At 37.2% G+C, this 72,089-nt stretch overlaps 1 long non-coding RNA gene and 2 other non-coding genes across 3 annotated transcripts; 2 read left to right on the plus strand and 1 right to left on the minus strand.

The window, feature by feature from the left end:
• Nucleotides 1–23,633: 23,633 nt before the first annotated feature.
• LOC141663142 (small nucleolar RNA R71) lies at nucleotides 23,634–23,740 on the plus strand. Its single transcript, XR_012551226.1, has one exon. It is a non-coding gene; the product is annotated as a small nucleolar RNA R71 (small nucleolar RNA).
• Nucleotides 23,741–44,973: 21,233 nt separating this feature from the next.
• LOC141724538 (uncharacterized) lies at nucleotides 44,974–45,811 on the plus strand. Its single transcript, XR_012576729.1, has 3 exons — nucleotides 44,974–45,054; nucleotides 45,249–45,333; nucleotides 45,686–45,811. It is a non-coding gene; the product is annotated as an uncharacterized LOC141724538 (long non-coding RNA).
• Nucleotides 45,812–53,213: 7,402 nt separating this feature from the next.
• LOC141662242 (small nucleolar RNA R71) lies at nucleotides 53,214–53,320 on the minus strand. Its single transcript, XR_012550365.1, has one exon. It is a non-coding gene; the product is annotated as a small nucleolar RNA R71 (small nucleolar RNA).
• Nucleotides 53,321–72,089: the final 18,769 nt, after the last annotated feature.

Below are 72,089 nucleotides of genomic sequence, written 5' to 3' on the forward strand. Positions count from 1 at the left end.
AATTATTAAATATTTATTTAGTAATTTAAAATGATTTAAAAATCATAAGACCTACTTTTAAAATACTTTCTGAAGTTCAGAAAGTCATTCGAATACTTTCAAATCGTTGAAAAATATTATATCGACTTATTTTAAATATTCTGAATATAGTTTCAAAAGAAACTCCCCCTTATTTAATTATCTGTTGACAACGGTCAACTCATATCCTTAGTACTTCCTCCGAAAATTTTCGGAAGTACACATATATATATACACTGATAAGAAAAGCTATTTCTATCAACAATCAAAACGCTTGGGGAACTTTGATGTGGTTCGAGTTCTCGAGATATGATAGGATTCCTTTAAGGACTTAGAGGGGTAGACTCTAGTACTATATGTACTAGGGAGACTACCAAAGGTACAGCAGGCGAAGGTACTCTGTGTACTCAGGAACTCGTGAAGTATGTGTATACCCAAAATGGGACACGTAGTCCGAATGCGGCAAGGGTGATAACCGGGATACGAAGGTGTCATCCTTCTACTAGTAGAAAAGGTTACTATTTCCGTAGTACGACTGATCATCGTATGCGGTGGCTCCAGTGATGTCCTAAATTCTTCCAATTGCAATTGTGATGCAATTTCGTAACCCAAGCGTAGGTGCTGGGTTTACCATTAAGGTATTCGTAGGATAATAAGTCCATAAAAGAATTGTTTTCGAAAGAAGGTGTGTATCACCAAGGAAAACTATTTAAATAAACATATTTATTGTATATGGAATTATACTTGAATTTCTCATATAGTCTTTTCATACTATACATTATTATGGCTGAGCATTTTTGCTCACTCTTGCTTTCCTTTAAATGTCACAACACAATAGATAACCAGTATGCCGGTGTGGGACTTAGTCACCAGCAGTCATGGGGAGAATCCCTGTCAGCTTTGTCTTAGGTGGGCCAGAGTATCATATAGGTATAAGATATCTGTCGTAATCATTATAACTTCATGTAGAGGTTATGAATAATTGTTTGAGATCCTATAAAGTACATTTGAGTTTTAATAACAGATGATACTTGTTGTAAGTCGTTTATAAGGCTATAACTTGTGAGTGTGTGAGATTGGGGGTCTGTGATATAAAATTATTGGATTTTTGAGTTAATGCAGGTTACACATGATTGAAAGATTGCGTGACGACCAGATTCCTGACCCCGGATTTAGGGGCGTTACAGAACCCCACGATAACGATTAGTTCATAACCGAACTCATCGTCACCATGGGTTCCAATAAAAACATGATAATAAATAATATAAGCGTACTAAGGTTCAAAGACAAATAGAAAACAAGCATCCGAAGTACAACTATAATGAAGAATACAAAAGTCTTCTTCTCCATAGCCGTCTTGTGCTCTCTACGTCTTCTTTTTGCTCTCCCTGGTCTCCTTGTTGATAAAAACATCTTTTTATTGGTTTATATAAGCCCCTTTTGGACCTGGACCCTCAAAATCATCAATTTCTACTAAAATCAGGATTTTGGGGCAAAAAAGGGCGGGGCGGCCGCGCTCAAATCAGCTCGGGCGCGCTGGTTTTTGGCAGAAAGTCGGTGCAGGCGCGCTGGTAGTGGGGCGGCCGCGCAAGGTTTCTGGATTTTTTTGCTAGTTCTGCTTTTGGCCGTATCTTGAGTTCTGCTCGTCAGAATTAGGCGATTCAACTGCCCACGCGAATCTAACAAGATTATCTATAATATGAGAAGGGCTAGGTTTCCAATTCTTTTCTCTTTTCAGCATATTTCCTTGAAAAGCTCCTTTTTTCATTTAACTGATGCCTGAAATGTAATAACACAAAAATATATCAAAAATACCGATAACTTGAGTCCAAAACACCAACTTAAGCTTGTAATAAAGTGTTCCAAGTAGATATAAAATCCACTTATCACATCCCAAAACTTGAATCGATGCTTGTCCTCAAGCATAAACAAACTCAAAAACTACAAAACATCCTAATATATGAATGCAACTACGTGAATGTGACTAAATGATAATTTAATCGATCCCCTCAGAATAACCATAACCAAATGAATAAGCCAACGTGTCTAAGAATGCAATACTTAAAACAGAGTTCGAATAAATCCCATAAACCAACTCATAAACCAGAAACGTGCGTGTGTGGGATGCTTAACAGATATACTCTCGATACTAGATCAATAACCATAACTTATCTTTCATCAAAACAATCACAAGTTTATAACTAGAATAAATGTTAAACGCATAATGACTCATAACACCTCCTTTCTACTAGAGTTATACAAGGATTCATGCTATTATTGAACACATAACAAAGACAAATGCTTATTTGACCGTGCAATGAATTAGATCCCAAAAGACTTATACAATAATACCCATATAGCGAGCGTTAGGTTAGCGGATCCCAGACTATACAAGCCTTAGTGTAACACCCCCAAATCCGGGGTCGGGGATCCGGGTTGTCACGAGTTCCGTTTCCCTTAATAACACCCAATCTTAATAAATAATCAACTACTCTGTACTGTGACCCCACAATAAACACACACACCACAAGTTATAGTCTCAGAGATGAATATCCAAAAATATTCACAAGTTGTTTTATTCCACAATTATATGCCAATACACCTTAAAAGGGTTTCTGAATAAATTTACATTTCTTTGCCATTATTAAAATTCATAAATATACATAAATCTGGTATATCAAAAGTTGAAGCCTAGCCTATTGGTAGTTCCTACCTCAGCTATAGCGACATCAACGCCTATAGGAAACTGCGGAACATTTCCTATCCGCTCGCGAATTGGGAGCTTGGTCCTGTTCATCTTTTCTATCTGTTGTTGTGTGATGAAAGAAGAAAGCAAGGGTGAGCAGCAAGCCCACCAAAATAATATGTATAATGATTTACAGTATATGAGCCTTCTCATAGTACTCATGAAAGTCTTGGTCAAAAGAAATGAACCAAGTTTGATACCTTAATGCGATGAAGTCGCAAAATATTTAGTATATATACATATATACTTTTCAAAATCTTGGAAGTCCTCTTCCATGCATAATATACACAGAGTTCCAGTTTATTACTGTATAAAACTATCGTTGCAAGGTGATCTCATATATCTAACCTTGTCTCAACATTTTTCTGAAAATCTTTGACATGCATAAGATAATCATTTACTAGATATAAGTTTAAAAGATGAAGTTACAAGATACTCCAATATACTTATATCTTTTCCAAATACTACTTGAACTACCACCGTTCAAGTTATAATTAGTTCAAAAGTTCATCACATAGATGAGACTACATGATAATACTTGAATAGATTCAATCTTTAAAATATCATCAAAATAAAATGAAGTTATGAGATACTTCATTTGATGCAAACATCATTTTGAAAACTTGACCCTGCCAACACTCAACAATCGCCCAACCGTAGCCTTTCTATCGAAGTGTTCTGGGTAGTGTTGCAGAAATATCCAATTGGAAGATGAACTCATTACGGGAGTTTGCCGCGCCAGGAAGACCACTTACGATGATCAGTCGTAGTAGTACAACCCCACCATTTTCTACATGTAGAGGAGAACCTGTCGGATTTACTTGTCAACCGAACACTGGACTCCTAAGGAATTGACCATCTTAGCGGAACTTCTAGGCCATTATGGGCCAATATAATAAGGCTGGGCCGGTGCCACTCGACCACTTACGCCACTGCTAGTTCAGATGAAATCCATGACTCTGAAATGTAAAGCTCGTTCCCCCTTTTCCCAAGTAGAAACTTGTTGATACGGCTCCACCAAGAAGTCGTATCTAGTTGAAAAGGAGAACTCACCTGTAACACCCCCAAATCCGGGGTCGGGGATCCGGGTTGTCACGAGTTCCATTTCCCTTAATAACACCCAATCTTAATAAATAATCAACTACTCTGTACTGTGACCCCACAATAAATACACACACCACAAGTTATAGTCTCAGAGATGAATATCCAAAAATAATCACAAGTCGTTTTATTCCACAATTATATGCCAATACACCTTAAACAGGTTTCTGAATAAATTTACATTTCTTTGCCATTATTACAATTCATAATATACATAAGTCTGGTACATCATTAGCTGAAAACTTAGCCTATTGGTAATTTCTACCTCAGCTACAGCGGCCTCAACACTTCCAGAAAGCTGCGGAACGTTTCCTATCCGTTTGCGAATTGGGAGCTTGGTCCTGTTCATCTTATCTATCTGATGTTGTGTGATGAAAGAAGAAAGCAAGGGTGAGCAGCAAGCCCACAAAAATAATGTGTATAATGATTAACAATATATTAGCCTTCTCATAGTACTCATGAAAGTCTTGGTCAAAAGAAATGAACCAAGTTGATATCTTAATGCAATGAAGTCGCAAAATATTCAGTATATATATATATACATATATACTTTTCAAAATATTGGAAGTCCTCTTCAATGCATAATACACACAGAGTTCCAGTGTATAACTGTATAAAAAAAATATCGTTGCAAGGTGATCTCATATATCTAACCTTGTCTCAACATTTTTCTGAAAATCTTTGTCATGCATAAGATAATCATTTACTAGATATAAGTTTAAAAGATGAAGTTACAAGATACTCTAATATACTTATATCTTTTCCAAATACTACTTGAACTACCACCGTTCAAGTTATAATTAGTTTCAAAAGTTCATCACATAGATGAGACTACAAGATAATACTTGAATAGATTCAATCTTTGAAATATTATTGAATGAAATGAAGTTACGAGATACTTCATTAAGTCCCGATATATATATACACCTATATATATCTCTCATATATTTCCTGAAAACCTCTGTCATGTAAAGTATGAACAGAGTTGCAATATCCAATGAATTTTGGAAAGGAAAGAAATTTTGGCATAAACCTGATATCTTTCTGATCAGGCAAAGATACCAATAAGTAACCTTTTCTACTAGCAGATGGATGAATCCCCTACCGGTCATCACCTGGCCACATAAGGACCTTGTGCTGGACCGTCACCCGGCCTCTTACGCGTTGATGGACTGCCACCCAGCCACTTACACTTTGATAGACCGTACCCCGGCCTGTCGCTTATGCCGACTCAATTAGATGGGCTTACTTCCCGAACGTTGGGCAAGTAATCAATTCATTCATCAAAACAACAACCTTGTTGCGAATATAAAATACACCACAGAGTCGGATCCCTTAGATTTTTTTTTGAGCGAGTATTCAAGTCCCCATAAAATGGAAGATCTTGAATTAGAAAACAAGTTTTGAGATCCGCTCTACCTTTTAAATTCATTTTGAAGACTCGAAAACATTTTTAAGAATGTTTGGAGTAATACTGATTTATTAAAATAAATCAGTCCCGATATGAAAGAAATATCTGAATATTATTGTTTAAATAATATTCCCATAAGGATAATTGAGGTAGAAGTTGGAAAACTTATACTTGAATGAATAGCAAATAATCAAAGATATACTTATACGAAAGTAATATCTTATTTGAATAATCAAAAATAAGTTTGATTATCGAAATATTATTCTTTAATAAAATAAAGAATATTATTAAATAATAAACGGAGTCATAAGTCCTCGAATGAATATTATAAATAATATTTATAAAATAAAATAAAGGAGTCATACATCCTCAAATGAATATTCAAATAATATTCATTAAATAATATAACTGAGTCATAAGCCCTCGAATGAATATTCGAAATAATCTTCAATTAATAAAATAAAAGGAGTCATAAGTCCTCGGATGAATATTCAAGTAATATTCATTAAATAATATAAAGTTATCGAATAAACTTTATTCGATTAATAGTTGTGAAAACTATAACCATATATATATAAATATATAAATATATAAAATCTACTCGGGATCCTCGATTCCCGGTTTTAGAAAACGTTTTCACCTTTGGGTCCCTATACTAAGGGTATATGCAAATTACCGCTATCCTCTAGCATATGTATTATCAACTGAACCAACAGATATATATGGCAAAAATACGAAACAGGCATGCATATATATACCATATCAGCATGCTTCAATATATCGCAACATTTGCTAATTAACCAACATGCATCTATCGCAACATAATGCATATACATATATACATCACAATAACAGTATAACGGGTAGAAAACTTGCCTGAGCGACTGGGGGTTACGAATGGCTCGGGACGATTCTGGTAACCTATAAACAACAAGTAAGTTGGAATTAAACCAAAGTCACTTGTAAATCTATACTCTAATCAACTCAGACTCTAACGCCCGTTTTGCGCTTACTGATTCTCTTAAGTCACTCGAGTACCCTCGGCTCCACCATTTTTAATAATTTAACCATTACGAGTTTTAAGGCGATTCCTTCGCGAGTGTCTTACCAACTGCCTAACACTCTTACCATAATTGATTCATACATTACTTAACCCTTTTTGATCTTTAACCTATGTTTCAAAGTAAGGCGAGGGGAAAAGTTTCGTTCGCGAAACGCCGTTACTTGAAACGGTCGTTTCTCCTAAACCGTACATCGGAATCATACGAACTACATATCAAAACGAAGCTCGTAACATGAACTATCTAAACATGGCAACGGCCATAATCTAGCAGGGGGTTCTCGGGTCCAAATGTTATGAACAAAAGCAGTCTAAAGTAAATCGGACATTACGACGGCTATGTTTACGCGATTTCCCAAATTTAAACCATTCAAAACCATCACAATTCAACCTCAACCCATTCATACAACCAAAGTCCATCCTTATCACATCATAACAGCCCCAATCAATTCAATATTAACATTCATACTTATGCCTAAGCTTGAATTTAACTATACTACATTCTTTTAACCAAAACAACAAGATTCACCATTCCATTTCACTATCACTCCAACCCAAACTCTAAACCACAAGCATTAAGCTACCATATCACCATAATAATCAAAATCATCTTATTATACAAAAGGGATCTAGGGTTTGGAGATGATATACCTTCCTTGAAGTGGTGGGAGTAGCTAGGAAGCCTTAAGAAGCTTTGAGAAGTCTTAGGGATGCTTGGATCTTAAAGGAAAACAAGAAAAATTCAAGTTAAAAACTTTGAAATCACTATTCATTGTCTTCTTCTTTGATTTATTGAAGAAGATTGAGAATGAATGGGGTGCTTAAACTCATGATATAGCCATAACTATGCATAAGGATGATTAGGGAATTATCATACCAATTTAGGAGGCTTGGATCTTGGATTTTTGAAATTCTTCTCTTTGAAAACAAGAAAAGCCGAGAGCAAAGGCTTGAAGAAGATGAAATGATTTTTTTTTGTTTTGCTTTGTTTTGCTTTTGGTTGGTTGTTTTTGTTTAGATTTTGGTTAATTACTTTATTAACTTTGCAAATTGTGTGGTTAATAGCCAACCACACCTCCTTCCCTCCTATGTCATGCTTATGTCATGGTCATGATGTCATCTTCCCCTCTTTGTCCTCTTCTCATTGGTTGGGTGACATCATCCTCTCTAATCCCTTTGATTAACTTCCTAATTGTTTGCCTAATGACCGCTGATCTGTTATACGGTTCGCTTAACTTTCGTTTTCGTTTATCGTTTGAGGGATCATACCCGGGATCTTATTACTTGGGTTCCCTTAACCTTCCTCAATATATTATATTCCTTTTATGATCCTCTCTTATAATCCTTTAATTTAAATCCTTTTTATCCTGTTACCTTATACTCAATTCTTTCCGTATCTAGTGGATTTCCGGGAAATATCAAAGTGTTCGGAATTGGATTCTGACGATCTTTACATACACTTATATACCATATATAGTACTAATAAAATCTCAGAATATCCATAACAGAACCCCTACATAGTGTGGCATGAAAAGTTTTCTCATTCAGCAAAAACACTATTCATAAGGGTTTCAAAAATTTCCAAAAATTGGAGTTATTACAGTCTCCCCTCCTTAAAAGGATTCCGTCCCAGAATCAGATAGAAAATGAATAGGGATACTTTCTTACTCTCGAGTAAATTTTCCCACATTGTGGTTCTTCCATCAAACTCTGAATAGTTTGATAACCCTTCTCCTAAGCACTTGTTCCTTTTTACTCTATAACCCTTCCTGGTTGCTCCAAATAGGTTACGTCGGGTTGCTTGTCTATGTGCTCATATGCCCCTATTTATCTGGCATCCGAATTATACTTCCTTAACATTGATACGTGGAACACGTTATGACTTGCTACATGTTCGGGGCTAGGGCTAGCTCATATGCTAACTTCCCAAAACATCTTAATATATCCAAGGGTCCAACAAATTGTAGACTTAGCTTTCCTTTCTTTCCGAACCTCATCAATCCTTTCCAAGGGATACCTATAACATTACTAGGTCCCCTATTTATACTCTTTGTCCTTTTGAGTCAAATCAGCATACCTCTTATGTCCATCTTGGGTTACTACCAGCCGTCCTCTGATTAGATCTATTATATCCCTGGTCCTTTGGACTACTGCGGGTCCGAGCATCTTGCGCTCTACGACTTCATCCTAACATAAGGGAGATCGACATTGTCTTCCCTCAAGGATCTCATAAGGCGATACCTCAATACTGACATATGATCTATTGTCGTAAGAAAACTCAATCCGTGTTAAGTGATCATTCCAATTTCTTTCAAGTCTATTGCACAGACTCTCATTATAGCTTTTAGCATTAGAGCTTTTGCTTCTCAATACCCATTCTTTTCCAGTTCGTAATCTCTACTACCTTCCGTTCCTAATATTATACTGGTTATCTTTTGCTCGTTAGCGTTTTATAACCTTTTAATTACCACATCAACCTTAGTATCACTAACGCGTTAGAATCGGAATACCACCACACTTGGTACCACTTCCTTTCTAGCTGCCTCCATCTTCGAAAGCTTGATCCATCATATAGAAGTAAAAGAATTCATTGAGAGATCACTATGATCATGAACACTTGTTACATTGCATAGTTAGTACAGAAGGTGGCCAGCCTTTAGTACTTGACAAGCAATTAAACAAAAGATGGTATCCTATTAGGCTTCTATCACACAGATAGATAGTCATTCGGCAATACCTCCCCTTTCTGGAAGGGTTGTTCTTCTCAGCTTACATGAAACGAAAAGAAGAGAAAAGAACGAATTGAAGAGAATTGTATATATGAAAAAAAATATACTGCCACAAAATATCTGGCTTGGAACCTACCTCTGAACTATAGAGGTTTGTCATAGGAGAACGAAACATATGTGTATATATAACAAGCATTATCGCATCGCATTTCACATGATTAAATATTTTTGCTATTTCGTCCATCATTCTATGGACCCTTGCTCTTCCTCGAGCTTATACCCAATCACCTTTGAAACTCCCTCGATATCGAAAATCGAATCTGGGATCTCATTCTAGACATCATCGTTACTAGAATTCTATGCTTGCACCGCAACCTTCCTCGTATAATAATACAACTCTCTTTTCATAAGAGGGAATAAATATTCAATAGGTAGATACTCTACTTAGTTAGTCTATCAATGATAACTTATACACTACCACGACCCGATTAGTGGTACTCAATCTCAACATCCATTCCAATACAACTCTCACGGTTGTAATCAGCTCATTACTCGCAGAATCATTGCTGCATTACTATGGTCCACTACTGACCTACTGTCGTCATTCACGTTCCATGAAATCTTAATATCTAACCATACGGAGTCCATACATGTCGTATCAAATCCTTCTAAGGAGGTAACATAATCACCATTCACGATTCATGAAGAACACTCCTGATTCTGACATACATACATGATATGAAGCAGATAAAATTGCAGAAGAGTTTCGCTCAAAGCAACGATAGCAGGTTAATACCATTCTTAATCATATGCCTTCAATAGAAGACTTAACTCAAAGGTTTGTCTAGTCCTTTTTGAAATATGGTCCTGGCTTATCTCAAGATAGTACCTTCTGAGATAGATAGCCCGCTCATGGCGATTACATGAATTAAACCTTTACCAACTACTATTACGGTTGGGTATTGCACAGTCATCAGAAGGAATGTCAATCTTCCAAACCATAATACAACCTTCATAGCTTTAACCATCATTACTGTATTCCTCTGGCACAAGCGCCTATAATTATCCTCTTACCTTTAAAGTGTCGGCCACCTCTTTGGCCTTTCCTGATAGTAAAATTTCCTTACAGTCAATGTCATTTTAACCACATCCAAATAAATTTTCTACCTCATTTCAATCACAGCTTATGTGAAGATGTTTTCCTTAAAATCTGATGAGTAAAAAAAAAATCACCATTTTTCCATAAGTTATTGCCTCAGTCTTTAGAGGTTAATCACTATCGCGACTGACTCTCGATCGTACTTAGAACATCTTTTGTCTTAGGTCCTAATTGCCCTGAACAATTTCGACCTTTACTGGTTCGATCCATACTTTCTCGTGGTTTAACACGTGCCCCACTTGGCATCATTATAATTACGTCATATTTCCTTTTCAAAATTTCTATTCTTGAGAACTTTGAATATTACCTTTTTCCTTGTAAAACCTCTAAGGTTATCCTTCAATCGTTCCTCCTGTATTCCCTAGATACAGGGCATATCAAAATACCATTTACTATTACTAGAACCATTGTCTATATACTTCTGAAAAATTTCTCCACTGATTCTTAAAGGTTGTTGTTACCTTAACCCTTTCCAAATCATACTGTCAAAACTCATATTGTCCCTATTAATGGTGAAATGCCAACCTTTATGCATTCCCCTAGGATTCATTTTAAGTTACCGATGTTCTATCCTTAATTCCACCTTTAAAAGGTACTTGCATCCATCCATGGATAAATCAAGTCATATATCCTTGATAGATTATCTTATTCATCATTCCCACCTCGATAGTCTATACCTAATTTCATAATAGCATCCTTATTCAAATTGAGGTCAATCCATATGGCCTCCAAAAGATAACAATGGTCATCCGCTTTTCTTGCCTAATTTGGTAACGATAACAAGGATGACCTGGAAGATATTGGTCGTGTTCAACGTGAACTTCTTCTTAATAATTCCTTATTTACTTTTGTTGTTTATCTCAACAATCATCTCAATGTTGGGATATCTTTCATACCTGGCGTCTCCCTTTCTGGGTATCAAGCCACCGGTCTTACACTTCACATTCTTGAAGGTCACTTCCTTCATTCAATTTTCCTAATTTCTTACTTCCTTGTCTCCTCAGTCTATCCGTGTCTCATTATTTATCCTTCGAACTATCTCAAGGTTTTCCTCGAATCCTCCCAACTTAAAGGGGATAAAATATACATAACTCTTATGCCTTCAACCATCAATTTAACTCATGGTGAATCACCCTCATCCTGGCGATTACATACTTTTCTATTTCTATTGCTACGAGTCATTAGGGTTTCCTCATACCCAACTCCCTTATCATTCCTCAAACTCTATTGCCTTTATATTCCTTTCCACTTCAGTTTCTTTTTTATTTTCCTTTCTCTTATCATTATTTCATGAACCCACTAATCATTGACTTCAAACATCACATCGTTCTGGGATTCTTGTCATCAGAACGAATCTTGACAACTTTTACAACTTAGCTTCATATTTTATCATACTCGTCCGCCTTTGTTCTGGCTCTAAAGCTTTTACACTCTCTCCATAACCTTGGGAATTACTTTCCCGAAAACAATTGACTGAACTTTAATCTGTTTATTATAACCTTTGGCTCTGTGCCTTTCTTGGCCTTTCACCAACGGGTGGTCTCTCTCTTAGGAGGGTAAGTGACAAAACAGTCTTTTGTGATTCGTCATCATTCAGAATCTCAAATGATTCCTCTATTTCCTTTAGCCAGGCTCTTGCCTCGACTAGGTCAACCTGTTCCTTGGAACTCTGAGAGCTTAGCGACTTAAAGGTCCTGAAAGAATTTCCCACTATATTGTTTCCCTCAAGGTGGTGGTTGGGAATAAAGTATAAGTTCTGTTTAGACAGGTCCATGAATTTCCGTATAGGAGTACCGTCTCGGGTCCCCTTATCTCGCTCGACTTCTGTTTTCTTAGTCTAAATATTTCTTCCTACTCCCCATAATTGGGGTCATCTTTTAATTTAAACTCCTCATTTTCCACTTTAGTATATTCTGGGTTCCTTATATCTTAATTGCAACCTCCCTGATTATCACATTCAAGGTTTGCCCCTAATCTTATTCCTTGTGGGGGCATATTAGTTGGAAAAATGTTGAAAATCTCTGGATATTTGTCTTACTTACTTTGCTCAAGTCTTTCCCTCGTTCAGTCCTTGCACGATTACAAATTATGAATTCTCAAGTTCGATAAACTTAATGACACTCTCTTAAGTGTTAATAGAGCAATTAACAATGTGATCTTATCACAAACAAACTGATCTGAACTAAAATTAATGAATTTATACATAACCATTTGTTCGAGGGTACAACAACTGAACATATTAAAGAGAATTACATCATTTGATCTTATCGCTCCTATCCCAAAAGTACTACCATAGATAATCATCTAGTCATCAAAACTAATCATCCATAACTTAGGCTAATCCTCCAAAAGCGGTGATGCATGAAATTCTTGTCAGATTGTTCAGACTCTGCATACTATTATGGATCAAGAAATGTGGGCACGCACGACATCCCTAACCTGCTCCATTAAGGTGGTGATGAGGTCTAGGATAGTTGCAAGTAGAACTGGATCAATCTGACCCTCAAGATGGCCTCTAGCTGTAACACGGGTGGTAGCCTCAATCCTTTCCATGCTATACGCTAATCCTGCTGGAAGTACCCCACCCTCAATCCTCGGTGCAGTAAGTCGATCCAATAGATCACTCCTAACATGACGGGCCTCAGACAGGCCACCCAAAGTCATATGATAATTGGCGATAAGAGAGGCCTGAGTGGTAGCATCTAGCAGTCCATGGAGTGCAGGTGGTGCAGACCCAGGAGATCCAAATGGATAACCAAGCACGGTATCAGGTGACAATGGTGCAGGAGATAAAGGTGGCATTTCCTCAGTAGGTGTTGGGCTCTGTACCGGGGATGGAACAGGAATTGGTGGAACCTCATGGATGTCTACAGGAACCTCTGGAAGAGGGTCTGATACTGGTATAATTGGTGTCGTGGAAGGCCCCACTCCTTCTGCCCTCATTAACCTTTGTGCCCTTGGTAACTCTTCATCCTCTAGTGCCACCCTCGCGGCCATTCTTGCTCTGGTAGTCGCCCTGACTACGGTCATCAATTCATCAGCGGTCCTCTCTTCATTCTCATCAGGATCCTCCATGAGATCCTCCTCAGCCACAATCCTTTCCGAAATAACATCCTCAACCGCAACATTCTCAATATGAATCTCATCCGGTCCCTCATTAGGATACTCTATCGGATTTATAATTTGATCTCCAACTTGTAATAAAACATCCTCATGCTGATGCTCCTGAACCTCAGGGTTCGGTGCCCCGCTGCCCTATACGAGAACGAACTATGTTACTATCACGATATTTATAAGGGTTCCTGTAAGGGTTTTAACTGTCAGTACTACGTCAGGTAGCCCGACTATGAACTTGGCAAGAGTTCTTATTATCTTAGTGAACTTATTATCTTAACGTCACATCATCTCTGAGATTTATAACGCTTAGCTCTGATACCACTTATGTAACACCCCCAAATCCGGGGTCGGGGATCCGGGTTGTCACGAGTTCCATTTCCCTTAATAACACCCAATCTTAATAAATAATCAACTACTCTGTACTGTGACCCCACAATAAACACACACACCACAAGTTATAGTCTCAGAGATGAATATCCAAAAATAATCACAAGTCGTTTTATTCCACAATTATATGCCAATACACCTTAAACAGGTTTCTGAATAAATTTACATTTCTTTGCCATTATTACAATTCATAATATACATAAGTCTGGTACATCATTAGCTGAAAACTTAGCCTATTGGTAATTTCTACCTCAGCTACAGCGGCCTCAACACTTCCAGAAAGCTGCGGAACGTTTCCTATCCGTTTGCGAATTGGGAGCTTGGTCCTGTTCATCTTATCTATCTGATGTTGTGTGATGAAAGAAGAAAGCAAGGGTGAGCAGCAAGCCCACCAAAATAATATGTATAATGATTAACAATATATGAGCCTTCTCATAGTACTCATGAAAGTCTTGGTCAAAAGAAATGAACCAAGTTGATATCTTAATGCGATGAAGTCGCAAAATATTCAGTATATATATATATACATATATACTTTTCAAAATATTGGAAGTCCTCTTCCATGCATAATACACACAGAGTTCCAGTGTATAACTGTATAAAAAAAATATCGTTGCAAGGTGATCTCATATATCTAACCTTGTCTCAACATTTTTCTGAAAATCTTTATCATGCATAAGATAATCATTTACTAGATATAAGTTTAAAAGATGAAGTTACAAGATACTCCAATATACTTATATCTTTTCCAAATACTACTTGAACTACCACCGTTCAAGTTATAATTAGTTTCAAAAGTTCATCACATAGATGAGACTACAAGATAATACTTGAATAGATTCAATCTTTGAAATATTATTGAATGAAATGAAGTTACGAGATACTTCATTAAGTTCCGATATATATATACACCTATATATATCTCTCATACATTTCCTGAAAACCTCTGTCATGTAAAGTATGAACAGAGTTGCAATATCCAATGAATTTTGGAAAGGAAAGAAATTTTGGCATAAACCTGATATCTTGATGATCAGGCAAAGATACCAATAAGTAACCTTTTCTACTAGCAGATGGATGAATCCCCCACCGGTCATCACCCTGGCCACATAAGGACCTTGTGCTGGACCGCCACCCGGCCTCTTACGCGTTGATGGACTGCCACCCAGCCACTTACACTTTGATAGACCGTACCCCGGCCTGTCGCTTATGCCGACTCAATTAGATGGGCTTACTTCCCGAACGTTGGGCAAGTAATCAATTCATTCATCAAAACAGCAACCTTGTTGCGAATATAAAATACACCACAGAGCCGGATCCCTTAGATTTTTTTTTGAGCGAGTATTCAAGTCCCCTTAAAATGGAAGATCTTGAATTAGAAAACAAGTTTTGGGATCCGCTCTACCTTTTAAATTCATTTTGAAGACTCGAAAACATTTTTAAGAATGTTTGGAGTAATACTGATTTATTAAAATAAATCAGTCCCGATATGAAAGAAATATCTGAATATTATTGTTTAAATAATATTCCCATAAGAATAATTGAGGTAGAAGTTGGAAAACTTATACTTGAATGAATAGCAAATAATCAAAGATATACTTATACGAAAGTAATATCTTATTTGAATAATCAAAAATAAGTTTGATTATCGAAATATTATTCTTTAATAAAATAAAGAATATTATTAAAAAATAAACGGAGTCATAAGTCCTCGAATGAATATTATAAATAATATTCATAAAATAAAACAAAGGAGTCATACATCCTCAAATTAATATTCAAATAATATTCATTAAATAATATAACTGAGTCATAAGCCCTCGAATGAATATTCGAAATAATCTTCAATTAATAAAATAAAAGGAGTCATAAGTCCTCGGATGAATATTCAAGTAATATTCATTAAATAATATAAAGTTATCGAATAAACTTTATTCGATTAATAGTTGTGAAAACTATAACCATATATATATAAATATATAAATATATAAAATCTACTCGGGATCCTCGACTCCCGGTTTTAGAAAACGTTTTCACCTTTGGGTCCCTATACTAAGGGTATATGCAAATTACCGCTATCCTCTAGCATAGGTATTATCAACTGAACCAACAGATATATATGGCAAAAATACGAAACAGGCATGCATATATATACCATATCAGCATGCTTCAATATATCGCAACATTTGCTAATTAACCAACATGCATCTATCGCAACATAATGCATATATATATATACATCACAACAACAGTATAACGGGTAGAAAACTTGCCTGAGCGACTGGGGGTTACGAATGGCTCGGGACGATTCTGGTAACCTATAAGCAACAAGTAAGTTGGAATTAAACCAAAGTCACTTGTAAATCTATACTCTAACCAACTCAGACTCTAACGCTTGTTTTGCGCTTACTGATTCTCTTAAGTCACTCGAGTACCCTCGGCTCCACCATTTTTAATAATTTAACCATTACGAGTTTTAAGGCGATTCCTTCACGAGTGTCTTACCAACTGCCTAACACTCTTACCATAATTGATTCATACATTACTTAACCCTTTTTGATCTTTAACCTATGTTTCAAAGTAAGGCGAGGGGAAAAGTTTCGTTCGCGAAATGCCGTTACTTGAAACGGTCATTTCTCCTAAACCGTACATCGGAATCATACGAACTACATATCAAAACGAAGCTCGTAACATGAACTATCTAAACATGGCAACGGTCATAATCTAGCAGGGGGTTCTCGGGTCCAAATGTTATGAACAAAAGCAGTCTAAAGTAAATCGGACATTACGACGGCTATGTTTACGCGATTTCCCAAATTTAAACCATTCAAAACCATCACAATTCAACCTCAACCCATTCATACAACCAAAGTCCATCCTTATCACATCATAACAGCCCCAATCAATTCAATATTAACATTCATACTTATGCCTAAGCTTGAATTTAACTATACTACATTCTTTTAACCAAAACAACAAGATTCACCATTCCATTTCACTATCACTCCAACCCAAACTCTAAACCACAAGCATTAAGCTACCATATCACCATAATAATCAAAATCATCTTATTATACAAAAGGGATCTAGGGTTTGGAGATGATATACCTTCCTTGAAGTGGTGGGAGTAGCTAGGAAGCCTTAAGAAGCTTTGAGAAGTCTTAGGGATGCTTGGATCTTAAAGGAAAACAAGAAAAATTCAAGTTAAAAACTTTGAAATCACTATTCATTGTCTTCTTCTTTGATTTATTGAAGAAGATTGAGAATGAATGGGGTGCTTAAACTCATGATATAGCCATAACTATGCATAAGGATGATTAGGGAATTATCTTACCAATTTAGGAGGCTTGGATCTTGGATTTTTGAAATTCTTCTCTTTGAAAACAAGAAAAGCCGAGAGCAAAGGCTTGAAGAAGATGAAATGATTTTTTTTTTGTTTTGCTTTGTTTTGCTTTTGGTTGGTTGTTTTTGTTTAGATTTTGGTTAATTACTTTATTAACCTTGCAAATTGTGTGGTTAATAGCCAACCACACCTCCTTCCCTCCTATGTCATGCTTATGTCATGCTCATGATGTCATCCTCCCCTCTTTGTCCTCTTCTCATTGGTTGGGTGACATCATCCTCTCTAATCCCTTTGATTAACTTCCTAATTGTTTGCCTAATGACCGCTGATCTGTTATACGGTTCGCTTAACTTTCATTTTCGTTTATCGTTTGAGGGATCATACCCGGGATCTTATTACTTAGGTTCCCTTAACCTTCCTCAATATATTATATTCCTTTTATGATCCTCTCTTATAATCCTTTAATTTAAATCCTTTTTATCCTGTTACCTTATACTCAATTCTTTCCGTATCTAGTGGATTTCCGGGAAATATCAAAGTGTTCGGAATTGGATTCTGACGATCTTTACATACACTTATATACCATATAGAGTACTAATAAAATCTCAGAATATCCATAACAGAACCCCTACATAGTGTGGCATGAAAAGTTTTCTCATTCAGCAAAAACACTATTCATAAGGGTTTCAAAAATTTCCAAAAATTGGAGTTATTACATCACCGATATTTCCCAGGCGATGCCTGTTAATGGATTAACTTGTTCCAAGAATTTTACTTCACGAGTGTTGGGTAAGTAATCAAAAATTCTTTTATCAAAATAGCTACCTTGTTGCGAATATACAATACACCACAGAGCCGGATCCCTCAGGTTTTGAGCGAGTATTTAAATACCCTTCGAAAGGAGGATCTTAAATATAAAAATGAGTTTTGGGATCCGCTCTAACTTTTAAAATCATTTTGAAGACTCGCAAAACATTTTTAAGAATGTTTGGAGTGATGCTGATTTAATAAAATAAATCAGTCCCAATATATTAGAAAATATCTGAATATTATTATTTAAATAATATTCCCATAAAGAATAATCTTTATAAAAATAATTGAAGTAGAAGTTTTTAAAACTTATACTTGAAATGAATATTAAATAACCAAAGATATACCTATACGAAAGTACTATCTTTATTTGAATAATCAAAAGTGAGTTTGATTATCGACACCTTATTCTTTAATAAAATAAAGAATATATCTCAGCAAATAATCGGAGTCATAGATCCTCAAATGAATATTCAAATAATATTCAATAAATAAAATAAGCTGAGTCATAAGTCCTTGAATGAATATTCAAAATAATATTCATTAAATAAAATAAGCGGAGTCATAAGTTCTCGAATGAATATTCAAAATAATATTCATTAAGTGAAATAAAGTTATCGAATAAACCTTATTCGAATAATAGTTTTGAAAACTATTTTTATATATATAAATATATATATAATATACTCGGGAACATCGTCTCCCGGTTTATAAAATATGTTCACCTTTGGGTCCCCTATACTAAGGGTATACGCAACTACTGCTTATCTCTAGCATAGGTATTATGCAACTTATGAGCAATTGAATCAAAAATTAGATATCAAGATTACGAAATAGGCATGCATATATACCATATCAGCATGCTCCAATATATCGCAAAATTTGCTAATAACAATCATGCACTTATCACAAGATAATGCATATACATATATTTACATCACAACAACAGTATACGGGTAGAAAACTTGCCTGAGTGCTCCGGGTTAGACTTAAGCTTAGAGTGGGTCCGATAACCTATGAACAACAACATAAGTCGGAATTAAACCCCGGTCACTTAAGAAACTAGACTTTAACCATTTAGAGTCCTAACGTTCGCTTTCGCGCTTAACGATTTACTTAAGTCCCTCGAGTACCCTCGGCTCCACCATTTTTAATAAATTAACCATTAAGGGTTTTAAGGCGATTCTTTCACGAGTGCCTTACCAACTGCATAATACACTTTACATAAATTATTCGAACTCCAATTAGTCCTTTAAGGTCCTTAACCAAGGTTTCAAAGTAAGGCGAGGGGTAATGGTTTGGTTGCGAAACGTCGTTACTTAAAACGGTCGTTTCTCCTAAACCGTACATCGGAATCAAACGAACTACATATCAAAACGAAGCTCGTAACATGAACTATCTAATAATGGCAAAGTTACAGATTGGTCAGTGAGTTATCTGGTCCGAGGTTCATGTACAACAGTCTAAGGAAAATGGGCATTACGACGGCTATGTTTACGAGTTTTCCAAGTTTCTCACTACACCAAAACCTCACCAAACAACCCACAATCATTAACACATCAAAACATAAACTAAATAATACTATATCAGTCCTTATTCTTCATATTCTTCACCTCAACCAACCACAATCAAGTTCTATTAACTATAACAAGATTCATTCACCAAATCACTCCAAATTCAAATCAAACTACTAATAATCAAAGATCATATTTCTCATTTAGAAACTCAACCTTAAAACTCACTAATAATCAAAGTAAAGGCTAGGGTTTGAAGTTTATACCTTCCTTGGGAGGTGTTAAGTTGCTAGGAAATCTTAGGGAGCCTCCTACAAGCTTGATCTTTCCAAAGAAATCAAGAACACAAAGTTAGGATTTGAAGTTTCTAAAAGTCTGATTGAAAGAACTGTAACAATTAGGGTCTTACCATACTAATTTGGATGAGACTTGTGAACAAGAGTTGTAGGCCATCTCAATACCTTTCCAACAAGCTATAGAACACAACATTTGAGTGAGTATTGAAGGAGATATGGCAGTTTAAAGTTGCTGGGTTTGTTTTGGCCGAGAGCTTTTGCTCTTGGAAGCAAAAGTCAACTTCTAATTTTTGTGTTTTATGATATTGGCTTGGTTGCTTCTCCTTTTTGCCTTGAAAAATGTTTTAGCTTTTTACCATGGTAAATTTTACATGGCTCAAAATCAACCAACAAAACAAAACCCCTTGTCATGCTTATGTCATCTTGCTTATGTCATCTATTTGCCACATGTCTTTGTCTTGTGGTTTGATGATGTCATAATACCTTGGATTCTTGTACAAGCTTATCTCTTGGTTGCGTATTTGTTTTACGGTTCGCTTAACTTTCGTTCTCGATACCCGTTTGAGGGATCATATCCGGGATCTCATTATTTGAGCTTCCCTAAATCTTTCCTAATATTTTATAATCCTTTAATGATCCTCATTTATAATCCTTGAATTAAAATCCTTTCAATCATGTTACCTTATACTCAATTCTGTCGGTATCTGGTGGATTTTCGGGAAAAATCAAAGTGTTCGAATTCGAATTCTGACGACCTTTACATACATTCATTTACTTTATGGAATACTAATACGATCTTAGAATTTCCATAACAGTACTCCTATATAGCGTGGTCTGATAATTTTTCTTAATCAGCATAGTCAGCAAAAATTACTATTCATCAAGGTTTCAAAAATTCCAAAAATTGGGGTTATTACACTTAGGTTACTAGGCACAAAGTCCCCTAGAACTTAATAAATCGAGTATTAAAGAGCTCACTCTTGATCATTTATGCATAAACACATACTTTTTTTTCTTTTGCTCTTTTTTTTCAGTTTCTGAATGAGTGTGTTTCGCTCCATCTCATTCAACCCTAGACTACTCATAAAATATGAGCCGACTACTAGCCATTTGACGCCTAGCCTTATTGAAAACTGGCAATGAAATCCAAGTTTTTCTCCAGTTTAAAAATCAGTGTTTTTACGTCATTACGAGAATAGAAAAAAATTCTAAATATAACCAAGTGATTAAATCTCAATCAAATAAATAAGTATGATCATGATCTAGATCAAAAGCAACCTATAAGACTTGTAAATTTTTTATTTTCTGGGCATGCAAATCAATTCATTATGACTTAAACATCCCTATATTTGTCATCACTACACTCACATCAACATCAACCAATCAATCAGAAATAGTTCAACCTAAGGGATCATGTTATATGAATGCAAATGCAACTACATGGACTCACATAATAACACAAACAAAAATGCAAACAAATATGACCTATATGAACAATCATGCAAAAATACGAATGAAATACACTAAACACGCTACATGAATCTATATGAACTATATGGACACATACACACTAATCCTTATATTATCACCCCAAACTTACAATTTTTAATGTCCTCATTGAAGGTAATAATAAGGATTCAAGGCATACCTAATTGTTAGGAGGATCACCCTTCTCGGGTGGAAGATCAGGCGGCGGGTAAACATAATCAGCTCCAAATACAGGCCAATCGACCTCGACAACAGTGGTCCAGAAAATAGTGCCCAAAGCCTGTATCAAACTCGCAGCAAAATGACTGTGAATTTTGTGCATGGCCTCCATACTCCTATTCAATTTCTTGTACTGCGCATCACCAACACTAGTCCTATCAACTGCCTGCTGCGCATGAGAAGAACCCTCTGTAGGCACGGGGGGATCCGTCCGGCCACTCTCTACATCATCAAAAATATATCCCAACCCCTTATCATGGGGTGCATCTATGAATACATACTCAAGTGATCTAGCAGTGGGTTGAGATCAAGTGTGGGAGCTTCTTCAATAGATGGTTGAAAATGCTCCTCGGAATCTTTCAACTCTGTTAATCCAAGAGACTCGAATGGCAGATCCATCCCCCTTTTCCATGGAGAAGCTTTCAAATACTACAGTTGCTCTGCCCCTTGTTCATCTTCACTATCAGATTCCCCTGTCAAGGCTCTCTCCAAAGTATCTGACCTTAGCACTTGCTCAAGTTCCAAATTCACTATAGAATCGACCATCTCTACTTTAAAGCATTCCTCTTTAGCTATGCATAATTTTATTGCCTTTAACACATTAAAAGTGACCTTCTGATCATGAACCTTCATCGTAAGCTCTCCTTTTTACACATCGATCATAGTTCGGCCTGTAGCCAAGAATGGTCTTCCCAAGATTATGGGAATCTTCTCATCTTCCTCAAAATCCAGAATTACAAAATCAGCAGGGAAGATGAGTTTTTCCACCTTAACTAAGACATCCTCCATTATTCCTCGCGGATAAGCGATGGAACGATCAGCTAGCTGCAATGACATGTTTGTTGGTTTTGGATCAGGTAGACCAAGCTTCTTAAAGATAAACAAGGGCATCAGATTGATATTAGCTCCCAAATCACACAAGCATTTGTCGAACGACAAGTTTCCAATAGTGCACAGAATAGTTAAACTTCTAGGTTATTTTAGCTTCGGAGGCAACTTCTGTTGCAGTACAACACTGCACTCCTTCGTTAGAGTAACGGTTTCCAATTCCTCAAGCTTCACCTTCCGTGAGAGAATACCTTTCATGAACTTCGCATAGCTCGGCATTTGTTCTAGAGCTTCAGCAAACAGTATATTGATGTGCAAATTTTTGAAAACTTCCAGAAACTTGGCAAATTTTTTATTTAACTTCTGCTTCTGAAGTCTTTTAGGATATGAAGGAGGTGGATAGACTTGTTTATCCCCTGTATTACCCTCTAGAGGATTGTTTGCAACAGCTTTCTTCTTCGGTTCCACCTCGGCATCCTTCTACACAACTATTTCAGCTACAATCTCATTTTCTAGAATTGGCAAGGGTGCAGACGCACCTGTATTCTGGACAAAATTTTTAGACTCTTCGTTTTGCTAAATTTGGGGGCTTGCGACCTTTCCAGACCTCAAGGTGATGGCGTTCACCTGTTCTTTAACTTCCCCTTTCCTGGATTGGCCTCTGTATCACTAGGAAGTGTTCCTGGTAGTCGATTCAATAAGGCATTAGCAATTTGCCCTATTTGGTTCTCCAGAGTCTTGATAGAAACATCCTGGCTTTTGTATATAAGTGCCTGGTTTTTGCACATAAGCCTCAACTCCTCCAATTCAGATTTTTCATTCATAAATTGACCTGCACCACCATTAGTTTGTTGTTGAAGTTGGAGTTGTTGTCTTGGTGCAAATTGTTGCTGAAAACCAGGAGGATTGAATTGCTTGTTTCCAAACTGCTGGAACGGCTGTTGCATTGCATTCTGATTATTTCTCCAGCTAAAGTTAGGATAATTCTAGTTGTCAGGATGAGAAGTGTTTGGAACTGGTTGCTGTGATCTCTGAAAGTTGCTCACAAACTGAGCTGATTCACTAGATATAGCGTATTGCTCCATCGCATGCGAACCTGCACACAGCTCACAAACACTGGTTATCTGATTAATACCATAGTTAGCCAGAGAATCAATCTTCATGGACAACGTCTTTAGTTGAGCAGTGATAGCCGTAGCTGTATCCACTTCAAGAACTACTGTTATCTTGCCCTGTGGCAATCTCTGGGTTGGATACTGATATTCATTAGCAGCCATCAGTTCAATTAAATCATAAGCTTCCTCATAGCTCTTTTCCAATAATGCTCCACCTGATGCTGCATCGAGCATGGGTCTTGACTGTGCTCCCAAACCATTATAGAAACAATTGATGATCATCCAATCAGGCATTCCATGATGAGGACACTTCCTAAGAATCTCCTTGTAGCGCTCCCAAGCTTCACACAAAGATTCTCCCGTTTGCTGCGTAAATTGAGTAAGAATGTTTCTGATTGCAGCTGTCTTCGCCATAGGGAAGAATTTAGTAAGAAACTTCTGAGAAAGATCCTCCCAAGTATTGATAGAACCTGCTGGTAGAGAATGCAACCAGCACTTAAACTTGTCCCTAAGAGAGAATGGGAAAAGCCTCAGCTTTATAGCATCTTCAGAAACATTGTTGAACTTGAAAGTGTCGCAGATCTCGATGAAATCTCTAATGTGCATATTTGGGTCTTACTTTGGAGAACCCCCAAACTGGACTGAATTCTGTACCATTTGAATTATGCTAGGCTTGATCTCGAAGGTATTAGCTGCGATAGCTAGCCTGACTATGCTAGATTGAATATCATTGATCCTTGGTTGAGAAAAATCCATCAACGCTTTCGTTGGTGCTGCTGGTTCTCCTATTGTAATTAACTAAGAATACCTAAAACACACGACTAAAGTAACCTTGTAAGTAAAATATCCGAGTCAGTGAACTTTAATGGCCACTGATGTCAAGCACATAAACTAGAAATTAACACCGAGTCCCCGGCAGCGGCGCTAAAAACTTGTTAGCACGAAAACACGCGCTAAAATTACACGCAAGCGTACCCGATCACAAGTAGTATAAGATATAAATCAGATTCATTCCCAGAGAGACTGGTTTAGGTTAATTTTAGTTATGCACTTATGTAACAAAGTATGGTTATCGTTCAATGCTAAGACAAGTAACAAATTGTGTTGATTATACTAATTAAACTAGCAACCTTTAACTAAGAGAATAAAAGTTGAATTACTGATATGAGAATAACACGGGATTCTAACTTCATTAAATACTTCATTCAAAGTCTATGTTCTTTAACCCTAGCATGTGATGGTGATGACAATTAATCAGATAACACGAAACTAGTAAACGCCAACTTTTGTTGTACGAATACCCTACTACCAGACATCCACAAAAGAGATAGAAGCTGAATAGACACCAATTATGTTGAGACCTTATATCTCTATAAAATTTGACAACATAAATGTTTAATGAACAAGTTATCTACCATGATTACATAGGGCAAGTAAGATGGTTAAAATTACTACGAATCATGCATAATAAATACATGAACCTATGCTAGCATGGCAAGTTCTAAACCTCTATATTCACTGTCGCTTCAATAGAGATTAACAAACAATATTAGATGTTTGTTACTAATCAAAGATGAATAAGCATAACCAATACTAGGATATCATAAAGCACCACACATAAAGGATTATAAAATAATTAACTATTGAAATCCATAAGTAAATCCGTTAGAACCTGTAAGAACCCAAATTTTTTACATCTGTAAAAGACCTTTAGGAATAGTAACCTTGTGGTTTAATAAAAACTTTTATGACCATACCGTATACGAGTTTCTAATTTAAGATTTCGAGTTGATATTGAGACTATACGTACCAAATGAGTGTATGTAAAAGCCATTCATTTTAGCAGAAAATGAATTTTGTAAAATGACCTTATCTTACAGACTACCGAGGAATACGAGAATCATATTACGATTAATAATTTAGAATTCTACGAATTAAAATCCAAGTACAAGGTTTTAAAGCATAAAGGATTTATAAGAAAGGATTTACCCCGAGAATCGCTTACGAAGATTTATTACGAAATGAATAAATGACCAAGCGAATATGTAAGAGAATAAATAAATGAACCAAGGCCATGAAAATCCCATCCAAATTAATTAGCAATAAATTATGCAATCTAGCTAATTAAATTAAAAATTAGGTAAAAGATAATATTTCTTAAAATAAGAATTCATGTTTTATAATTAAAATGCCTAGTTAAGTGTGGTGTGTAAGCTAATACCTAGGCTTGAATAAGAAGCATCTTGTTGAACACACCTTATACATACACAATACTTATCACAAATATCATCCAATACTTCCAAAGGAAGCCAAACCAATCAACTTTTTCTCTCTCTCAAAGTTTATCACAAATAACACGGGATTCTAACTTCATTAAATACTTCATTCAAAGTCTATATTCTTTAACCCTAGCATGTGATGGTGATGACAATTAATCAGATAACACAAAACTGATAAACGCCAACTTTCGTTGTACGAATACCCTTCTACCAGACATCCATAAAAGAGATAGAAGCTGAATAGACACCAATTATGTTGAGACCCTATATGTCTATAGAATTTGACAACATAAAGGTTTAATGAACAAGTTATCTACCGTGATTACATAGGGCAAGTAAGATGGTTAAAATTACCTACGAATCATGCATTATGAATACATGAACCTATGCTAGTATGGCAAGTTCTAAACCTCTATATTCACTGTCACTTCAATAAAGATTAACAAATAATCTTTGATGTTAGCTACGCATCAAAGACGAATAAGCATAACTAAAACTAGGAAATCATAAATCACCACACACAAAGGATTATAAAACAATTAACTATTAAAATCCATAAGTAAATCCGTTAGAACCCCACGATAACGACTAGTTTATAACCGAACTCATCGTCACCATGGGTTCCAATAAAAACATGATAATAAATAATATAAGAGTACTAAGGTTCAACAACAAATCGAAAACAAGGATCCGGAGTACAACTATAATGAAGAATACAAAAGTCTTCTTTTCCGTAGCCGTCTTGTGCTCTCTAGGTCTTCTTTTTACTCTCCCTGGTCTCCTTGATAAAAACGTCTTTTTATTGGTTTATATAAGCCCCTAGTGGACCTGGACCCTCAAAATCATCAATTTCTACTAAAATCAGGATTCTGGGGCAAAAAAGGGTGTGGCGGCCGCGCTCAAATCAGCGCGGGAAAGCTGGTTTTTGGCAGAAAGTCGGCGCGGGCGCGCTGGTAGTGGGGCGGCCGCGCAGGGTTTCTGGATTTTTTGTTGATTCTACTTTTGGCCGTATCTTGAGTTCTGCTCATCAGAATTAGGCGATTCAACTGCCCACGCGAAGCTAACGAGATTCTCTAAAACTTGAGAAGGGACTAGGATTCCAATTCTTAGCTATTTTTAGAATATATCCTTGAAAAACTCCTTTCTTTATTTAACTGATGCCTGAAATACAATAACACAAAAACATATAAAAAATACCAACAACTTGAGTCTAAAACACTAACTTAAGCTTGTAATGAAGCGTTCCAAGTAGATATAAAATATACTTATCAATAATGTCATGTAGGCTCTCAATAAAAACTGCACTAGTATCCTTATTAGTCTTTATTGGATTCTTTCTTTTTACAACAGGTTTCTTCTGGGAGGCACCTCAGGTGGATTGTGTTTGAGGAAATGTTTGGGTTGCAGTGCTTGGGTTAGTTACAGGTGGGTTGCCAACATTAATTTCCTGTAACTTAGCACTCTAAAGATTCTGTAATCCATAAACAGGAAACCTTGCAATTAGCAAGTTCCTTGCAGAGAGTGGTAACCTTAAAGGTGCAAGAGCAACGTTTTCTTTATCCATAGAAATTAAATCAGGGAAAGCTCTTTTTGTAAGCTTAAACACTTTGGGAAATCGGGGAAATAAATATTAAAAATTAACTAACAAAATCTAGCACAGTATATTATATTTCTATAAGCTTTTAGTCTATCCCCTATAAAGCATAAAATTACTCTACCAAAGTCGTAGTGAGAACCATGGATTAGAGAGTTCCTAATTTGATGAGTCATGGTAGGAAGTGTATCAAAGTTGGTGCACTTATTGTTGAATGCCCTTGTTATGCAATCAAAGAAAAAAATTGCACTCTTTCCTTAACCCATTCCTATTCAATTGGCCGAGATTCTTCATATCTTTGTCATAGCCAATCTCAGTGAAAAACATCCTCATGTGAGCATCTCCAACAAATATTGCATAGGAATTGTGAGCAGGGAGATGAAGAGCATCGCTAACAGTTTGGGAAGTGACAACCCTCCTCTTATTGTCGAATTCAAAAATGATGCTTGGAGTGCCTGCTTCTCCTCCATCATCATGTAAGCATGTTCTCTAGAAAGTGAGAACCTGGTCACCAAAAATAGTCGTGGGTTCATTCAAAGCAAGGCCCACTTCACTGGATTTCAATAAATCTTGAAAGGGGTGAAACTCAGGATTTATCCCAGTGTTATCCAAAATAGCAGCATAGTTGTTGTAACAAAGTTGGCACCACCATAACCAAAAGTAGAAGATGTAACAGGTGAAAACCTGATCAATATGTGTAGAAAAGCTTTTTAACCGAAAAGGGTTTCAGTATTTATCTTAGAGAGAAAAAGAGAGTTAGAGAGTAAGAGAGTGAGAAGAATTTGATAATGTGATAATTGAAAATCAAATATTGATTTTTTTTAACACTGTACTCTAACTCACACAGACGGTTCAACTTAGTGGGACAAATGGCAAAATGTTATTGGTCAGGAAAACAATCATGGTATGTGTATTAATATATAATAATTACGTGCACAGTTACATAAGATATTGTTTTACAAAAGCTAAATCATATTTCATATCCTCACATCATCAACTTGACACCTATAATCAATTTCATAAAAGTACCCACTACTCTACATCATTATTTTTAATTAAAATGTTGTGTTAAGAATACTTTTAAATAAATTCAAAAAGACATCAGAGTTTAACAGTCAATCAGAGTTTGACCATTATCAGTATTTAATTAACTGCTATCAGGACATATCAGTCAACACAAGTTTGACCAATATCAGTATTTAGCTATACACTCAGAGTTTATCATGCAGCTATTATCGGAGTTTGCAAAGCATAATGTAATGTAATATGTAACCGAGGAAATATAACTCAACATGAAAGAGAAATAGATAAATAATTTTTATGGGTGAAAACCTAGGATGTATTAACTGCTATATTTATTACTAAGGAACGTGAGCTTCAAGGCTCGATTTAACTGCTCTTGTGTTTTGTGACTCGATCTGCCTTACAAGATGCCTACGTACCTTGCTGTATGCCAAGGATCAAGTCAAAAACGTAGTTCTAGGTTGTGGGGTAAGTCCCCTTATATAGATGTTGGAAGTCTTTGAATTGGACTCGGGTTTGGAGACTTGATGGGCAAGTCTCAGAATTATAATGAACTTTGGAGTCCTAAGAGGTAGGAAGCTGATTCCTTATCCCACCAGGTTCCTTGGAGACCAATCTACAAGGATTTATTTCTCCACCAGGACTCATCTTATCAGCTGACTTATCCCTTATTAATTAATTATGAATTTAATTAATATTCAGGGTTTTGGGCCTTCTCAAATGGGCCTAGCTGTTGGCCCAATTCTGATATGATTAATGCAACATTAATTATATACCCAGGCCTTATTTTCATTCCCTATCATTTGCCCCCCAACTTTTGGGAAACAGTGACTAGGTTTCGCAGAAGTTAAGTTCATTCGTTCCCTTACTGAGTATCATTTTTACGTAAAGTGTGGAGCGACCTACACATTTACAATGATTTGCTTTTATCAATATTATTTAGGAATTATCTTAATTTCCAGGAATTTTCCCTGAATTTCTGGGATTTTTCCTTTATTTCCAGGAATATTTCCCTTAATTTCTGGGATTTATCCTTAATTTTCAGGAATTTTCCCTTATTTTATGGGATTTTTCCTTTAATTTCTTGATTTATTCCTCATTTTCTGAGAATATTCATATTTTCCAGAAAATATTTAAGGAATTTCCTTTAATTTCTGGATTTATTCCTTATTTTATGAAAATATTCATATTTTTCAGAAAATATTTAAGGAATTTCCTTTAATTTATGGATTTATTCCTTATTTTCTGAAAATATTCATATTTTCCAGAAAATATTTAAGGAATTTCCTTTAATTTCTGGATTTATTCCTTATTTTCTGAAAATATTCATATTTTCCAGAAAATATTTAAGGAATTTCCTTTAATTTCTGTAATTTTTCAGGATTTTTCTTCTTTTTCTTCCCTCATTTTTTTCTCTCTTTCTTTTCTTTTTTCTCTCTTTCTTTTCCTTTTTCTCTTTTTTTATGTACCCGGTTCGACTAGGAATCCTTATTCGACCAGGATCCTGGTCGAATTAGGCTCCTACAGTGCCCAGGTCGAAGCCCATTTCGGGCTGAAGTATTGGAGTAGAATCCTGGTCGAATTTCGGCCAGGATTTTTATCCATATTTTTTTTCGATAAGGAATTCTAACCATTTCGGTCAGGATCAATGTTTTTTGACCAAATTAACTCCTACATAGTCTTGGTCGATAATATTTTCAACTAGAAGCATTCGACGAGGATTCCTGACCCTTTCGGTCAGGATTTCTTATGTTTTTCTGACCGAATTCCGCCATTTTTGATCCTGGTCGTGGTCTTTTCGACCTCAAGCAATTCAACCAGAATTTCTATGTGATTTTTGGTCGAATTGGATCCCTCCTTTTCAGCCCTGGTCGAAGTTATTTTCGACCTTATCCATTCGACCAGGAATTCTATATAAATTCTGGTCGATAATGGGATCATGATTTTCACAAATTTTTTGGCCCATTTTTTCTGGGCTTCCTTGGGCCCATTCTCTTTCAACTGGCCTTCTTCTTTTGGGCCTTGATTTTGTATGGCCTTCAGATATTTGGGCTTTGGTTTATTTCTATGCCTCTTTGTGGGCTTTTTATATTTGGGCCCTTTTGTTGATTTTCTTTAGAAAATCCTGGATTTGGGCCTTGACACCGGGCTTCTTGGGCCCCTAAACACTTGGATTTTCTAGATTTTTCTAGGTTTGGGCCTTAAACACTAGGCTGGACCTTTATTCCTAAGCCCAAATTCCATATTTTTCTAGAATTTCTAGGGTTTTTATGGATTATTCCAGAATTTTCAAAAAATATTTATTTAATTTAAGTTTTATTTCTGGATTCTTCCAGAATGTTCTTTTCTTGGGCCCAAATGGGTTTTTCCGGGCCCAACTAGCCTTCTTTGTGCCTATATAAGAGTGGGATGGGAGAGTGAAATCCCCACACCTCTCATTTCATTTCTCATTTCTCTTCTCAAATACTCTCCTCTCTTCTCAACATTCTCTACATTCCTCTTCTTAGAGTTTTCCAGCCAACTTTCTTAGCCTTTTCCGGCCTCCCTCCCTCACTTCCAAGGTTTCAAGGTTCCTTCAACCTCCATCAATGACTGATAAGAATTCCGAGAGAGTGGCCAAGATAGCTCAGCTTCGAAACGAGGTAATGACATTGAGATTCGCTCTTCTTACATGTCTTTACTTGATATGATCAACGCCAGGGGGGATGAGTATCCCTCTAATGCACATCTTGACTCTTTTGATTACTGCAACACATGGCATAACATAGATTACGATAAGTTAAACGCACGTTATAATGTTCGTCCCCCCTTAGACTAGTTCCAGTTGACAGTGGCGATCGCATTTGCCACTGGAAACCCGATACTCTTTTCGTTTACACAGAAGCCCTCAATGTTGGGCTTAGGTTTCCTTTTCATCCCTTCATTCCTCACCTCTTAGCAGATTTGGAAATTAACCCTTGTCAGCTTCCTCCAAACGCCTGGAGGAACATTTTATGTTTCATGATTTGTTGTCTTAGGGGAGGTTTTCCCTTATCAGTAGCTGTTTTTAGGAAGATTTTCCAATATTATAACAGTTCTTCAAGTATTTTTGGTTGGGTCTACATTAAATAAAGGCTCAAGTGCAAACATATTTTTAATAGTGCCTCCATTCCCGACAATAATCAACATTGGAGGAGTAGTTTTTTCGGATTAAGGTGGGAGAATGGTGACTGGGGCACCCTCTTCAGATCTTCCTTCGGGAAGGTTAGTGATGGTAGCCTCAAATCCATTCACCTAACCCCCGAGGAAACTATCATTTATAATGAGCTTATTCGGGATGATGGTGCCACCACTAGCTGGACCCTTCTAGAGGAGTTTTCACTTATACAAGTGGGGCTCTCCTCAGCTTCTCCTTAGGGTATATTTCTTCCCTTCCTATTTTTACTTTCTTTCATGCATTATTAACACTACTTATTTTGTTTTTCTCTTGTTTTTGCAGCTGCTAAGGAGATTAATGAGGATAATGTGCCTCTTGTCGAGGAGACTGCGAGGATGAAGAAGGCTCGCCTTGCGGGTCTGGATACTCGGGGAAAGGCTACAGAGCCTAGCATCTTAAGGAAGCATAAGGAGTCCATGGTGGAGGTTTCTGTTGAAGGAGCTGAAGCCCATAGTGCCCCTATTTCTGCTGCTGCTCCTGTCTCGGCTGCTACTGGAGCTTTTCAGCCTCTTTGGGGATTCCGCCGAGGGGATACCGTGGTTGGATCCACAAAGCACGCCTGAGATTGGTCTTACTACGGGGTAACCCCCAAGGACTTCACCGATGTGGTAGCTACTCCCGACCTGGAGAGGATAAAGCTCATGGGAGCTCAGTCCCTGGCCTCGGTATGACCTTTTCTTAAAATTTTACTTTCTTTTTACTTGTAGCATTCACTTTCCTTATAATGTCTTTGTTTATTGTTTTGTTTCAGTCTAATGCCTACTTCCAAGGCGCTGTGAGCCAAGATGAATCATGGAAGAGGGCTTCTGACAAAGCTGACAATGCCCTCAGGAAGCAGTAGAGGAAGTACGCTTCTTTGGAGCGAAAGCTGAAGCGTAAGGAGGAGGAGCTCGGAGAGTCCAATGCTGAGCTGGTCATCCTTAGGGCTGAAAAGGACAAGGCGATTCACAACTACTTGTACTCGGAGGAGTTTACCCAGTCCATGAGGCTGAGGGACGACTCAGTGTTCCCTGGGTTTTTTAGGACTGGCTGAGACACGGCCCTTGGGACCGTGAACGAGGCTTGCCCTGATATTAACCCAGCAGACTATATATGTCTTGATGACAAGACTTTGCTACAGAGGTTCTGCACCCGAGTGGTTGTCTCAGATCGTATCCCTCAAGACCCGCTTCTTCCTCCCCCGAGTCCTCTTCTAGGCCTGCCACAGATGATAGCTCTTCCTCTTCCGGGACTACTGAGACTTCCAGCAAGAGTGGCGGAGACGATGATATGGATGTTGAGGGCACCTCTGCTCCTTAGAGCTTTTCTAGCCCTGCGTGGCTTATTTATTTTATCTTGTTTTTGAGACTTTGCTTATCAGACTTTGTATTATTTATTTGAACCCGTTTTATTTATCAAACTTTATGCTTTGATCTCATGCACTTAGTTTACTTGTCTTGCCACTGGAATTCAAACATATTTCAAAAACTTTTTAAATTTCACAAATTTTGGGGATTTATCCCTTACACAAGTCTTAATAAACCTCAAAATAAAACCAAAACACGTAAATCCTAAGCAAGGAAAGCTTCAAGGTGCTTTTCAACCTACTTGTCATCTTGACAAGTGAGAATCGTGCTTAACCACTTCACATAGTAAATCTTCAGGTTTTGTGCATGCCAAGTTCTCGGGACTTCAAAACCATCCATAGTCTCAAGCTTGTAGGTCCCTCTACCATGAACACTTTTGACCTTGTATGGCCCTTCCCAATTTGGGGCAAGTTTGCCTTTCTGTCCTACACCAGAAGCTTCCACCTTCCTCAAGACTAAGTCACCCTGCTTGAAGAACCTTTCCTTAACCCTTACGTTGTAGTAGAACGAAGCCTTTTTCTGATATTCCACTATCTTCGCATGTGCCTCATCTCGTACTTCATCAATTAGATCCAGGGCTAACCTTTGCCCTTCCTCATTTTCCTCAGCATTGAAAGCTTAAATCCTGGGAGAGGAATGTTATATCTCTACAGGAACAACCGCTTCTGCCCCATATGCTAACATGAAAGGAGTTTCTCCAGTCGTGACTCTACAGGTAGTCCTATAGGCCCATAGTATTGGGAGTATTTCATCCACCCAGTTACCTCGACTTCTCGATCCTCTTCTTTAGTCCAGCCAGGATTATTCGATTCGCCACTTCTGCTTGCCCATTGGCTTGCGGGTGAGCCACAGAGGTGAATCGTAATTCAATTTCATTCTCCTCACAATACTTCTTGAATTCCTCATTGTTGAACTGTGTTCCATTGTCAGTGACTAGGATGCGGGGAATTCCATACCGGCACATGATATTTTCCCACAGGAATTGTGCAACCTGCTTAGTTGTGATTTTGGCCAAAGGCTTGGCTTCAATCCACTTAGTAAAATAATCAATGGCTACAATCAGGAACTTCCTTTGTGCCGTGACCATGGGGAAAGGCCCAAGTATATCCATTCCCCAAATAGCAAAGGGGATGGGTGAGTTGATGGAGGTCAGCATCTCGGGGGGTTGTCTAACGACAGGTGCATGCTTCTGACAGCGGTTGCACTTCTTCACATACTCTTTGGCATCAGCCATCATTTCTCGCCAATAGAAGCCTAAATGAGTTATCTTATGAGCTAGTGTTCTGCCCCCCACGTGTTTCCCACAGATACCTTCATGCACTTCTTCAAGAGCCAAGCGTGCCTCATCGGGCCTGAGACATCTTAAGTAAGGAACTATATAAGATCTTTTATACAAAATCCCATCTATCAAGGAGTATCTCAGTGCTCGAACAGCCAACTTTCGTGCTTTAGTAGCATCATTTGGAAACTAACCGGTTTGAATATGGGTCTTAATGGGATCTATCCATGACGTCCCCAGACCTATAGGAGCTACAAGCTTAACATCAATGCTCCGTGTCTTCAGAACGCGGAAGTATACACTTCCTGAACTTTCCTCTATCTCAGATGAAGCAAACTTTGATAATGCATCTGCCTTAGCATTTTCCTCCCTTGGAATATGCTCAACAGGGCATTCATCGAATTGGTCATCATAGCCCTTACTAGGCGGACATACTTAGCCATCGTATCATCCCTTACCTCAAACTTTCCCTTTACCTGGGATATGACCAGCTTCGAGTCTCCACAGACCTTTAAGTTCTTGACCCTAAGTGTCCCTTCTAAGCCAAGACCAGTTATCAGAGCTTCATATTCTGCCTCATTGTTTGTGGTCGGGAAGTCTAACTTCATAGCATATTCGATCAAGAACCCATCAGGGCTTTGTAAAACTAATCCTGCTCCACTTGAATTTGTTTTTGATGCTCCATCAAAATAGAGAACCCAATATTCCTTCTCCTTATCATCCTTTTCTTTGTCCCCCTTATCAACTTCCTTGTCTTTAGGTATGGTATCTTCCTGCCCCCCGACTTCTTGGTTGGGTATGGTACATTCCACCATGAAGTCAGCCAATGCCTGGGCTTTAATTGCCTTTCATGGTTTATAATTGATGTCAAATTCTCCCAACTCTATTGCCCACTTGATCAGCCTCTCACTGGCCTTGGGACTATGTATAATATTTCTCAAGGGCTGATTTGTTAGTACTTCAATCTTATGAGCCTGAAAGTAGGGACGCAACTTTCTTGAAGCCATTACCAAGGCTAAAGCAAACTTCTCAATAGTTGAACAATTCAACTCAGCTCCATGCAGAATCTTGCTAACATAGTATACGGGTTTCTGGATTTTAAGTTCCTCCTTAACCAATACAGCGCTCAAGGCATTCTCTGAAACAGCCAAGTACAAGTATAAAACTTCATGCAGAGCTGGCTTGGCCAACAACGGAGCATGGGCCATATATTTCTTTAATTCCTCGAATGCCTTCTGGATTTCCTCACTCCATACAAAATCCTTAACCTTCTTTAAGGACTTAAAGAACGACAAGCACTTGTCCCCAGATTTGGAGATGAATCGTCCCAACGCAGCAACCTTTCCAGTGAGCTTTTGAACATCTTTGATAGTTTTTGGTGTCTCCATGTTTAAGATTGCCTTTATTTTGTCGGGATTGGCCTCGATTCATCTCTTGGAGACCATCAATCCCAAAAAATTTCCAGATCCTACTCTTAAAGCACACTTCGCAGGATTTAACATCATCTTGTGGTATCTCAGGACCTCAAATGTCATTAACATAGACTTCCATGGTCTTGCCCATAAGATCCTTAAAAATCTTATTAACCAACCTTTGATAGGTGGCTCCTGCATTCTTGAGACCAAATGCCATAACAAGATAATAATAAACACCAAAGTCAGTGATGAATGATACCTTTGGGATGTCATCCTTGTGCATCTTGATCTGATTGTATCCACTAAATCCATCCATGAAGCTCAGCATCTCATGTCCAACAGTGGCATCTATCAAAGTATCTATCCTTGGCAGCGGAAAATAATCCTCGGGGCATGCATAATTCAAATCAGTAAAATCCACAAACATCCTCCATTTCCCATTAGCTTTCTTTACCATCATAGGGTTTGCTACCATTCTGGAAATTGTATTTCCTCAATGAAAAAAGCCTCTAAAAGCTTCTATACTTCCTGTTTTATACCTTCTTGTCTTTCAGGGGCAAAACTTTTTTTTTGCTTCATCGTCTTCCGACTTGGATCCACCTTCAGCTTGTGAGTGATCAGTTCCGGGTCTATACCTGGCATATCAGCTGCCGACCATGCAAACACATCACAATTTTCTTGCAAAAACTTCACCAACTTCCCTCTAGGGGGCTCCTCTAGTGTTGCTCCAACGAAAGTTACTTTCTCAGGGTCCTTGGGGGCTAAAGGAACCGAAACCAAGTCTTCTGCTGGCTTCCCTCTTTTCTCATCATTCTCTCGGATATCCAGATCTTCAATAGGCAAAACCTGCCCCCGACTCCATCTGCCCTTAGTGAGGCCACATAACAACTTTTAACCATTTTTTGATCTCCCCTCTCTTCTCCAATCCCATTCCGGGTAGGAAACTTCATAACTGAATGGTAGGAAGAAGGGACTGCCTTGAAGGCGTGCATCCCCGTCATTCCCATGATAGCATTGTAAGTTGAACTAGCCTTCACCACCACAAAGTCCAACATCTGTGTTGCTTTCCTTGGTTCCTGACCAATGGTTATTGGCAACTTGATTATTCCTTCTACGGGGCACTCCACTCTCGCAAATCCATATATCGGCATGTCAGTTGAGGTCAATTGGGAGTCATTATAACCCATCCTTAAAAAGGTATCATGGACCATGATATCCACCGAAGCACCATTATCCACGAGGACTCTCTTGACCGGGCTGTTTCCTATTATCGGTGTTATGACCAGCGGGTCGTCATGAGGAAATTTCACACCCTCTAGGTTAGAATTATCAAAAGCCATTGTTACTCTTGTCCTGGCCCTCTTCGGGGCTTCTCCAACAATATGCATAACCTCTCTAGTACATGCTTTCCTGGAGTTCCTGGATAATCCAGCAGCATTTGGTCCTCCAAAGATTGTGTTTATCATAGGCCCTCTAGGCTGGGGATTCCGCCCCTGATCGTCTTGGTCCCTCCTACGATCTTCAAAGTTCTTTCTTCCATTGTTATTCCTATCCCCTCCTTCTCCAGTATATTTGTTCAATCTTCATTTTCGAATAAGGAATTCAATTTCATCTTTCAGTTGTCTACACTCATCGGTGTCATGACCAACATCTTTGTGAAATCTGCAATACTTGCTCTAATCTAGTTTGGCAGGATGAGCCTTCAAGGGTTTAGGCCAATGAATATCTCGATCTTTCTCGATTTCCATCAAGATTTGGCTTCTAGGAGCATTCAGCTTAGCATATTCAGTGAACTTTTGCCCAGGTCCTCCCTTCTTTGGGGTTGAATCAAGGTTTTGCTCAGTTCTGGGATACTTGTCCTTAGCAATATATTCCAGATCAGTTTTCCGCTTCTTGCCTCCAGCGGGCTCGTTACTTACTACTGTCTTCCTCATGCTCTCCTCCACCTTGATGTACTTCCCGGCCCTATCTTGGAGCTGCAACATGTTTTCAGGGGGGCGCTTGGCCAAAGACATCTTGAAGAACTCATCCCTAGTTCCTTGTTACAGTGCTTTCATAGCAAACTTGTCATCAAGGTCCGGGACTTTTAAAGCTTCCTTTGTGAAGCGATTCAGTTAGCCTCTCAAGGATTCTTTTGCTCCCTGCATAATGCTCATGAGGGATGCTGAACTTTTCTCATGCACTCTTTCGCTAATAAATTACTTAATAAAAGCCTGACTTAATTATCTGAAGGACCCAATGGAGTTCGGGGGCAAATGACTATACCATCTTTGAGTCATTCCCGACAGGGTTTAAGGAAAGGCCCGACACTTAATAGCGTCATTCACGGGCTGCAGCAACGGTGCATTAGAGAATGTCCTGACATGATTAGCGGGATCTCCAGTGCCATCATAAGCTTTAATGGTAGGCATCTTAAACTTCCTTGAGATATGGGCACTCATTATCTCTTCAGTGAATGGCGGAGTAGGATCATCAAGATCTTTAAGGGGAAGGAGATTGCTTGGATCAGCCCTTGGGACAACAACCCTTCTCTGTATTGGACCATCCAGGTCTATGATTGGAGGAGGATTTCTCCCCCTTGGAGGTAGTGGGGGGGGCCTGATGGTCTGGTGTGCCTCCAAGTCACGCTTCAGCCTTTGAATCTCAGCCTCGTGAGTCCTGATCCTCTCCTGAACTTCTTGGGGATTCGTCCCTTGGGTGCTCCTAGGACGTTGGTTACCATCATGCATCGGCTCTTTGCCAGCATGTTTCGTTCATGGGGCCACCTCATCATATGAAGATTCGGAGTCTCTCTCAGTGTATGGACCATAAAATTCCTGATCCTCTGGGATAGGAGCCAAACCTTGTATGTAAGGGGTGTTCGCCCTCGTGCTTCACCCCATCCAGCATGTCCACTTCCTCCAACCTCGGGGTAAAGGGGCATCCCATAAGGGGGTTAATAGTCACAATAGTTGAATACTCATACCCAACGGGTCGAGAATTCACAGGTGTATGTAGCTGCTGAAGTTGGGAATTCATCCCTTGAGTAGCCGAGGGAATCGTCCCTTGTGGCTAAGGTTCAATTGTTCCTACCTGGGCTTCTCCTTGGGTGACGGTATAGGTTGAATGCAGAGGTTCCTCCACGGTTGACGAAATCATTTGGGTTGTCCCCGCGGGTGTTCCTTCTTCAAGGGCGCTGCTTGTTCTCCGTGTTCTCGCCATGGTTGTTGTTGTGCTTTCCCACAGACGGCACCAAATATTATGGGTGAAAACTTAGGGTATATTAACTGCTATATTTATTACTAAGGAACGTGAGCTTCGAGGCTCGATTTGACTGCTTTTGTGTTTCGTGACTCGATATGCCTTACAAGATGCCTACGTACCTTGCTGTATGCCAATGATCAAGTCAAAAACATAGTTCTAAGTTGTGGGGTGAGGCCCCTTATATAGATGTTGGGAGTCCTTGAATTGGACTTGGGTTAGGAGACTTGCTGGGAAAGTCTCAGAATTAGAATGGACTTTGGAGTCCTAAGAGGTAGGAAGCTGATTCCTTATCCCACCAGGTTCCTTGGAGACCAATCTACAAGGATTTTTTTCTCCACTAGGACTCATCTTATCAGCTGACTTATCCCTTATTAATTAATTACGAAATTAATTAATATTTAGGGTTTTGGTCCTTCTCAAATGGACCTAGCTGTTGGCCCAATTCTGATATGATTAATGCAACATTAATTATATACCCTAGGCCTTATTTTCTTCCCTATCAATAATATTAAATTGTGAAGCGCAGGAACCCTGAAGATGAAGACTGGATAAATACAAAGAATCAAAAGATAGAATTAATGCTTTAAGTCTGTAACCAGTTCATGGGAAGAAGTTCATTAATATGTTTAAGCCCCCATGAAGAATAAAATGTCGAAGGACTTCCAGTGTCAGTGAAATGATTTAATTTGAAGTATTATAGATCAGGGGTTCAATGATTGAAGCAATGAATATTCAACCAAGTTGTATCAGCTCTGAATTATAAAGGAAATTGAATTAAATTGATTCATGTTAGTTGTTTATGAACCAGACCAGTGCACCAAGCATCATCATATCAGAAAGGGTTTAATTCAATTATATATAAGTTTTATTATTGATACAATTACAAGAAAACAAGAGGTGAAAAATATGTTAAGTAATACTTTACACCGTGGTCGCAAGTAAGGGAGGAGATGGCCAAGTCAAGTTGTGATGTTGTAGTCGCAAGATAGCTACTATCCTAAGTCAGGAAACTCTTCCTAGAGGTTGCAAGTTAGAGAAAGAATCTAACAGGAAAAGCTTTCCCTGTGGTCACCACTAAGGTAGTAAAATGCTCCAAGGCAAATGCTATACTATAGGTCACAAGTCAGGATTCTATTCTAAGGCAACACCTACATTAGTACTCGCAAGTTAGAGTAATTCTCTAATGTAAACTCTTGCCCTGTTGTCGCAAGTAAGGAGTCTTAATGCTTAAGGATATTTGTCTCATGTGGTCGCCAGTAAGAAGTCAAGTAGAATGCCAAGGCACCTCTTTGTTACACTGTGGTCGCAAGTAAGGAGAAAAACAAAGTAAAAAAGTTCCCTCTTGTCGCCAGTAAACACTTGGTGAATTCATGAATCCAGAAACAAATGAATTGTTTTTATGGACAAAAATGTTCCACCTGTCCAATTCATTTGAAAGTCTACAAAAGAAGCAGAATGAATTCATTTCATACAGTTGTCTTCCTCAGCAACCAACTATATTTTTACGAAGCTCCATTGAATGCTCTATTTATTTAAGCTTGTAAACATATTGTTGTGCTGTCAAATTTATTGTAGCTAATCATTAAATTGATTATATTATATTAACCTCATGGTTTATATTAATAAAAAATGTATTCCTCGAATTGTTTTGTGTCTATTTTGATTCCAAAAATATAACGAAGAACTTGTAACGAATCTAAAAAGATTATAGATATTGTATTCAACCCCCCTTCTAAAATACTTTAGGACTAACAATTGGTATCAGAGCTTGTTGATGGACATACAAATCAAGATCCGGAGAAAGAAACAAGTTCTTGAAAAAATTCTTGAAATTTTTTAATATTCAAAAATTCTCATTTCTTGAAATTTTTGAATCTTAAATATTTTAAATTCTTCCAAGATGATGACCAACCAAAGAATTGGAAGTGTCAAGGTTCCCCCATTTGACAGAGATAATTACAACCTTTAGAATAAAAAGATGATGCTATTTATGACAGCTTCAAATCCATTATATATTGGGATATTACTGAATGGACCTTATGTTCCGATGGAAGTGGTTGCTGAATCGACTACCTCAACCGATGTAAGAATTCCTTCCACATCCACTCCCAGGGATCTGTCTAAATATACGGAGACTGACAAGGAGTTGATAAATCTGGACACAAGCCTTCAACGCATAGTAGTGAAATCGACCGATAATGATATGAGTCATCAACTTCTAGGAAGTAATAGTACAAAGGATATGTGGGAAACCAATGAGCTGTTGATGGAAGGTACAGAAGAAGTCAAAGAAAACAGGATGGATATTCTGACAACTCAGTGTGAAGCATTTTAACTTCAACCCGGAGAAACACTGTCTTCACTCTTTGAAAGATATGCAAGACTGTTAAGCGATTTGAAGCTACAAGGGAATGTTTATCCGATACGAGACTCTAACAAAACGTTTATGCTGACTCTACCAGTTCACTTGGAATAAGAGAACACATCAATCAGGGAAAGAGCTAATTTTATTACTATGTCATTGGGTGTGATTTATGGAAAACTGAGAACCCATGAATTGGAACAAGAGCATAGAGCTATTTTTTATGGCCCTGGTTCTGTTGACCGTCAGAGTACGACACTTGAAAAAACCACTGCACTTGTTGCTCGTGAACCTGAAACTCAAGAAGTCAAGGTTGCACCCTCCTCAACAATCAAGGAAATTGTTGTAGCTGAAATTGCTCATAGTGATCCAGAAGGTGAAAGTGAGTTCTACACTCAGGAAGAACTTGAAGAGTTGGAGGATAAACTATGGCATACATGGATGCAAAATTTAGTCATGTTAGATTCAGAATAAAACCCAACTACAAATCAAGGGGTTCATTTGGAAGATTTTAGAAGGGAAGTTACTGGTTAAGGTCAAGCTACAAGGGAGGCTACAAGTCAAGATGGGTAGACAAGAGCAAGATAATATGTTACAACTGCAATAAGTTGGGGAACTTGGCATCTGATTGTAGAAAGCCCAAGGCAACAAAGGGAAACAATTTTTATGAAAAGAAAGAAACTTATGATCTGAAGAGGCAGAATGAAAAGCTAAAACAGAAGTTGAATGCTTATTTGGTTAAGGAAAAGGGAAGATTATACATTGTTGAAGGGAAAAGTATAAGTTTAAGGGTAAGAATGAAGGGAAGAGTATAAGTTTAAGGGTAAGAAGAACATGAATTATAAGGTAGGTATGAATAAGAATTATGATTTTGCATCTTCCTCATCTGCATCTAGAAAGTTATGTAATAATGACAATTATGCTGCACACCTTACACATGCATGCACTAAAGCTAAAGTAGAATCTGTTACATCTTCTAGTGTGCCTACCATGCCTAATTTTCATGAGCCATGTGGCGTAGTTGGTTGTATGCCATGTGCATTTGTTACCATGTGTGAGTATTTGAAAGCTTTTCATGCAACTGCTAGCACTTGCACTGACACTAAGACAAGCATGAGTAATGAGCACAGGAAAAGAATGTAGTACCTTATGTCTCTAAGTACGACAATACTGTTGAGACTAGCAGTGAGAAGGAGTCAGTCAAAGTGAAAGCTAAGCCTATTAAGGTTTCATTTGTTGATTCTGTTTCTACCCCTAAACCTTCAGGACCCAAGAAAACTTGGGTACCAAAGTCTTCTTAATCAATCTGTGTTTGCAGGGTAAGGTTCGAAAGGAAAAGATCATGTGGATTCTGGACAACGGGTGTTCTAGGCACTTGACAGGAGAAAAGTCCATGCTCACAGGTGTAGTTGAAAAAGCTGGCTCTATAGTTACCTTTGGAGATGACACTACAAGAATAATGTCAATAGACATCACACATTAGACATCGGTTAACTTTGCCACTGATGTTAAAAGAGGTATTGACATCATCCCGTATTTTTGTGATGTCTTTGTTCTTTGTAGACATCGGTTATAATTAAACCGATGTCAAAACTTCACCAAAAAAAAAAAAAAATCGTGCCCACCTTTTCTTTCCCCCCTTAGTCAAAATTTCATTCAGTTTTAGTCCCAAAATTCCCCCCTCCCAAAATTCCCCCCCCCCCTTAACCAAATTTTTATTCCCCTCATTCCAATCTCCATCTCAAACTCCTCTCTCTCTCTCGAACGAACCCCTCTCTCTCTCGAACCTCTCTCCGCTCACAATCTTCATCTCACCGTCTCAACTCCTCTCGCATCTCTCTCGAATCTCTCTCTCCCTCGCATCTGTGCTCACATCTTCCATCTCTCGACTTTGTGCTCAACCTCTCACCTACCTCTGGTAATCTTATTTGATTAGAAACTTTAATTGGTAACGTGGAATGAAACTAGTGTTGATGTTTTGATTGAAACAAACTTTGTAAATTGAGATTTTTTCAAATCGAAACCCTAATTTACTTTTAAACAGAAGTGAATATATATATATAGCCATTGTATCTCTCATAAAACACTCTTTTGGTTTACTATCTCATCCAGAGTCGCCGTTAAAAGCAAAAGCAGAGAAAGGATGGTTCAGGGTCTTACTCATCGCAAACGCCACAATTATGCCACCAAATCCAACCAATACCGAATTGTCAAAACCCCTGGTACTCTTTTCAAAAACCCCCTTTCTATTTATGATTTTTTTGTTACTTACTAGTTATTAATTTTTAAGAATATGTATGTTGTTTGATTTTATATTATATACTTTATTGTTATGTATATATCTTTATTAATTATTTTTGTAATTAGTTCTAAAAGTGATTGTTTAGATTTGGGAAATGTTAAGGTTAAGATTATGTAAATGGTGATATTTTAAAATTTGATGAAACTTTAGGAGGTAAGCTGGTTTATCAGACAACTAAGAAGAGAGCCAGTGGACCTAAATGCCCTGTTACCTGAAAGCGAATCCATGGGGTATATTTTTCTTGCATTTATTTTTGATTTTTTTTGCTATTTACATTGTGTATTTGTCGATTTTTAGCTATTAATTTGTGTTTTAGTTGTTACAAGGCTAAATAGTTGTTACATTTGGGCTTGTAGCAATGTAAGATTATATATATATTTTTTTGAATAATTAGGCTTAATGCCTTATAGTTGAGTATTGAACGATAAAAGATAAGCCCTAACCACTTGCATCGTGCTCGCTTTAAGATTCATCGAGTATATGAAACTACTAATTTTGACTCTTTGCATTTCTCTGGAGTCTCTTTTTAGGTCAAACTAGCTTATACATGTGGTCACATGTCATCCGTCAAACTTAAATCACAGTGTTAAGTATATACATCAATAACTACTACCAAAACTTTAAATCATATCTAAGACTGATTATGGTCGAGACTAAACTTTACATGTATCTAAAAATCGATGTAACTTGTCTTGAAGAACATATGTGATGTTCAATTTAATCGATATACATGTAAGTTTCTTTTTTATTTGCCTCTCCTCTTTTTCTTCAGTTTCTTATATACTGATCAAGTTCCAAGAAATGTAATTTATTAAAATTTATTTGCAGAAGTATACGTATGCAATTTATTAAAATTTCTTTTGAGTTTTGAACCAGAATCTGACTTGCTGTTTTGTTGTTCTATTTCTCTCCACAAAATCTGACTTGTGTCTGCAATTTGCTTTTCTATTTTGATATTTGATTAGTTGTGTCAATTCTGATGAGTTATTATAATAACTATCCTAAAATATGAGCTATTTAACAATGCCTTCTCTTTATTGACTATGCAGTCTGAAGAAATATTTAATGGAACCATTAGAGAAGTTAAAGAAGAAACTGGTATAATTGTACATCCAATTTTCTTTGTCACTCTTTACTTGATACCTTGAAGCTAATTACTACTTTTTCCATCTGCACAAGACATTCCTGGAAATGGTTGCCTTCAGGTCAAACTTTGATTTTTTTGCGCTACCTGAGGTTATATGAACTTAAGAAGATAATGTTTTTTTAAATGCACTCTGAGAAAATATATTTGTTTGCAATGGAAAGGCATGCTCAACTTGTGGCTTTTGAGAAATCATTTGCATTGCCTTACCATTGTCCATTTGATGACACTATCTACCAAGAGTGTCTTCTCTTATAGGAGGATGATGGGATTCAGACAATATATTTGTTAGGTTGCATTGTGCTCTAGATTTCATTGAAAATGTATATTCTGCTTCTACGGGAAGTTCAGCCGCTTCTCTGCAGTGCAATCATTATATGTATAGAAACAAATCTCTAAGGCATTGGGTTTTTCTCATCTTTCTTGTAAATTATTTTCTGGATATTGTAGGCATATTCAACTGTTGGCACACTAGATTATATTGCTCCTGAAGTTCTTCTAAAGAAAGGATACCCATTGGAATGTGATTGGTTAGTTCTTGCATGTAAAATAGAAGAGTTTGAATCCCTCGAGGAAATGTTTATATATATCATAAGCATCGCTCTTAGAAGCTAAAAGAAGAGTTTGCCTATATGAAATTTTAGGGCATGGTTGATAAAGTCTGTCCTTTTCTGAATTTGCTTTTGCTAGGAGTCTCTGGACTAATGGTCTTATTGGTCTCCAGGTGGTCACTTGGTGCTATTATGTTTGAAATGCTCGTGGGATACCCACCTTTCTATTCTGATGATCCCATGACAACTTGTAGAAAGGTAGGTTGTTTATGCATATCTATTTCTTAAGGAGTTTTAGCAAATTTGTCACTTGTTATGATAAATATGTCTAGATTGGTAATTACCATTTTCCGGTCAAAACTCAAGAGCCAATTGATTCGCCGAACCAGCAGTCCTCAATTTTGTTTCTTATCTTTTTTCTCAATTATTTAATTCTCTTTTCTTTTCTTCGCCTGTCACCCTTCTTCCCGCTCCTGGATTCACTGTTTACTGGCAATGAGTGCATTGCACGGTATCCTTGTTTGATGCTTCATTAAATATTTGCATGGAAGTGCAAACTTTACTAGAAACGCCAAAGTATTAATTGTTACAATTCCTTGAACTCTTGCAGATAGTTAACTGGAGAACACACCTGAAGTTTCCCGAAGAAGCACAATTGTCTTCAGAAGTGAAATACCTAATTAGCAAAATACTTTGTAATGTAAATCACAGGCTGGGTTTAAAAGGTGCGGATGAAATTAAGGTGTTGTATGGTGTGTCCTGTTCTATGTTCTTGGACTTGTTCTTGAAGTGCTTAAGAAATAGAGTGAATTACCTTTTTGCACTATTTATTTCAGGCCCATCATTGGTTTAAAGGTGTTGAGTGAGACAGATTATATGATATGGAAGCTGCTTTCATTCCTGAGGTGAATGATGAATTGGACACCCAAAATTTTGAAAAGTTTGATGAGGTAAATGTGTTTTTTATTCGTTCTTATTTGAATTTCTAAAAGCGTGCAAGTTTCTTTACAGTCTATGCTTATTTGTTTTTCCTCTTTCTATTTCCTTGCAGTCTAAACACCAAACTCAGGCTTCAGCAAGATCTGGTCCGTGGAGAAAGGTAATCTCACTTGTTGCTTTAAATTTTTTATAACTTATAATGATTAAGTTTAAGAAGCATTCCAACTTCAGTTTCTGCACTTCCAGTAAATCTGTTGCATGTCAATGTACATTTGGCTCCAAATTATTTGTCACCAGGTTTCTTTGAATTTCGTGTCATGTGGAAATTGATACGGTAGAAAAGGGTATGGTGCTTATAGAGAGCTGCCATTATTGACCACCCTGCATAACAGGAATGGGAGAGAAAACCCTGGATTCTGGATTCCTAATTTGTAAAAAAGTGGACACTGGATAATACTGGATCTGAATTGTCATCTCCACTAGAGTAGTTTACTTTCAGAAGTGTTTACAATGTGCAAAGCATAGTATAAAAGCATGTATATAGTTGGTTATAATTCTTCTTTTTAAATATATAGATGCTTTCGTCGAAGGATGTTAACTTTGTTGGTTACACTTACAAGAACTTTGAGATCGTCAATGACTATCAAGTTCCTGGAATGGGTATGTCTCTCACTCTCTTTGTGTGTGTGTATCTCACCTGATTTTTCTTTTTCATATACTATAATGCACAAACTTCACTCATTTGAGAAAATATATTTGTTTGCAATGGGAAGGCATGCTCAACTTGTGGCTTTTGATCCGAAAACAAGTGGCACAAAGAGGTGGGGAACTGGAACCCTACTTTTAACAGGAGGCAGGTAAACAATCGTTATCATCTAATTGTGATTTGCGGTTCAGTTGTTTCCCTTATGAGCAAAGTTGACTGTTAAATTCTTTTACATATGCTCTTTTTGGGAGGTTAAAACAGCACCTGTGTGGTTGATTTGATCGTGCACATGGCATCTGTCCAGTAAGTGGGGGATCATACTTGCTTGCTTGGGATAAAGCGGCTTGCTCATCTTGTCCTCTGTAGTTGTTGAGATATCTAAATAATGAGAACTTATATGGGCCCTTGCTGTCTTGTGTAGAGAGGATTGGTGTCTCATATTTTGAAGAGTGTTCAAAACAGGATAGTGAAAAAACTATCTTACAATTTTCATTAGACTGAATGTCTTCAGTTGGTTTCTGGAGAATGTAATAGTTTAGATTTCAGATCATATGTTTTACTATTTTGGTTGACGTTCTCAGACAATAATTACACAATTAGTGATGTAAAACTTTACATAATTTGGTCTATAAACTTCTTACACATCACTTTCAATTAAGAAAAGCTGATGTCAAAAAAGATAATGTACATCACTTTAAGGTAAAAAACTGATGTCAAAGAAATCCAGGTTCAAGTCTAAATGAAACATAGAAATCACTTTGTTTAAGATAAAACTGATGTCAAGTAACATTATAAACATCACTTTTAACCAAACAAAATTGATGTCAAAAAACACAATGTACATCAATTTCAGACAAACAACTGATGTTAAAGACTAACATGTTCAAGTCTAAATGATACATAGACATCACTTTATTCTAGAAAACACTGATGTCTATATGCTAAATTAGACATCACCTTTCATTAAAGAAACAGATGTTTAATATGTCATTTTACATCACCTCTGTCAAAATTATCGATGTTTTTGTGACAAAAAGCATAGCTCAATATATGTTTAATATGTTTTAATAGGTGCAATTTAGTTATTAAATAATTTTGTTATAGCATTTTTTGTAAAAAATCATCACATAGACATCAGTGTTTTTCACTAAAATCGATGTCTTTGTGACAGAAAACATAGTTCATGATATATTTAACATGTTTAATTAGGTGTAATTTAGTTATTAAATAATTTATTTATAGCATTTTATGTAAATAATCAATACATAGACATCTGTTTTTTAACTAAAATCGATGTCTAACCGAGTATAGACATCGGGTATTCACCGATGTCTAGAATAGACATCACCGACATCAACATCGGTTGGCAAACAACATAGACATCGGCCAAAAAGCGATGTCTATGGACTTTTTTCTTGTAGTGTGAAAACGAAGGATTTACTACAGGATATCGCAATTTGGAGATTGGAAATGTCATGATTGAAAACATCTGTCTTGTGATAAAGGATATAATATTAGTCAGTTTTGTGATAAAAGATACAATATTGAATTCAGACAGGAAAAATGTTTGATCACACACAAGAAAGATGAAAAGCTTGCTTTACAGGGAATAAGAATAGGTAATTTGTTCATAGCCGACTTGAAGTCTACCTGTGATGTAGTAATGAGGTATTTCTACAGCAAAGCTTCATCAAAACAAAGTTGTCTATGGCACAAGAAGCTCTCGCACTTGAATTTCAAAACAATGAACTCTTTGGTAAAGAGGGAATTTGTGAGAGGTTTACCACATATGGAACTCTGTCAAGAAGGACTCTGTGTAGCGTGTGAAAAGGGGAAGTCAAAGAAAGCATCACACAGAAGCAAGGAAATGACAAGCATAACTGAACCTCTTCAGTTAATTCGCATGGATTTATTTGGTCCAGTGAATGTGTTGTCACTATCTAGGAAAAGATATGATTTAGTGACAGTCGATGATTACTCCAAGTACACATGGGTGTTGTTCTTACAATCAAAGGATGGAGCACCATAGATGATAGTTGATCACATAAAGAAGATTGGGATGGAAGCAAAACTAAATGTCAGAAAGATCAGATCAAATAATGGAAGAGTTCAAGAATGCATTTCTTAATGAATTATGTACAGAGAAAGGTATTTGGAGACAATATTCAGCACCCAGGACTCCACAACAAATGGAGTAGTAGAAAGGAAGAATTGTACCTTGGTTGAAGCAGCAAGGACTATGCTAAGTATAACATCCCCAAATCCGGTGTCAGGATTGGGTGTCACTAAACAACTTTAAATAATATAAACCTGTATATTAAAATAAATATATATAGATAACCCCTCAATTCCGGATCATTTACAGGTTAAGATATGAAACAAGAATCTAACCTTATAAAATTTATAACAACTAAATAAAATTTTGATACCTCTTTACTAACTTTCTCATCTTATTCACTCTGACATATCCAACTTCCTTCAGCTGGGATCTATCCAATTCTACTGTTTATTAAGGGCTATTCACTTTTATCGTCATTGATACTGAAAGAAATAAGAATTCACAGAGCAAGAGTGAGCCAAAATTTGCCCAGCAAGTATCATAATAGGTTTCCAGTATTATATCAGAGAAACTTCTGGAAACAATCTTTAAATGACTTTAAAAACATATTTATTTATTTGAAACAGTTGAGCGAATAAAAGATCGGCCCTCATTGGCCTTTAATCATAAATCACATTTCTCTGAGAAGAACATCAAACAATTCTCAAATTCATCTCTTGAATCAACTTTTTTTTGCTTGATTTTTGTAATCATAAACTTTCCAAGAAGGAATGTCATTAATGGCGATCAACAATAAATTAGACTGGATACAAAAACCAACATATGCACTGTAACCTGCTGATCAGTCAGGATGCAATACGGATCTATATCCACCTGTATAGACCCACCAACATATCAGGTACCCAGACACTATGGCCTAATAAACAAGGGTCCGGTCCATCCCCGGCCCATAGGGTCCATCCCATCCCTGGCCCTCATCGTAACCATCCAATCCGTAGAGTATTTTGATGTCAAATCATTTTAATTTGAAAACATCCCGACTCAAGGTTCACAAATAACCCGGAACAATAGGTATTTGCTCAAGATATCATAATTCATAATAGGGAACAAGAACAAAAAGGTACTTGCATATTTAAGAGTAACTACAGCAAATCGTAAAACATTTAACTATTCTGAACTTAGAATATGAAAGAAATATTTGTAGTATATCCAAGAAAGTTCAAGAATACTTGCCTCAGTTGATATCCTCTGATCTTTAACTATCTTCCATATAACTCAGTTCTGGTATATATGTATTACCAGTGATAGGCTATCTGAACCTTCTTTTCAATCACCATTCTATGTTTATCTCTATTATGTATTTACTTATCTTAATACCACACACAATCAAGCTTTACTTCAACTATCACTGTCTGGCTTTGGAAGTCTCGAACTATGTGTATCTATTATAAAAGATACTATTTCAATTATCAAGACAAAACTCAGTCGACGTAATTATACTTCTCGACGTCTACCCGATCGTTTATACCTAATCATGGTATTGACAACTATAAACAGATAGCATGCGGGTCACATAGCACGTAATCATATTATTCATATAACACATGAACACATAATTCCTGTAACAAATAAGTCTAATCATTAAAATCTAGGACTCAGAACTTCTAGAACTGAAATAGGGTCAAAATAGTATTTATCGATAAATAACTGACTCGGAATGACTCATAAAACAAATGACCTTTCGATAAAAAAATAATTTAGGCCTCGAAAGTATTTTTAATAGAATCTAAATATTTTTCCGAGTCTAGACGCGTTTGTTTCGTATTAAACGGACGAACGGTCTATTTATTACGAATAAAATAAGAATAAATCTATTAATAATAATATTAATTGATTTTTAAATACTCAAATATATTTTTAAGAGTTCAAAATAAATTTTAGAAATTATTTGACTTCATTATAAATAATTATATTTTATTTAACTATTTATAAATCAAATTAATTAATTAAATAAATTAATCAATTAATTAAATTCATAAATAATCAATTAAAATAAATTATAAATAATTAAATCAAATTTGAATTTTCAAAAATAATAAAAAAAATAATTTTTGGAATTTAAAATAATTCAGTTAATTGTTTAAAAATAATTAACCAAATTAATTTTTAGAATTTCAAAATAATTTTTGAAAATAAAACAATAATTTGATTTATTTTAAAATAAAAATTATGTACAAACAAAATTGAATTGGGGAATTATGTTTTTAAAGATCGAAACCGGGTTGTAGTCGGGCCGGGAAAATGGGTCATGGTGTTGAGTGGCATCTTTGACACTTTATAACGCTCCATTAAGCTTTGAATTGGTGTTTTTACGTGTTTTTGTAGTGTTTTTGCATTGCAGGCATTTTCTAGGTAATCAGGTAAATTAGCATGGTTGTAGTGCTAATTTGGTGTTTGGATGGTGTTGGAAAAAAGGCTCGCGAAAAGACCGGCTCAAATCAGCAAGGAGAAAAAAAAGAAATCAGAATTGTATTCAGGAGGACGGCGCGCCCGTGCTGAAGTAGCGCGCGCTCATTGAGCAGAAACTCAGCGCGCCCGCGTTGGTCAAGCACGCGCCCGCGCCAGGTCGGGGTAGTAGATTCCGGTTTCTTTTGGGATTTTGAGAGTTTGAAGCCCTGGTCAATTCTATAGCATATATATACATAAATAAACACATTTTTTCATACGGAGAGATGTAACGGAGCTTAAGGAGAGGACGACAAAAAGACCTATAGCACAATTCAACGAAGGCGAAGAATATCTAGTTTATTCTTTTGAGTCTTTGTTCTAAGTTGTAATCTTGGATGCTCGTTTCTTGTTTTGTTGAACCTAATACTCTGGATTTCTTACTTTGTTTATTATTTCTTTATGAAGACTACGTTTATCATACCATGCTTTCATCGGAACCCACGTTGATGATGAGTCCGATTATGGGCTAATCGCTATCGTGGGGTTCTAACGGATTTATTTATGGATTTCTTTAATTAATTTGTTTCGATGCCTTAGTGTGTGGTGATTGTATGATAACCTAGTATTGGTTGTGCTCATTCGTCTTATGAGCGTCGCGAACTTATAAGATAGCTTGTTAATTCTTAATGAAGCGACAGTGAATTTAAGGATTTCGAACTTGTCATGCTAGCATAGGTTCATGTGTTATTGTTATGCATGATTCGTAGGTAATTTTAACCATCTTACTTGCCCTATGTAATCGCGATAGATAACTTGTGCATTAAATCATTTTGTTGTCAAATTCTATAGATATATAGGGTCTCAATATAATTGGTGTCTATTCAGCTTCTATCTCTTTTGTGGATGTCTGGTAGTATGGTATTCGTAGAACGAAAGTTGGCGTTTATCAGTTTCGTGTTATCTGATTAGTGTCATCACCATTATATGATAAGGTTAAGAATAAAAAGGCTATTGAATGAATTACTTAATGAAGTTAGAATCCCATGTTTGTGTCATATATTATTCAACTTTTTTTACTCTTTTTAGTTAATGTTCTCTAGTATAACTCTCAATAGTTAATCGTAGTATAATCAAAACCCAATTTGTTATTCGTCTTAGCTTTGAATAATAGCCATATCATTGTTGCATAAGTGCATAAATAACAAAGTTAACCTAAACCAGTCTCAGTGGGAACGAATCTGATTTATATCTTATACTACTTGTGATCGCGTATACTTGCGTGAATTTTAGCGCGTGTTTAGCGACTAACAAGTTTTTGGCGCCGTTGCTGGGGACACGGTGTTAACTTTTAGTTTATGTGTTTGTCATCAGTGATCGTTAAAGTTCATTGACGCGGACATTGTTACTTAGCTACTAATTTTCCTTGTCGTGTTTCCGGTACTCTAGCGATCAGCGTGTATGCATACGCGTTCGCGGGCTCGTAAGGGAAATATGGATCAAGCCGAGGAAGAAGCTGTAGTGATTCGAAGGGAAGTTTTTGAGGATGAAGACAAAGTAAAAGAAGAAGAGAAAGTCGCGGAACCAGCTCTAGTAGTGAAGGGAGATCAAGCAGAAAATCCTAAGGCTCTCATGGACGATTCCCAGCCTAAGATCGATGATATTCAGTCGAGCATCATCAGACCAGCCATCTCGGCTAACACCTTTGAGATCAAGTCGAGCATTATTTAGATGATACAGAAATCAGTTCAGTTTGGGGGTTCTCCTACAGAAGACCCCAACATGCACATCAGGGATTTCATCGAGATCTTCGACACTTTTAAGTTCAATGGGGTGACTGAAGATTCTATCAAGCTGCGACTCTTCCCATTCTCCCTGAGGGATAAAGCAACTACTGGTTACATTCTCTACCACCAGGGTCTATCACCAAAATGGGAGGATCTTGCTCAAAAGTTTCCCACTAAATTCTTTCCTATGGCGAAGACTGCTGCAATCAGGATTGCTCTTACTCGGTTTGCTCAGCAAACTAGAGAATCTCTATGAGAGGCTTGGGATCGATATGAGGAGATGCTAAGGAAGTGCCCACACCATGGCATGCCTGATTAGATGATTATAAACTGTTTCTACAATGGTTTGGGCGCTCAGTCTAGACCTATGCTCGATGCAGCGTCTGGTGGAGTCTTATGGGCCAAAAGCTATAATGAAGCTTATGAGTTGATTGAGCTTATGGAAGGTAATGAATACCAGAATCCTACGCAAAGAATGTTATAAGGCAAGGTAGCAGGAATTCTGGAAGTGGATACAGCTACTGCTATAGCTGCTCAACTTCAAGCTTTGACGATGAAAATGGACTCTTTGGCGAATTATGGAGTTAATAAAATCACTAGTGTTTGTGAGCTTTGTGCGGGGGTGCATGAAACTGAGCAGTGCGCTATTTCTAGCGAATCAACTCAATTTGTGAGCAACTTTCAGAGATCACAGCAACAAGCTCCAGCAACTTATCATCCAAATAACCGCAATCATCCTAACTTCAGCTGCAGTATAATCAGAATGCGGTGCAACAATCTTATCAGCCATACATAAGAAAGTAGTATAGCCCTCCTGGCTTTCAGCAATCGCAATATGCCCCTAGGAAACAACTTCAACTTCAGCAGCTACCACAAGCTAATGAAAAATATGAATTGGAGGAGTTGAGGCTCATGTGCAAGAGCCAAGATGTGTCTATCAAGACCTTGGAGAATCAGATTGGGCAAATTGCTAATGCACTACTAAATCGTCAACCTAGCACACTTCTAAGCAATACTGAAGTGCCAGGCAAGAAGGAAACTAAGGAGCATGTTAAGGCAATTACATTGAGGTCGGGTAAGGTTGTGAATCCTGAAAAAGCTAAGACTCCAAAATCTGAAGTTGAGGCTGAAGAAGAAGAAGTGCAGAAGGAAGCAAAAGTGGAACCAAGGAAGACTACTGTTGAGCACACTCCTCCTGAGGGTAATACAGGGGAGAAATAGATCTACCCTCCACCTCCTTTTCCTAAGTGGCTGTAGAAGAAAAAGCTGGATAAGCAATTTGAGAAGTTTCTGGAGGTGTTCAAGAAACTTCACATCAACATACCTTTCGCTGAAGCTCTTGAACAAATGCCTAGTTACGCGAAGTTCATGAAAGGTGTTCTCTCTAGGAAAGTGAAGCTTGATGACTTAGAGACCGTTGCTCTCATGGAGGAATGTAGTGTTGTGCGGAAACAGAAGTTGCCTCCGAAGCTTAAAGATCATGGAAGCTTCAGAAGAGTCCCATAATCTTGGGAAGACCTCTCTTGGCTACTGGTCGAACCTTGATAGATGTGCAGAAAGGTGAGCTCATCATGCGAGTGCTGGATCAGGATGTAACTTTTAATATGTTCAATGCCTTGAAGTTCCCTATGGAAAATGAGGAGTGCTTAAAAGTGGAGTTGGTTGATTTTGTGATTACTTCAGAACTTGATCAATTGCTAAGGACTGGTGCCTTGGAGAAGACCTTGTTGGGGAATTTCGATAATGAAGATGATGAAGGGGATGAGCAGTTGCAATTTCTGAATGCTTCTCCCTGGAAGAGGAAGATTGATATGCCTTTTGAATCTCTGGGAATGGAGGAGTTGAACAAAGCTCCTAAGCGCCTCAAGCCATCTATTGAGGAAGCACCTACTCTTGAGCTTAAGCCTTTACCTGAATATTTGAGGTATGCGTTTTTAGGTGATACGTCTACTCTTCCTGTTATTATTGCATCGGACCTTTCAGGTAGCAACGAGGAGAAGCTTTTGAGAATTCTTAGAGAATTTAAATCGAAAATTGGTTGGACTATAGCAGATATCAAGGGAATCAGCCCTTCATATTACACGCACAAAATTCTGCTAGAGGATGGAAGCAAGCCTACTGTTGAGCAAGTAGGAAGGCTAAATCCAATCATGAAGGAAGGCTAAATCCAGTTTGAACTCTTCAGTAGGCTTGTGGTAAGGAAATCTGTGTGGTGGCTGGACACCCTCAACTTGTAGAAGCCAAGAAGGAGGAAAAGGAAAGGATTAAGCAAGAAAAGAAGTAGGCTGCAATAGATGCTAAAAGGCTCAAGCAAAAGAAAAAGCAAGTTGCTATCTTAGCCAAACTTCAAGCTATGAAGACTACAACTGAGATTTCTGCACAACTACCTGTGATTACTAAACCTAAAGACTAGAAAGTGCAAGATGCACCCCAACAGATAAAGAAACCAAGATACAAGTAAAGAATCAAGAGAAAATTGGACTTCAGTGATGAGGAAATGGAAGACTACATTCCTAAATAGTCTACAACTTCAACTCAATCATCCAAACCCTAAGTGGTACAAGAGGAATTCAAGGTGGATCCAATAAAGAATTTTCATGGTGAGCCTATAATTCCCAAGGATGAGCCTATAGACTGGGAAAGTATACCAATTCCTGAACTCAACTTGCCTATCTTCAACAAGCCAAAGAAAACAAAGATTAGAGCAACCAAGAAAGTGAAGCCTGTGACTCTTAGATCCAGGACCCTAACCAAATCTCAACCTACAGTCAACAAGGGAGATCTTGTATACATCTGTGACATCAAGGAGTTTTTTGAAATTAACCTCTATCTGGATGAGTTGGAAGAAGTAAGAGGGATTGATGCTCACGGACATCTTCCTGAAAGGCTGGTGTTTAAATACAAGGGAGGGAGAGAAATCACATGGCCACTTCACAGGATTCTTCAGGAAAGCTGTTATGTACTGATAAAGATCTTCTCATCCTTCAAAAAGAACTTTGGTTTTAATGTAAATGCTAAGAAACTGGTTCTAAAGAAGATAGAAGAGTTAAGGAGTAATAAAGCTAAGAATGCACTTCAAGGAACTCTAACAATTCCCTTCACAGGAAGTAGAGTGCATTTGAGGCCTTATTACCTAATGGAATTCATGGATGACAAGGGTGTAATAAGATTGTTCAGATTGGATGACCAACTGAATATCTCTAGCAATGAGACTCTATTGGAAATGCAAGAAAGTTGGATCTATCTGAAGCGGATGAACTTGAATTCCACAGACAACTCCAGAATCAAAAAGAAGAAAATGACAGGAAGCTTGGGAAGAAATCCAGACCATCAAGGAAATATAAATCATCTGCTTAGTCTAGAGGAGCACCTTGATAATGATTGTGAGAACTCTTTGTACACTTTACTTTGTTCAATTTTCAATAAATAATGTAGCACTTATCAGTTTCATCTACTATATCTTAATCTGTATTTTTAGGGTGTTTTGTTATCATCAAGTTTCTCTTAATTTATGGCTACAATTCCAGTAGACATAAATTGGGGGAGATTGTTAGTAATATGTTGTGAACTTGATGATAAGTTAAACAAAACACCTTAGTAGATTTAACTTAGTGATTTTGTAGCTTTCAACGGATGATTACTTCCACTATCCGTTGAAAGAGTAGCTTATGTAAAATAAGGTTAGTAGCATATTTCTGTATACTTGTATAAGCTTAGTGAACTAGATTTGTGAGAAATGTTTAAGTCATGTTAACTACTAGATTGATATGCAAGATAGGTTGGTCAATTGTAAATAGATGATGCCTTGAAATCTTGTGTAAGTGAAATGGAGTTAACTATCAAGAAAATAGTCTCAACGGATGCTTCACAAAGCTTCAACGGATGCTCAGATAAAGCTTCAAACGGATGTTCTCTAAAGGTTCAACGGATGATCACTCAGAGTATCAACGGATGATCATACATAGCCTCAACGGATGATCCAATGAAGTTCCAAGGGATGTTTAAATTCAAAAGAGCAGTTGATAGTGACTTGACAGACACATGCGTTGATTGTATGCAAAAGGAATGTGGCAGCCTGTTAAGCAAGATTATGAGAACAAAGTAGCATTATTATTTTCATGCAAATGTGAAGATATTCAAAGATGCTGGAATATAGTAGTAAAGCAGCATGGAGTTAGGCTAGATATATTTTGTTTTATTATCTTGTCTTACTATCATGTAAACTTGGTGATATATAAACCAAGTGTAGCAAGTAGAACAATTAACTAAGCAAACACATTTTTCTCAGAGAAACAGATAAGGCAGCATTTTTAAGAATTTCTCTGTAAGTTTAGTTATTTAAACTTGTAAGCAACTGTGAGTTATTCAAAGCTTCACAGAGTTCTCAATTTGATATATATATATATCTGGTGGATACATTCAAATCCACCAGAAAGTTTTAAAGCCTCTGTGTTTTATTACTTAGTGTTTTGATTTCAATTATCTTTCTATTCCGCACTTTAGCAAATCAAACACATTTATATGTATTAAGTTAGAACATTTGTAAAATCTCAAAAAAAAGCCAGAATTACATTCAACCCCCCCCCCTTCTGTAATTCTTGTTATATTGTTATGGAATAACAATTGCTATCAGAGCAAGCTCTTGAAGTACAAAGAGTGTAAAGATCACGACAATCAACAAGATGAACAAAATGGATATTGGACTGAAGATCCCATTTCTGGACAAAAATAATTATCACCACTGGAAGGTGAAGATGCACCTACATCTTCTTTCCTAGGATGAGGCTTATGTGGACTGCATAGAGAGAGGTCCTTATGTACCAATGAGAGCTGCAACTGGCAATGAACCATCTGTTCCAAAACCTAGGCATGAATGGTCAGATCCTGATATTGAGCAAGTCAGGAAAGATAAGAAGGCCATGAACATATTATATAATGGAGTTAATGGTGATATGTTTGATAACATCATTAATTTTAAAATAGCCAAAGAGGTTTGGGACACAATACAGATCATCTGTGATGGTACTGAGCAAGTAAGGGAGAACAAGATTCACCTCCTAATTCAGCAATATGAACACTTTCACTGTGAAGATAGTGAGTCACTCATTAAGATATTTAGTAGATTTCAAAAGCTACTAAATGCTTTAAAGCTGCATGGAAGAGTCTATCAAACAAAAGACTCTAACCTCAAGTTCCTGAGATCTCTTCCAAAGGAGTGGAAGCCAATGACAGTCTCATTAAGAAATTCACAAGATTACAAGGAATTCACCTTGGAGAGACTGTATGGTATCCTAAAAACCTATGAGCTTGAAATAGTGCAAGATGAAAGGATGGAGAAAGGAAGGAAGAAAGGAGGGTCCATAGCACTTGTTGCTGAGTTAGAGAAGGAAAAAGAGATGAAGGTAGAAGCTGTTGAATCTACATCAAAGGACTGTGAAAGTAAGGGTAAAGGGCTGGTAGCTGAAAATGAAGATCAGTTGAGCCAAGATGACATGTATGATATTGATGAACATCTAGCATTCTTATCCAGAAGGTTTTCCAAGCTCAAATTCAAGAAGAATTTTGGAGCAGCCAAACCAAATAAAAATATGGTTGATAAGTCAAAATTCAAGTGTTTCAAATATGGCTTGGTGGGTCATTTTTCCAGTGAATGTAGAAAGTTTGATTCTAGCAAAAAGAAGTTTGAGCCTGTTGATTATAAACAGAAATACTTTGAGTTACTCAAACAAAAGGAAAGGGATTTCATCACACAGGAGAATGACTGGGCTGCAGATGGATTGCATGAAGATGAAGAAATAAGCTATGTCAATCTAGCCCTGATGGCCAAATATGATGAAACAGAAATAAGTTCTTCAAGCAATCATCTAATCACAACTAACCTAGCATATTTATCTAAAGATGAGTGTAATGATGCAATCAATGATATGTCTACAGAATTATATCACATGTGTGTTACACTTAAGTCTCTCACTAAGGAAAATGCCAAAATTAAAGAAAACAATTTGTTTTTAAGTGAGAGGAATAATGTGCTAGAGTCTCAGTTTATTGAATTTGAAAAATTGAGAATTAAGTGTAAGATTACTAAGGATGAATTAACTGAGTCCTTGAAGAAGAAGAGATTTTAAAGAAGCAGCTTGAATGAGAACATGAAGTGATTAAGGCATGGAAATGATCTATAGATGTTCATGCTAAAATCACTAAAGTTCAAGGTATTGAGTCCTTTTGTGATGTAGCCTGGAAGAAGAGTAAAGAGAAGCTTGAGTCCAATTTAGTTGAAGAACTGTCAACGGATGTGGACTCGACGGATGATAAAAATTTTCCATCGAGCAATAAAAGGGATTATCCGTCGAAAGACAAGGAACCACATCCGTCGACTGAGAAAAAGCCAGTTAGCAAAGCTAAGCTAGCTAAGCTGAATGAGAAATATGGATCAGTTTCTAAAAACTTTGTTCTAGGAGAATCTAGTCAAGTGAGGAAGGATAAGAGGTTAAAACAGAAGCTAAAAGGAAAACAATAGAAATGGGAAAGTAGGAATTAAGAAACATAACAACTACACACCTGATAAATATGAACCTAGAAAAATATGTGTTAAGTGTGGTAGTGTTAATCATTTATCTGTTAATTGCAAACATGGCTGCCATGCCTACCATGCCTATGAATGCTATGTCTACTCAAAATATGAATGCACAATTTGCTAATATGCCATTTGCACCTAATCCTTATTATGCTGCATTTAGTATGCCTCAAATGCCATTTAGCATGCCTTACTGGAATAACATGTTTGTAAATAGCATGCCTTTTCCTGTTAATCAAAATGTGCATGATAATTCTGATTTAATGACTGGTTTCAAGGGTCCAACTCAAATGACTAAGGATGAATCAGAAATTCCAAAGTCAAATGAGATCAAATCTAAGAAATCAAAGAAGAAAGCTAACAAGGCATGACCCAAGGAAACTTGGGTACCAAAATCAACTTGATTTGATTTTGATGTGTGCAGGGAAATAGAAAGAATCTTTGGTATCTAGATAGTGGTTGCTCAAGGCACATGACTGGAGATTCTACCCTACTCACTGAGTTCAAGGAAAGAGTTGGCCCAAGTATTACTTTTGGAGATGACAGCAAGGGTTATACTATGGGATATGGCTTGATTTCAAAAGATAATGTCATCATTGAAGAGGTTGCCTTAGTGGATGGTCTCAAGCATAATTTGTTGAGTATCAGCCAACTTTGTGATAAGGGCAACTCAGTAAACCTTCAATTCTGAAGCTTGTGTTGTGACAAACAAAAGGAGCAACAAAGTGCTTTTCACTGGAGTGAGAAAAGGAAATGTGTACTTAGCAGACTTCAATTCATCCAATTCAGATTCAGTAACTTGTCTTCTCAGTAAAACAAGTCAAGATGAAAGTTGGATATGGCACAAAAAGCTGTCCCATCTAAACTTTAAGACCATGAATGAGCTTGTCAAGAAAGAATTGGTTAGAGGTATTCCTCAAGTGGAGTTTAATAAGGATGGATTGTGTGATGCCTGCCAGAAAGGAAAGCATATTAAAGCATCATTCAGAAAGAAGCTTGATTCAACAATTGAAGAACCTTTGCAATTGTTACACATGGATTTGTTTGGATCAGTCAATATGTGTTCTATCTCAAGGAAAAGATATTGCCTAGTTATTGTAGATGATTTCTCAAAGTTCTCTTGAACATATTTTCTGAAATCCAAAGATGAAGCTAGTGAAATCATCATCAATCACATAAGGCAAGTCAACAATCATCCTGACTTCAAAGTAAGAAGAATCAGGACTGACAATGGAACTGAGTTCAAGAATTCTGTGATGAGATCATTTTGTGAAGAGAATGGAATTATGCATTAGCAAGAACTCCACAATAAAATGGAGTGGTAGAAAGGAAAAAAGATCTCTTATTGAAGCTACAAGGACAATGCTTGAAGAATCAAAGTTACCAACATATTTTTGGGCTGAAGCTATGAATACTGCATGCTACACTTAGAACATTTCTTTGATTAATCAAGCCAAATGCATGACTCCTTATCAGTTGTTCAAGAATAGGAAGCCAACTCTAAATTTTCTTCATGTCTTTGGTTGCAAATATTATATCTTGAGGAATCAAACTGATCAACATGGAAAGTTTAATGCCAAAGCAGATGAAGGAATTTTTGTTGGATATGCTGTTGGAAAAGAATATAGAATCTACAATCTAAGAACCAACATTGTTATGGAATCAGTACATGTTGTGTTTGATGATAAAAAGATTGAAGGACTAAAAGATGGAGATTTCCATGAAAGCCTCAAATTTGATAATGTGGAGATGATATGTGAAGATAGTGATGATAATGGTGATTAAGAACCTATATCCAAGGAAAATGTAGAAAAGTCTACAACTAATGAAGCACATAATTCAACATTCGTCGAAAGACCAAGTGCATCATCCGGTGAAAGGCAATCTACATCATCCATCGACAGGCAAATAACATCATCTGTCGACAGGGAAAGATCAACATCCGTTGATCCTTCTATGGGATTTGGGAGTCAAGTAAGATCTCAATCAGAACAAACCCCTTATTCTATTCAAAGATCCATAAACTCAGGGGGAGTTTCTGATCATCAAAACTCTACTAATCATCAAGACAACAATGAGGCCTCTTCATCAAGAGCTAATCTACCTCAACAAAGAAAATGGACTAGAGATCACCCTTTTGAGCTCATCATTGATAATGCATCTTCTAGATTTCAAACAAGGAAAGCAACTCAAGAAGAATGTCTATATAGCAGCTTTCTTTCTAAGGAAGAACCAAAAAGGGTAGAAGAAGCTTTGTTGGATCCTGATTGGGTTTTAGCGATGCAGGAGGAGCTAAATCAATTTGAAAGAAACAAGGTATGGAAACTGGTTCCCAAACCTAAAGGAAAGAATCCAATTGACACCAAATGGGTATTCAGAAACAAGATGGATGAAAATGGCATAGTGGTCAGGAACAAAGTTAGATTGGTTGCTAAGGGCTACTATCAACTAGAAGGAATAGATTTTGATGAAACCTTTGCTCCTGTTGCAAGACTTGAAGCCATCAGAATTTTCTTAGCCTATGTAGCCCATGCCAATTTCAAGGTCTATCAAATGGATGTCAAAAGTGCCTTTCTGAATGGAGATTTGGAGGAGGAAGTCTATGTCAGTCAGCCTCCTAGTTTTGAAGATCCAAATTTTCCAGAATATGTCTATTTTCTTTTGAAAGCACTTTATGGATTGAAGCAAGCACCTAGAGCCTGATTATGCAGGTTATAGAATTGATAGAAAAAATACAACAAGAACCTGTCAATTTCTAGGAAACAATCTAGTATCCTGGTTCAGTAAAAAGCAAAATTCAGTTTCTACTTCTACAGCTGAAGCTGAATATATTGCTGCTGGTAGATGCTGTGCACAGATTTTGTGGATGAAAAACCAATTGTTGGACCATGGTCTACAAGTGCACAGAATTCCTATTTTCTGTGATAACACAAGTGTAATTCCCATCACTGAAAATCCAGTACGACATTCAAGAACAAAGCACATAGACATCAAGTACCACTTCATTAGAGAACATGTGATAAATGGTACTGTGGAACTTCATTTTGTTCCTAGTGAGAAGCGACTTGAAGATATCTTTACCAAGCCACTTGATGAATCCACCTTTTCTAGGTTGGTAATTGAATTAGGTATGCATAATTACTTTTAAATCATATTTGATAATTTTGCAAGTTGTAATGTAGCCAGAGTTAAAATTGATATTTCTCCACCTGATAAAATTTTGATTAAGTCAGAATTTGTATCTCGACGGATGTTCATTATCCGTTGAAAATGAATATCCGTTGAAACTCAACATCCGTTGAAGTATCAATTATTACTCTGGGTATCTTACTATTATCCATCAAAGTGTCTCAATCTTTGCCGTTGATTCTGAACATTATCCATCGAAATTACTTACAGCATGTATGTATATTTCAATGGATAATCTTAGATTTTTGACAGTTTTATAATTTTTAAACAGCTATTTTGGGTTATTTTGATTGGGTACTTTATTTTACTTTATTACTTTTGACAGTTTATTTCTGAGATGATATAAAAGAAAAAATCATTCTTATTCTTTTCTTTTATCATTCTTAAAATAATTTCTCTAACACTCTTCTTCTCCAAAGCAAATACTATCTCTGCAACTAATCTCAATCACAGAAATGGCACCCATAGTCAAGCTTATGTCCTCAACTGGCTTTATCTACGAAAAGAACAACTTTGTAGCCTTGGTGAACAAGCAGATTCCGGCATCTGGAGATTATCACAAGATGATGGACTTCATGTTAAACTGCAAATTGAATTATGCCATGTTTGAGTCCCCAACTATTTACTATGAAGTTGTTGAGGAAATCTGGACTACTGCAGTGTTCAGCTCCAATGACAAAACCATTACCTTCACTCTCAAAGGTAATGAACACTATATCAACTGTGATGTAATTGAGAAGTGCTTTAAATTACATGAAAATAACACACTTGCTCCATACACTGACACTGATGTGAGTAACGTGCTAGTTTTTATGGGTTATGCTCAAACTGCTACTAAGTTAGGTGAAGTTAGAAGATTAGGCCTTAGAAAAGAATGGAGTTTCTTGTGTGATTCTTTTACCAAAGTATTTTCTGGTAAAGTTAGTAATTTTGATTTTATATCTTACTCACTAATTAACAAGCTATATATGCTTCTTAGTGACAAGTACTTTAACTTTAGCACTTCTGTCATGTTTGAGATAGGAAGTAAATTGGGAGATGTTAAGAAAAGGTCTAAGAACATCTATTATGCTAGATTTTCAATGATGTTAGCTAACTTTGTTTCTGAGAACCTCACTATTGAGAACCCAACAAATAAGATAGATTGTTGGGTCCAAGAGAGGAGAGTTATTGCTGATTTAAATAGGGCAAATCATCACAAGGATGTTGCACTTGTGTACTTGCCAATCATGGAAATGCCTCAGGATATTGAGGTAAATGTTTCTGTCCCTTCCACTACTTCTCAACCACATATTTCTTTGCCTTCAACAGTGGCAATGGCATCTGTGAATGTGACCAAACAGATGCCTACCCAAGCCACTAAACCAAAAAATTCAAAATCAAAAATAAAGAAAGCCCCCTCTGGTTTCTCTCAAAAGAAATCAATTGCAGAAACTACCAAACACAAAGAGGGGAGAGTGAAGGAGAGTAAGTTAGGTGAGGGACAGGGTGAAAATCAAAGAAACTCTAAGGATAAGGCTGGTGAGATGAGTGTACCCAAACCTAGCCACACCACAGTTTCCCAAAAAGCTGTGGTTTAATAAAGAAATTAACACAACTCTAGTTTCATACTCTCAAAAGGATGTTACTATTAAAATAAGCTCCCAACCAGGAGCACAGGCCAAGAGGGTAAGGGACACAAGTTCACCACAAACTTATGCCAGAATGAAAAGATCTAAAACCCTTGGGGATGCACAGGGAACACACACAGTGCAAACTGGAGCTAAAGACTCAGTCACTGCACCATCTCAAAGTCAGTTTAATGTGGCTCCAATAAATGTGGAGTCACAGCCAAAATCATTAATAATTGAAGCACCTGAAACACCAAATTCACCCACATACTCACTGGATGTAGACATGATTCATACATTACTTCCAAATTCTCAATCTTTAACTCAATTGGAGAAGCCAAAAATCCAAGCAAGTGAGCATCTTCTTTTAGATGATTTGTGGGCTCACTTGTTGTTTCTTTCTGAGTATACTGAAACATCTGTGCCAAATCTCAAATCAATCACCACAGATGCAACAGTAGTCTCCACTCCAAACTCATTCATTCCTTCTATCTCGACGGATATTGTTCATCGGTTGATAAGTAATTGTCCTTTGACGGATATGCTTAACAGCAGTCATCCGTTGACACTTCACACTACTGCTTCGACGGATGTTCCTCATCCGTTGACAGTCACTGCACAACTTCAAATCCCAATAATTTTCACATGTGCACATGACCTAGTAGTAGCACAATCACTCTTAGGATTGAGGGCAGGGAGTGAATTGAGTGAGAGGCTGGGTTGCTCCCAGGAAAAAGGAGAGGTAATAAGTGAAACAATGCAGACCATTTCTTCAGTTTTGGAAAAAGTGAGTGAGAGGAGTTCCACCTTAGTAGGTGAAGGTGAGGGTGTGAAGGTGGTGATCCAAGGGGAGCCCTTGATGCAAGAAAATAGAGATTATGAGAGAAATGTAGGTACTGGGGATATAAGGATGGACATCATTGTTAGTGAGTCAATGAATGTCAGTGATGCAGACAGAGAGACACTATCTCAGCATGATCAAGCTGTTATAGATTCCATCTCTTTGGATGCTGAGACATTTACTCATCCTGTTCCAACATATCAACTGTTGGATGGACAGGGCAATGAAAATGCAGAAAAGATGCTCAACTTGGTGCATACAACTGAATCAATGCAAAGAGCAAAGGATACCATCACAGCCATGCCACCTAGAGCTGGTGATGATGTTGACTATGGTACTGGTGAGTCTGAATATTTACTTAGAGATGATGGTGATGATGGTGAAGAGTTCATGGACATAGGGGGAGAAGCAGGCCCTAGCTCTAGATTAAACATTCCTCCTTGGGTGTTTTCTAAATAGTGTGATGAATAGTATTTCAAGACAACTATTTTTCACATCATCCAACAAACACACAATACTCTTCAGGCCACTACCAATGCTAGCACCAAGAAGCTTCTACAGGCACGTCTCAACTCACTGCAACTGCATCAAATCCAAGCTCTTCAACACAACCAAGATGTCTCTTCAATCAAGACAGAGATTGACCAAGTCAAGAAGAGTGTCTCTGAAAGATTGGATGCTACATTTCCACACACAACAATGCTTGACATCAACATATAATTATGGAAAGACTCTAATCTTGCAACCAAAGTGGCCTCCTTGGACACTAGACTGAAAGATGTAGAAGCCTCTCTAACTGCTATTCATCTTCATCAAGCACAGCAAACACAGCTGCTACAAAAGTTGGTGGTTGCACAAACTTCCACCTCCTCTCTACTTGATGATAACAAAAAGGGGGAGAAAGAATCCACAATTCAAGTCAGTCAAGCAGAGCCGACAAGTGAGGGGGAGCATATGGTAAATGTTCAAATTAGTCAAGTAATTGTTCCAGAAATTACTCTGTCAAAGCCACCAGTATTGGACAGCATTGATCTGATCCAAATAGCAGCTGCCAAACTTGATTCAAAGACAAATTTCAAGGTTCTTGATGTAAGAGCTATTGAGAAGGAATTAAATGATAAGTGGAGGAGAATAGATAAATAAATTCAATAGAAATTTGGGCCAATTCAGAAACCAGACAAAATCTTTAATCATCACTCTCAAGTCAAGCAGATTTCTATGAATGAGATGAGTTTGAGTTATCTGGAAAAGGGCCAAACTTCTTGCATAAAATCTCCAAAGGCAAATCTGGTCTTGAAGCCTAAAAGAAACTACTCAAAGTTCTCAGACAAAAATCCCGTGGATCTTATATTTGAGACTCCAAGACCAGATGAAAACAAGTTGAGGCTCATGTGCAAGAGCCAAGCTGTGTCTATCAAGACCTTGGAGAATCAGATTGGGCAAATTGCTAATGCACTACTGAATTGTCAACTTGGCACACTTCCAAGCAATACTGAAGTGCCAGGCAAGAAGGAAGCTAAGGAGCATATTAAGGTAATTACATTGAGGTCGGGTAAGGTTGCGAATCCTGAAAAAACTAAGACTTCAGAATCTGAAGTTGAGGCTGAAGAAGAAGAAGTGCAGAAGGAAGCAGAAGTGGAACCAAGGAAGACTACTGTTGAGCACACTCCCCCTGAGGGTAATACAAGGGAGAAATAGATCTACCCTCCACCTCCTTTTCCTAAGAGGCTGTAGAAGAAAAAGATGGATAAGTAGTTTGAGAAGTTTCTGGAGGTGTTCAAGAAACTTCACATCAACATACCTTTCGCTGAAGCTCTTGAACAAATGCCTAGTTACGCGAAGTTCATGAAAGGTATTCTCTCTAGGAAAGTGAAGCTTGATGACTTAGAGACCGTTGCTCTCACGGAGGAATGCAGTGTTGTGCTGCAACAGAAGTTGCCTTCGAAGCTTAAAGATCCTGGAAGCTTCATTATTCCACGCACCATTGGAAAGGTGTCATTTGACAAGTGTCTATGTGACTTGACAGCTAGCATCAATCTGATGCCCTTGTCAATCTTTAAGAAGTTGAACTTGCCTGATCCAAAGCCCACTTATATGACTTTACAGTTGGCCGATCGTTCTATTACATATTCGCGAGGTATTGTGGAGGATTTCTTGGTCAAGGTGGATAAACTCATTTTCCCTACCGATTTTGTAATTCTTGATTTCGAGGAGGATAAGAAGATTCCCATAATCTTGGGAAGACCTTTCTTGGCTATTGGCCGAACCTTGATAGATGTGCAGAAAGATGAGCTCACCATGCGAGTGCTGGATCAGGATGTAACTTCTAATGTGTTCAATGCCATAAAGTTCCCTATGGAAAATGAGGAGTGCTTAAAAGTGAAGTTGGTTGATTCTGTGGTTACTTCAGAACTTGATCAATTGCTAAGGTCTGGTGCCTTGGAGAAGGCCTTGTTGGGGAATTTCGATAATGAAGATGATGAAGGGGATGAGCAGTTGCAATTTTTGAATGCTTCTCCCTGGAAAGGAAGATTGATATGCCTTTTGAATCTCTGGGAATGGAGGAGTTGAACAAAGCTCCTAAGCGCCTCAAGCCATCTATTGAGGAATCACCTACTCTTGAGCTTAAGCCTTTACCTGAACATTTGAGGTATGCATTTTTAGGTGATGCATCTACTCTGCCTATTATTATTGCATCTGATCTTTCAGGTAGCGACGAGGAGAAGCTTTTGAGAATTCTTAGAGAACTCAAATCGGCAATTGGTTGGACTATAGCAGATATCAAGAGAAACAGCCCTTCATATTACATGCACAAAATTCTGCTAGGGGAAGGAAACAAGCCTACTGTTGAGCAACTAGGAAGGCTAAATCCAATCATGAAGGAAGGCTAAATCCAGTTTGAACTCTTCAGTAGGCTTGTGGTAAGGAAATCTGTGTGGTGGCTGGACACCCTCAGTTTGTAGAAGCCAAGAAGGAGGAAAAGGAAAGGATTAAGAAAGAAAAGAAGCAGGCTGCAATAGATGCTAAAAGGCTCAAGCAAAAGAAAAAGCAAGCTGCTATCTTAGCCAAACTTCAAGCTGTGAAGACTACAACTGAGATTTCTGCACAACCACCTGTGATTACTAAATCTAAAGATCAGAAAGTGCGAGATGCACCCCAACAGATAAAGAACCCAGGATACAAGCAAAGGATCAAGAGAAAATTGGACTTCAGTGATGAGGAAATGGAAGACTACATTCTTAAACAATTTACAACTTCAACTCAATCATCCAAACCCTCAGTAGGATAAGAGGAATTCAAGGTGGATCCAACAAAGAATTTTCATGGTGAGCCTATAATTCCTAAGGATGAGCATATAGACCGGGAAAGTAATACCAATTCCTGAACTCAACTTGCCTATCTTCAACAAGCCAAAGAAAACAAATATTAGAGCAACCAAGAAAGTGAAGCCTGTGACTCTTAGATCCAAGACCCTAACCAAATCTCAACCTACAGTCAACAAGGGAGATCTTGTATACATCTGTGACATCAAGGAGTTTTCTGAAATTAACCTCTATCTGGATAAGTTGGAAGAAGTAAGAGGGATTGATGCTCACAGACATCTTCCTGAAAGGCTGGTGTTTAAATACAAGGGAGGGAGAGAAATCACATGGCCACTTCATAGGATTCTTCAGGAAAGCTTCTATGTACTGATTAAGATATTCTCATCCTTCAAGAAGAACTTTGGTTTCAATGTAACTGCTAAGAAACTGGTTCTAAAGAAGATAGAAGAGCTAAGGAGTTATAAAGCCTAGAATGCACTTCCAAGAACTCTAACAATTCCCTTCACAGGAAGTAGAGTGCATTTGAGGCCTTATTGGTTGATGGAATTCATGGATGATAAGGGTGTAAGAAGATTCTTCAGATTGGATGACTTACTGAGTATCTCTAGCAATGAGACTCTATTGGCAATGCAAGAAAAGATGGATCTATCTGAAGCTGATGAAATTGAATTCCACAGACAACTCCATAATTAAAAATAAGAAAATGACAGGAAGCTTGAGAAGAAATCCAGACCATCAAGGAAATATAAATCATCTGCTCAGTCTAGAGGAGCACCTTGATAATGATTGTGAGAACTCTTTGTACACTTTACTTTGTTCAATTTTTAATAAATAATGTAGCACTTATCAGTTTCATCTACTATATCTCAATCTGTATTTTTAGGGTGTTTTTCTTATCATCAAGTTTCTTTTAATTTATGGCTACAATTCCAGTAGATATAAATTGGGGGAGATTGTTAGGAATATGTTGTGCACTTGATGATAAGTTAAACAAAACACCTTAGTAGATTTAACTTAGTGATTTTATAGCTTTCAACGGATGATTACTTCCACTATCCGTTGAAAGAGTAGCTCATGTAAAATAAGGTTAGTAGCACATTTCTATATACTTATATAAGCTTAGTGAACTAGATTTGTGAGAAATGTTTAAGTCATGTTAACTACTAGATTGATATGTAAGATAGGTTGGTCAATTGTAAATAGATGATGCCTTGAAATCTTGTGTAAGTGAAATGGAGTTAACTGTCAAGAAAATAGTCTCAACGGATGCTTCATAAAGCTTCAACAGATGCTCAGATAAAGCTTCAACGGATGTTCTCTAAAGGTTCAAGGGATGATCACTCAGAGTATCAACGGATGATCATACATAGCCTCAACGGATGATCCAATGAAGTTCCAACGAATGTTTAAATTCAAAAGAGCAGTTGATAGTGACTTGACAGTCACATGTGTTGATTGTATGCAAAAGGAATATGGCAGCCTGTTAAGCAGGATTATGAGAACAAAGAAGCATTACCATTTCCATGCAAATGTGAAGATATTCAAAGATGTTGGAATAGAGTAGTGAAGCAGCATGGAGTTAGGCTAGAAATATTTTGTTTTTATTATCTTGTCTTACTATCATATAAACTTGGTGATATATAAACCAAGTGTAGCAAGTAGAACAATTAACTAAGCAAACACATTTTTCTCAGAGAAACACATGTGGCAGCATTTATAAGAATTTCTCTGTAAGTTTAGTTGTTCAAACTTGTAAGTAGCTGTAAGCTATTCAAAGCTTCACAGAGTTCTCAATTTGATATATATATATATATATATATCTGGTGTATACATTCAAATCCACCAGAAAGTTTTAAAGCTTCTGTGTTTTATTACTTAGTGTTTTGATTTTAATTATTTTTCTATTCCGCACTTTAGCAAATCAAACACTTTTATATGTATTAAGTTAGAACATTTGTAAAATCTAAAAAAGAAGCCATAATTACATTCAACCCCCCTTCTGTAATTCTTGTTGTATTGTTAGGGAATAACAGATCACTTCCCTTTGCCGTTTATTGATCAGATGCTTGACAGATTGGCTGGCATGAGTACTACTGTCTTTTGGATGGTTATTCTGGTTATAATCAAATTTGCATTGCTCTAGAAGATCAGAAGAAGACTACTTTGACTTGTCCATTTGGTACTTTCGCCTTTCGAAGAGTGTAATAACCCCAATTTTTGGAAATTTTTGAAACCCTGATGAAAAGTAAATTTTGCTGATTAAGAAAAATTATCAGACCACGCTATAAAGGAGTACTATTATGGAAATTCTAAGATCGTATTAGTATTCCATAAAGTAACTAAGTGTATGTAAAGATCGTCAGAATCCAAATTCGAACACTTTGATTTTTCCCGAAAATCCACCAGATACCGAAAGAATTGAGTATAAGGTAACATGATTAAAAGGATTTAAATTCAAGGATTATAAGAGAGGATCATAAAAGGAATATAAAATATTGATAAAGGTTCAGGGAAGCCCAAGTAATAAGATCCCGGATATGATCCCTCAAACTATTAACGAGAACGAGAGTTAAGCGAACCGTAAAATAAATAAACGACCAAGGGACAAGCATATACAAATAGAATGAGAAGGAAGCTTCTAAGAGAAGCTAAAACAATGTGGTTAAAGAAGAAGGTGACATCATCAAACCATAAGGGAAAGACATGTGGCTTGGAGGTGAGGTCATCCAAGTGATGTCATCACTTTATCAAAACAATCTCCACCAAGTATTCATTTCACAAACACCAAAATCAAAAGCAACCAAACAAACACATTTTTCTCCCCACCCCCATCTCTTTGCTCTCGGCTTTTTGAAGAAAAGCAAGGAAGAAAATTTCAAAACCCAAGCTCCACTTAATCATAATTCAAGAGGTTTGTTTCTTTAGCTTCTATAATTCATAACTTAGATGAGCCATAAGTTTGAGCTCAAGATTCCATGTTTATCTAAGCTAATCAATTCATCAAAGTTCTTGGGGAATAGTGTTTTCAAGAAACTAACTTTGTGTTTTCTTATGTTTTCTTCAAGATCCAAGCTTAGTAGAGATAGTTAGTGGTTATTTAAGGCTTCCTAAGTGATTCTCCACTCTCCAAGGAAGGTATAACTTCTCAAACCCTTAGTCTTAACTTTTGTGGTTTGGATTTCAAAATGTTTAGATGATGGGTAAGTGTAATGGGTGTGTAATCATGTTTAGAGCTTTGTTTAGTAAGTAGTTTTGTTGATTTTGGAGTTAGGAGTGATAATTGTTAACTTTGAAGTTTTTGGTCACATTTTGACTTGGTTTAGATGAATATGTTGAGATCTTGAGTTATGGTTGAGTGATCTTGTATTGTGGATGAATGATGGTGGAATGGTGTTGATTGGTGGTAGTTTGGTATTGAAATGATTTGGTAAATTTTGGGAATCGCTAAGTTATAGCCGTCGTAATGCCCAATTTTCCTTATACTGTTTTGCATGAAACATTAGGACCCGTGTACTCACTGTAAAATTTTTACCATTGCCAT

This window comes from Apium graveolens, chromosome 5 (assembly GCF_009905375.1).
Source record: "Apium graveolens cultivar Ventura chromosome 5, ASM990537v1, whole genome shotgun sequence".
Lineage (NCBI taxonomy): Eukaryota > Viridiplantae > Streptophyta > Magnoliopsida > Apiales > Apiaceae > Apium > Apium graveolens.